The 72,089-nt window shown below is 38.8% G+C and overlaps 2 protein-coding genes across 3 annotated transcripts in view; both read left to right on the plus strand.

The window, feature by feature from the left end:
- BTBD1 (BTB domain containing 1) overlaps nucleotides 1–23,634 on the plus strand; it is a 34,841-nt gene extending 11,207 nt beyond the window's left edge. The window contains exons 2-9 of one of the 2 annotated variants that reach the window (XM_069098714.1): nucleotides 2,336–2,492; nucleotides 9,222–9,327; nucleotides 12,053–12,250; nucleotides 12,749–12,802; nucleotides 14,186–14,378; nucleotides 17,323–17,410; nucleotides 22,081–22,227; nucleotides 22,723–23,634. In XM_069098714.1, coding sequence (XP_068954815.1) covers nucleotides 2,336–2,492; nucleotides 9,222–9,327; nucleotides 12,053–12,250; nucleotides 12,749–12,802; nucleotides 14,186–14,378; nucleotides 17,323–17,410; nucleotides 22,081–22,227; nucleotides 22,723–22,881 — 1,102 coding nt within the window. In that variant the 3' untranslated portion in view covers nucleotides 22,882–23,634. The remainder of the gene's footprint in view (nucleotides 1–2,335; nucleotides 2,493–9,221; nucleotides 9,328–12,052; nucleotides 12,251–12,748; nucleotides 12,803–14,185; nucleotides 14,379–17,322; nucleotides 17,411–22,080; nucleotides 22,228–22,722) is intronic. The other variant, XM_069098715.1, reaches the window with a different exon arrangement.
- A 1,468-nt stretch (nucleotides 23,635–25,102) lies between these two features.
- On the plus strand, nucleotides 25,103–47,204 carry CUNH15orf40 (chromosome unknown C15orf40 homolog). The gene is made up of 4 exons (XM_069098716.1): nucleotides 25,103–25,639; nucleotides 28,531–28,657; nucleotides 41,616–41,743; nucleotides 46,330–47,204. The coding sequence occupies exons 1-4, from the start codon at nucleotides 25,322–25,324 to the stop codon at nucleotides 46,423–46,425; spliced, it is 669 nt and encodes a 222-aa protein (XP_068954817.1). The 5' UTR covers nucleotides 25,103–25,321; the 3' UTR covers nucleotides 46,426–47,204.
- Nucleotides 47,205–72,089: the final 24,885 nt, after the last annotated feature.

The following is a 72,089-nucleotide window of genomic DNA, read 5'->3' on the forward strand; positions in this document are numbered from 1 at the left end:
AATTAAGTGATCTAGGTGGGCTGGTATGGGCCACATGCCTTGGGCATATCTGGACTGCTAGAATGTATGGGAAAATTCAGGGACTGGGTTGTTTTCTAAGACGTGGTCTTTTCCTTCTAGGGGTCCAGGTCTCATCACCCCATCATTAGGACACAAATTTAAAAATGTCTCCATTTTACAGCTAAGGAAACTGTGGTTCAGATCATGTAGCCATTAAGTGCAGAATTCAAACCGGGTTTCATTTGATCTCCACAGTAACTGTGAGGTGTAGGTGCTGTTAGAGTAATAAAACCTTCATTTACAGATGAGAAGGCTCAGGGGATTTAAGAGATTTGTCTGTGGTCACATAGTGAATATTAGATGAAACACTTGAACTGAGGTCTATTGTGGCTCTGGATCCAGTGCAGTTTGTACTGCATCATACCAGGTCATTCTCCACTTAGAAAAGTTTAGCATCCATCTCTACATTGCTTAGCAGATAAAATAAAAACTCCTTAACTTGACATTTAAAGCCTGTCACAATTTAGCTCCAAATTATATTTTTTTTCCATTTAAAAAATTCTGATTTTAGATAATGCCAAAAAAAAAAAACATTTCCATATGCAAAGTAGAACATAAAAAGGATTATATGTGAAACCATGAATTTCTATTATGTACTGCTTGCTTTTTAAAAATAAGTATATCATAAACTACATGTTACTTTTAAAACTGTCCTGTTTGTCTTATTTCCTCAGAAATTCCCTGTATTCCCTTTTGTGCATTTTAAAAAGTGCTTCATTGACCTGCTTTAATTTCTTTTCACATTTTTTTTGGACAATACAATCACTAGCTCTGTCATCCCTCCCAACCTTCTTCCCTCCCCCTATAAAAAGCAAACTATCTTTTCAGCTCTTATTTCTTTCACTCTATTCTTCTTTATACACTTATGACTCAGCCTGACCAGACTGTCAGCTGTTCACTAGACTCAATATTGTTTGTCTCCTATTTCTTTGCATTTGTGCAGGCCAGTACCCGGATTGTATTCCCTCCTCATTTCTGCATGTCAGAATTCTTCTTTTAAGGCTCCACTCAAGGACTATCTCCCTCCTCCATCAAGCTTTTCCTAATCCCTCAACTGCAAGTGTTCCTGAGATGTTAATTGGATTCTTTGGATCTCTGCTTTGTACACTTTATTGCCTTCTACCTTGTATTATATACATGTATATATTCTTAGCTGTGTTACAATTCTAATAGATTGTAAACTCCTGGAGGGTAAAGACTATGTCATTTTGATTCTCTCCATAATGCCTAATGTTGTGGTCTCAAAGAATTCAGTCAGACCACCTTTGATCTAAGTACAGGCATTTATTGAGGATTAACGTCTCCCCCCCCACCCCCCAAACTGGCTAGGTTCCAGCAACTTAGTAAGACAAGACAGTCAATTTTATAGTGTAATGATGCTGATTATGCAACAGAAATTATGAATATTAAAAAGGCAGGAGGGGTTTCTTAAGGGAATAGTTAATGGGGGAGGGGTCCCTTCTATGGTTCAGTGGGCAAACATCCTAGTCATACTGCTTTCTGATTAGCTAGTAATTGTGATCCTGCCTGGTCAAGCTGGATAGTCAAGTATTGTGGTCCTGTCTTGGGCTAAAATGAATGATGTGATTGTGGTTGAGTACAAGGACACACATGTTCAAATATGTGAATTAGAGCAGTGGCTATATTAAGTCTGAGGGCCTGTGGTGTGGATAAAACCAGATTGTGTGGTTAAATCAGGACATGCCTGACGTTCAGTGGGACCCAAAAGGAAGTTAGAATATTGGGGCTGGGGGCAACTTTATCAAGATTCCATCACTAGCACATATGTGCTTATTAATAAATGTATATAGAATTGAATTGGTGACTGAATTGAACATGCTAACAACATAACCTCCATTATATATATGTGAACAGGCCTTATATAAATGAACATGCAGTCCTACCCTTATGGTACTTCATAGTACCAGTGTTCATAGTAATAACCCTAGTCATCCATGAAAGTTTAAATGATTGTATATCCTGATAACTAAAGTGGATAAGGGAATACTACATTTTAGATTAATATGAATAAAATATGGTTAAACATTTTTAAGTTTGAACACTTAAAAGGAAAAATTAAAGTATCGCAAAATTCATTAATGTGGAACTGCTTGAAGATGGCAGGCCTACCTACATTAGTATATTAGGCTTTTGATTCCTTATAGTTTTGTAAGCTTGTGTCCAGTATGTGAATAAATACTACTGATTTTTAAAATCCCATCATACTAGTGATCCTACTAATGACAATTTCCCTGTTTTTGAAATTGTTTTCCAGATTTCTTTATTCAGATGAAGTTCAGATTGGTCCAGAAACAGTCATGACAACTCTTTATACTGCTAAGAAATATGCAGTTCCAGCTTTAGAAGCACATTGTGTGGATTTTCTCACCAAACATCTTAGGGCAGATAATGCCTTTATGCTTCTCACTCAGGTAAGTAATTTTTATTTAATAAGGTTTGTGTTAGTATGCTAATTCAGTATTTTGAAATCTGTGATGTGACATTCATCCATTCAGTGGAATGGCTTAGCGATATGCTGTATCAAAATACCTTTGATGATAATCATACCACCATTACACCAGATCCATATATACATATATCCATCCACAACTTTCCAGCTTGAATAGGACTTTCCAGAGCTTATATTCTGCTGGCATGATATTCATATACCCAAGGAAATCTTCCCACCATGTTGAGGTATCAGAGTGGGATTTGGTGAGTGATTTGTCCAAGTGACGTTGCTGGGACTGGGACACCAGTCTCTTCACACTCTAGTTGAGGGTTTTTCAATTAAATCACAAATTAATAATACTTGAATAGAAAATTATTTTTCTGACTTACTGCTATGTCCAAATAATTCATCACTTAGTATTCATTATCGACCTGCTGGTGACAAGTCTCTGAATACTTAATGAGGCTGGTCCTTGGAAAACAAAATATGGTTTGTTACTAGGATTTTGCTTTGTCTTTCAATGATGTTAGATCCAGCCAGATCTTGTGCACTGCTACCACTGGGTCACCTCCACATCATGCTGGGGCATCCAAGGCCTACATGTCAAGAGATCTAGGGGAAAAGTGCTGACCCCTAGCACATTGTATGGATACCCTAATAAGATGTATGGATACCCTAATAAGAATTCATGAAACAGTGTGAGTGGAATTGCATGGGATATGAAGACATGGATAGGTTGAGATGTTCACATTGTAGGGAGGACTTAAATTGATGAGATAGATCCATGGGAGTGTTGAAGTAAGCAGCAAATCAGCCAGTTTGACTAGAACATAGAGTATTTGAAGGGAAAACATGTCAGGAAAGGTAGATTAGAACCAGTGATTGTATTTAAATACTCGATAGAGGGGGCCTCTAGGTGGTGCAGTGAATAGAGCACCGAGTCAGGAGGACCTGAGTTCAAATCTAGCCTCAGACACTTAACACTTACTAGCCATGTGACCTTGGGCAAGTCAGTTGCCCTGCCTTCCCCCCTCCAAAAAAAGAATAAATAAATAAATAAACAGAAAAAATTTTGTATTTTATCTTAGAGCCAATAGGGAACCATTGAAACTTTTTGAACAGGGGATTGACATGGTCAGGCCCATGCTTTAGAAATATTAATTGGGCAGTCATATGAAGGGTGGGTTGCAGAGGGGAAAGACTTGAAGCCAGAAGAACAATTAAGAGACTATTGTAGTATTTTATCTGAATTGATAAGGGCCTGAACTAGGTGTGACTAAAGAGAGAAGACAAATGCAATGTGTGGTAGAAGTAGAAATAACAAGACAACTACTGATTGCATCTGGCAGGTGAGGAAGATTGAGGAGTTGAAGGTGACTTTGAGGTTATAAGCTTGGGTGACTGGAAGAATGACAGAATGAGAAAAGTTTGGAAGAGATAGGGTAGATTTTAGGGGAAAGACAAAAAATTCTGTTTTAGACTTACAGAATTTGAGATGCTTAGGGAATTCAGTTAGGAACATCCAGTAGGCAGTTGTCTGACACTGAAGCCCAAGGTGTAAGATTTGGGCATATAGATTTTACAGTCATTTTCATAGAGATAATTGAATCTGTGGAAAAAATGAGATCTAGAGCAGAGGTGCTTAACTGTTTTTTGACCTATTTGGTAAAGTCAGTGGACCCCTTCTTAAGTGAAATACTTAGGACTACAAAGGAAGATAATTACATTGAAATAGCTATCATTTTTGTTTTGTTACTTTGCAGACTCCAGGTTAAAAACTCCTGAGCTAGAGAGAGAAAAGGTCTCAGGACTTTAACCTATAATTAGACAGAGAAAGTGTAGTCAGACAGGGAGGGTGAGAACTGGGAAAGAACAATGTCACAGAAACAAAAGAGGAGTGTTTCCATAGTAGGGGTGTTTGAAAGTGTCATATTCTGAAGGATGAGTACTGAAAAAAAGACATTTGGATTTGGCAATTAATAAATCATTGGTAATTTTGGAGAGAGGGCAGCTAGGTGGTGTTGTGGATAGAGTGCCAGGCCTGGAGTCAGGTAAACCTATGTAAATCCAGCCTCAGATACTTACTAGCTGTGTGACCCTGGGCAGATCACTTAACCCTGTTTGCCTCAGTTTCTTCATTTGTAAAATGAGCTGCAGAAGGAAATGTCAAACCATTTTTATCAAGACAACCCTAAATGGGATTGCAAGAGTCAGACATAACTAACTGACCAAACACATTTTGGAGAGAGTAATTGTAGTTGAGTTGTTGTGTCAAAAATGAGATTTCATGTGGTTGAGAAGTGAGTGAGAAGATAGGAAGTAGAGGCAGGGGGCACTTTAGGGGTTTGGCTGTGAAAGAGAGGTGAAATTGATAGCTTTTGGAAATGGTAGAATCAAGTCAGTTGTTTTTTTTTTTTAATGATAGGAAGACATGGGCATCAGGAAAGGTAGTAGATAATAAGAAATTTAATATTAGAGAGGTATGATTGCTGGGGGGGGGGGCAATTTGCCTGACAAGATTAATAGGGTATAGGGGCGGCTAGGTGGTGCAGTGAATAGAGCACCAGCACTGGAGTCAGGAGGACCTGAGTTCAAATTTGTCCTCAAACACTTAACACAAAAACTAGCCGTGTGACCTTGGGCAAATCACTTAACCCCCCCCCCCCCCCCCCAAAAAAAAGCAAAAAAAAAAAAAGATAATAGGGTCTATAAGATCAAAGGTACAGATAGTGAGGTTTGACCTTGATGAGAAAGGCCACCTCTTTGTTCAAGTAAAGTAGGAGAGAATGGGTTTTTTTAAGATGTAGAGTCATAAAAAAGAGGTTGCTTAAGGTGACTAAGCCTCTTTTTCTCGGTAAGGAAGTAAGGTCTTTTGCAGAGATGGAACGGGGAGGGAATAGTGTAGGAGGCCTTGACATATTCCAGCTCAGTTTTCCATTAACTTTCAAATTCAGTCCTACAGTGGTTGGTAATTAGGATCATGGGATATCTTTCTTCCATATTCTTTTTGGCATATGTGCTAACTTAATATCCCTAAAAGAAAAACTGAGTTTGTTATTTGGGAAGATCTTTATTAACTTGAACCGTTGTATAAGTAAATTTAAAATCCTGTGTTTGTAAAGCATGGCTTTGCTATAGAATCATAGACTATTAGAGTTAGAAGGGGCTTCAGAGATCATCAAATTCAGTCACTTCATTTTTACAGATTAAAAAAAAAACAGCCTTGGGGAGGCTAGGTGGCGCAATGAGTAGAGCACCAGCCCTGGAATCAGGAGTACTTGAGTTCAAATCTGACCTCAGACACTTCACACACACACACACAAACTAGCCATGTGACCTTGGGCAAATCACTTAACCCCAGTTGCCCTCCAAAAGCAAAAAAACAAAAACGAAAAAAACAAACCCCGAGCCTGACCAGGTTAAATGACTTGCCCAAGTTGACAACCATTTAGCCATGAAACCAGTACTAGCTCCTACCTAGTTCACTAGTCTTTTCATTATACCCACATTGCCAGTATGAAATATTTGAGGAATATTAAGTATGATTGAATAAAGAAAGTGGGAAAGGTACCTTTCTTGAGGAGTTGATGACATGCTTATATCACTTCTGTATTTGTCAATTTTGCTTGGACCTAACTGTATAGATATTTTATACCTACAAACCTTAAATCAGTATTTCTCAAAATAAGATCCAGTGACTATTGGTAGCTTGTGAACAGGTTCCTTGTATATGCAATTTGTACTATAATTTCTTGGAGGGGTGGCTAGGTGGTACAGTGAATCGAACGCTGGCCCTGGAGTCAGGAGGACCTGAGTTCAAATCCAGCCTCAGACACTTAACACACACAAACCCCCATCCCCCCCCCAAAAAAAAAAACAAAAAACTAGCCGTGTGACCTTGGGCAAGTTGCTTAACCCCAGTTGCCCTCCAAAAAGCCCCCCCAAAATTCTATAGGTTTTTTTTTTTGCAGCATGAATTAATTTAAGGTATGTGGGATTATATGCCTTTCCTAAAGGCCTACTCTTATTCCTTGTATGTAGATGACCCTGAGTTCTTGAAGGCTATATCAGCTATTCATAAACCCCGGTGGTAGGTTCTGCTAAATTAGGTTTTGACTGCGAGCCAAGTGACAGATTGCCTGTCATCCCAGACTAGTCTAGCTAAATGCAGGTAGGCTCATTATTAGAAGATTCCTTATCCCTACTCCCAACCCTACCGCTTCTCAGTGAGTTTTTTGGGTATGACAGCCCATAAGAAATTAGGGTCTGTGACTTGCACCAGTGGAGGAAGTATTGACACCTAAAAAATCAATAACCATACATAGTGTCAAAGTTAAGCATTACATGAATCAATTTACTGTTGCTACTTATTTTTAAAAATCACCTCATTGGTGTCTTCTTCAGAAGTAATACCATCATTAATTCTTGTGAGGGTTGTTTTATAATGGCAAGTGGAAGCTCTTTGTGGTTCCACCTTGCCAGCATTTTTCTTGGATTTAAAAAAGTTTCCAGACCGCTCCCTCATATGAATATAATTGAACAAGAAAAAAATTGTTGGAAGTGTTTCCAAAACAAGTAAGTAAACATTTGTGAAGCCAGCTAATGCTCAGCATCAATGTTTCCACCAAATCTTACATAAATACCCATATGCACACCCCTTTTTTTGGTACAAATATGGTTGATGATCAGTAGGACTATATATATATTTCTACAAAATTGACAAATTATGAAAATTATTTTCAATATACCTCACCATTTCTTTGCTTTTTTCCTCCTCTAAAATGTTTTCTTATTTTCATTGGTGTATTTTGTTCTTATATTTGTTTCTGAATACATTCTTTCCTTTTCTCTTACCCAAGCAAATATAAGAGATATTATAACAGATTTAAAAAGAGAAAAAAGAAAAAAGTAGTCCAGCAAAACTAACCAATCCAATGACAGTGTCTGGCAGAATATATAGTATTCCATACCCACAATCCTCCCCACCTCTTCAGTGAAAGGAGGGATTACACACTTCTTTTTGAATTCTTTTCTTCCCTTGAGTAGAGTTCCCTTCCAATTTCTAGATTGCTTCCTCTCTATAACCCCTTATGTTCTGTTAAAGTAGGAAAGTATCTGTCAATCATTTGTACTTGTCTGTTGATTCAGCTGTTTGCACTTTAGAGCAAATAACTTTTAATTAGTCTGATACCTCAACTAAGTATTTACATTTTAAACTTTTTATGTCTAATTTCAGGATTTCAGGCCTCAGCATGTAAGAGGAAGAAAAGCATGTTTTTGAGCATCTTGAAGGAAGAGAGGTCCTGAAATTATATTGTGTTTTATTTGTTAGGTTGGTGCTGTAGGTGAATTTAGATCTTTTGAGATTATTTGTGGGAAAGAGGATAGATCTTTGGTTTCTCTTACCTAGCTCTATCCTTTTCCATCAGAGAGCTTTGAATTGTGGACTGGCTCCTAGGACAGGGAACTATATATTTCATTGTTATCTGCCTTATCTAATCCTTGGAGTCTCCCATTTTTTAGCCACAGGTCTACCTGGCACATTCTTTCCTTTCTGTAAATCATTTCCTTTTTTCTTTGACTGGATAAAAAGACTGAGGAATTGTCTATTTACCTGTAGATGGAACTCTGGTTTGTACATGTGATGGTCAAAGATGAAAGTATATAGAGAAGAGAAGGGAGCCAAAAACCCTGAGTAGCACCATGTTTTGGGTACGAAAGAAAGGGAAAATGAGCCGTCAGATAGGAGGACCAGGAAAATTTAGTGTCCCCAGTCAGGGGAGGACAGTTTAAAGAAGGAAGGGGTTGGGTCACTGGAGCCTCATGCTGCATAGAGTCCAGGACAATTGTGATTAAGAAAAAGGCCATTGAATTTGATGACTTCTGAGAGAGCTTTTTGGTTGAATTAGAAGGGAAGTCATATTGCAAGAGTTTGAGAGAAGTAAGTAGGTAGAGAAGTAACAGAACTTTAGTCTTCTGAATATTTCTTAATGCAAACTTCCTTGATTCAGGCTGACCTCACTCTGATTTATTACTAATCTGGTGAAGTTTTGCTTTGTAGATTCTTGCAGTTGATACTGTGTATCAACTTCATTTATTTAATCACCAGAGCTAAAAAATCAATTCAGCATGCATTAGGTACCCATTCTGTATAGCACACTGTAATAGGGACTTGTGGAGATTGATAAAACATTAACTCTGCTCTTAGTTTGTTTTCTAGGAAGGGGGAATGGTTACTATTTACACCCAAGTTTAAATTTGCTTTTTCTTTTTTGGATGTATGATTACAATGTACACATAGGCCCTTTGCACATAGACCCTAAAGTGAGAAGAAAGACTAAAAACAAGAAAGAGAAAACAAATATATATATATATATTTTTTTTTTTTAATTCAGGTATGGTAAGCATGCAGTGTTAGTGATTATTTCAAAATTAGCATTTAAAAAATGTTTGAAGGAGAAACTTGGTTTAACAAACATTAAGTACCTACTAAAGGACAGGCACTGTGTACTGACTGCTATATGTACTTAAAATACTGTAATGAACATATTTTTAAATGATATGTAATTAAGATATTGATATATAATTAAAACATTGGAATGAAAGCAAGTAGCTGCTTTTGACATATTTGGTGTGACGTATTTATTTGCAGTGTCAAATCAGAATATCTTTGGCCTGTAAGTAAAATAAGTATTTTTTATATGCTTAGGCTCGATTATTTGATGAACCTCAGCTTGCTAGTCTTTGTCTAGACACTATAGACAAAAGTACAATGGATGCAATCAGTGCAGAAGGTTTTACTGATATTGACATAGGTAAGTTATTTATTTTGAACTGAATTTCATTGTTTCTGAGTATAGTAATGCTTCATTTGGGGGGCATTGTTGGGAGTGAGATGTGTCAGATCAATTAATTTAAAAGTTCACATAATTCTATTGCTTTTGGTGCCAAAATTGAGTCATCTTAATCAGTTATTTTTATGGAAATGTGCCTAAAATGTTATTTTACTGTCATCTTTAACTTCTAGTCAAATCAACAAATATTAAGCATTTACCATGTGCTAGTCCCAATGCTAGGGACTGTGAGGGATATGGAGAATAAGGAAATAAAAGCTCTCTTGAAGGAGCTCATATTTTATTTGATGAGTTAAATAAGCAAAGATAAGTAACAATTCAAGATAGTAGAAGTATCACAATTGTTTATATACATGACTGCCAAATAAGTTGTGCAGAAAATAATTGTTCTGAGAGTTCAGAAATTAACATTCAGCTCTAGAGATAGGATTGAATTAGTTTAGTTCAGGTTGGGGGTGGTCAGGTTTGAACCAGATCTTGAAAGCCATCCTTCCAAGCTTGGATGGATAGAGGACATGAGTGTCAGAATGTCAGGAGCAAAAAGCATGAAGGTGACAGACTGACTTTATTAGAAATTATTGTTTATTTAGGAATTATTTATTAGAAATTAAGAAGGTGAGTAGAGAGAAGATTGAGTGGAGGCTACTGCCCAACTAGCAATTTAGTATCTAAGTATCTGTCTTCAGTTTTAGTAAGGAAACTTGGCTGGGAAGAGAGCACGGTTCAGAAACTTTGCTTTACCAAGCCGGGTTATACAGAGAACATTAAACATAATTTAACATTTTCTTGATGATATATGGTAAGTTACCCTGTGAATATTTTTTGTTTTAGGATCTATTCCTGTATTGTATGTAATACATAATACACAGCAGAGTTATGCTTCTGTTTTCAAGTTTCAGTCTTAATTGCTGGGTATTTAGCTGTTACTTCTGGCTATTGTCAGCATATGCCTCTACATCCATTTAGTTTGCTACTTCTAATCTACTTTGGTCTGATTTAGTTTAGTCTAGGAAAAAATTATTAAGGTAACGGATTTCAAGTTAAATCAGTCAGTAAGATTCTAAGAGCCTTATTTAAGTGCATGCTTTGTGACAACTAATTTGGGATTTTTACTTTGAGGGCCTTCAGCTTTTTTGAAGTTTTAAGGTTGTCAGAAGTCTGGCATCTGAATAAATGGTTTGTTATTTGTCCATTTAGTAACGTTTGCTCTGACTTTTATTTTAAAATTCTTCTATCAGATTTTGCCCTAGAAAGGAGATAAAAAAGGTATTAATAATGAAGCAAGTGCAATTTTGAAAATTTTTGATGGGTAAAGTTTATCTATAATATTTTAAGATCGTTAGTGAATATGAAGGCAGGATTTGTAGGTCTCAGTCATAGTAGTTTTCTATATAATGATGTTTTAATTTCTTAAGCAAGTTTTTTGTACATCTGTATTATAAGAGTAAAATTTACAGTTCACAGTATTCAAGCCACATAAAATTTGCTTGCATTAGTATTCAAGTGTGGTAGTGGAGCAGAATTAAGGTCTTAGCTACACACACACACACACACACACACACACACACACACACACAAGAAAGCTAGATTGATGAATGACAATTTAAGAGAAAATAATTTTCTTTTGCTTTTTATTATTGGGGTCACTTATCTCTGATAAACTTTTTGGTTGATTTCATCCCAGATACTAAATGTAGCCATTTATGTCCTCCATTTAGTTTGACATACCTATATTGCTCAGATTTTACAGAGTAGTGCCCTGTTTATATAATATCTTTGAAGAATAAGCTATTCTATGTAAATTTTCCAGATAACTGAGAGGCAGTGTAATAAGATGAAACAGCTGGATTTTGGGATGGATTTAAATCCCTACTTTGATACTTACTATCAGTGTAGCCTTAAGTCCACTTAACTTGACTTGGCTTCAGTTTCCTCATCTATAAAATGACAAGTTTGAAATTATTAAGTACTAAAGCAGTTTTCCATCTATATTTCCAAAATATATCCTTTACTTAGAAGCAAGATTTAGAAATCACATAACCAAGCTAATTACAGTTGTATCCAAAAGAGAGAGACCCTGAGTTCCTGAGGGTTTCTGTGATAAATGTGTAGATTCTAGGCCATGAAATACATGACCACATGTGGACTTTAGGCCATATATTTTGCATGATCGTAGGATAATGGTATCATAGATTTGGAGCTGGAAAGGACCTTAAAAGTCATCCATCTGTCCAATTCTCATATTTAAAGATATGGAACTAAAGCCAGGGAAATTATGAATTACCTAATATTACACAGGTAGGAAATGGTAGATATATCTTTTATACTTATTTCTTAGTTCTCAGCTATGTTCTTGATATGTCTCTAATTAAATTACTTTTGCTCAAAGGGCATATTGCAATGCATAAATTTCAATATATAGGGTGTCCCCAAAGCTATAGTGTAGTCTTAAGCTATTAAAGCTTAAAGTAGTTAAGCAGGTTAAACTGTTAAAACTGCACTAAGACTTCTGGGACACCCAAGTAATTTGTATGAGTTTTGTTTTTTATTAACATTTTATTTTCGATGGCATACTTCAAGTTTAATATCTTTTTTATTGATTATAAACTTTCAAAAATAAGGATATAATGCTAAGTTTCTGTTATTTTAAATCTAATCTAAATTGGATTTTGTGTCTTGCTTTTAGATACATTATGTGCTGTTCTGGAAAGAGACACGCTTAGTATTCGAGAAAGTCGACTCTTTGGAGCAGTTGTTCGCTGGGCAGAAGCCGAATGTCAGAGGCAGCAGCTGCCGGTGACTTTTGCAAACAAACAGAAGGTGCTAGGAAAAGCACTCTCGTTAATCCGTTTCCCACTGATGACTATTGAGGAATTTGCTGCAGGTAAGGCACCATTTTGGCAGAAACTCTTGACTTCATTTTGGTGAATAGAGCAAGGAAAGTGGCCCTTCGGGTGGAGGTTGGGGAGAGCAATGGCAGCATGAATAGGGACAAGACATAGTAGCCTAAGCAAAAGTAGTCATGAGTCATGTATTGATTACCTTATTTAGAGCAGAAGTATGTGAGAAAAAGACATTGAATTGGAAATTGAGGCCTGAGTAGTCTTAATAAATCAATAGTTTGTTAAGCCTCTTTCTTTCTCTGAACATCTAGTTAATAACAAACCTCTATCACACTACCACCACCGTTAGTCACATACAGTACTTGGTTTGCATCTTTTATACAATATTTTTATATCATTTTGTGATGTAAATATTTGTATGATTAACCTTTTGTTGAGTCATTTCAGTTGTCTCTGGCTCTCTGTGACCCCCATTTGAGGTTTTCTTGGCACAGATACTGGAGTGGTTTGCCATTTCCTTCTCCATATCACTTTTACAGATGAGGAACTGAGGCAAAGAGGGTTAAGTGACTTGCCCAGGGTCACACAGCTAAGTAAGTGTCTGAGACTGGATTTGAACTCAGGTCCTCCTGACTCCAGGCCTGCCCACTCTATCCGCTGTATCACCAAAAGTCACAGTGACCATATATGAAAGTAACATTTTGCACTTCACAGAATTTATGGTCTTACAGAGGCAAAAAGACCTTAACAGATAACTATTTTATTTAAAGAATGCATCAGAGAAGTACAAAGTGTTAAGCTATCAGGATGGAGGGAAGACCTTTATGGACTGGGGGAAATCAAGAAACCTTTCTAGAGGAAGTGACGTTTGAGTTGCATTTTGAAGGATGTTTGGGAATTTAGCAAGTGAAGAATAATGTCATAATAGATGTGAGGCTGTGTGGTTGAATTGCACTTGAAGTCAGGAGACTTGAGATCTGATTCCAGCAATACTATTTGTTAGTCATGTGACTTAAGGCCAGTCATGTAACCTTTGCGGGCCTCCCAGCTCCAAATCCTGTAGTTTTACATTCTAGACAACTGACTATTTTTTGTGCCATTTGGGAATTCTTGTACATTCTGAATCCCAATTTAAAAAACCATAAATGGAATTTTAAAAAGATATACCAATTCCTCATAATTGACCATTATGAAAGAGTAATGAAGAATGGTGGCATAGGTAGGATCAAATAATGAATGAGAAGGCTGTTTCTGTTTCAGTTCCATCTACCTAATTTTTTATTAATACTTTATAGCATCTTCTTTGTCAGCTGTGTATCTTGTTTATTTCTGATTGAGCTTTCTCTAATTTCTTTTTACCATATCTCATCACTTTTTGGTAACTTGAAACAGGAATAGGGCTGCCTACTTATTGGCCACCTCTTTTACCATATTTTTAGTATCTTTCTGCTTTAACATGAATTTTCTTAATGAGGAAAAGAACCAATTGTTTTTCCTGACATTAGATTCTAGATTAAGAGTTTTACAAGGAACTTAAATGTAATCTAATTGAATCCATTTTATATATGAATAAATTGAAGCCCACGGAGACATTACATGACTTGCTCAAGGTGTGCCACATTTGTGATTTGGACTCAGATTTCCTGATTCTAAATCCATTACTCTTTCCTCTGTACTCTTTTGCATTTGTCTGGTGCTAGCCTTTGGATTGTCTCTTTAAAAGAAACATAATTTTAAATAGATGTACATTGCATTTTATCATATTATGAGTAATTTAAACTATTATACCACCTAGTAGTCAATAACTTATTCTTAGCATAGACTGTACTTGAAAGGAGCTAAAAGTTATTTATGAATGTTTTTTTCTTGTACTTCGTTTGGGTATTGCGAATCAGTTTTGACCTTGTAAAGTTTAGTGCTTCAAAGTGCACTTTTAAAACAAGTAATTTTTATTGAAGTTTTTTTTTCCCCCACAGGTCCTGCTCAATCTGGAATTTTATCAGATCGAGAAGTGGTAAATCTCTTCCTTCATTTTACGGTCAATCCTAAACCCCGAGTTGAATACATTGATCGCCCAAGGTGCTGCCTCAGGGGAAAAGAATGCAGCATCAATAGATTCCAGCAAGTAGAGAGTCGTTGGGGTTACAGTGGAACAAGCGACCGAATTAGGTATTTGTCATAGTGTCATGGGGGAAAATACAGCTTTAAGGCTGAATTGAAAATAGTTTGAGGAAGATGTGATGATAATTTTTTTATATTTTACTTTAAAAATTTACCAGACTTGGGGAGGCTAGGTGGTGCAGTGAGTAAAGCGCTGGCCCTGGAGTCAGGAGGACCTGAGTTCGTTCCGGCCTGAGACACTTAACACCCACACAAAAATACTAGCCGTGTAACCTTGGGCAAGTTACTTAACCCCAATTGCCCTCCAAAAGGCAAAAAAAAAAAAAATTACTAGACTTAACCAAGACTATTCAACAAATCACTGAGGTGATTGTCACCCAGATTTCCCTTAATTAATATCTATCTCTATTTAAACCTTGTAAAAAAAAAAAAGGTAGAAAATCTTAGAGAAAGGGAAGATTGGAGGACAGATTTCCCAGTTTTCAAAAAAGGAAGAGAATGGAGTATGTAAACTTTAGACCCATGTGTTAGATTGTGTTTTGGGCATAATTCTAGAACATATTAAAGGAATGGCTAATGATCATCTATTATTAGTGATCACAAAAAAATCAGTATGTTTTCATCAAGAATAGCTTAAGGGCAGCACTGGCCCTGGAGACAGAAGGACCTGAGTTCAAATTTGGCTTCAGACACTAAACATAAAAACTAGCCTATGACCTTGGGCAAGGCACTTAACCCCAAATTACCCTCCAAAAAGCAAAAACAAACAAAAAAAACTCATTGGTGGCACACGGGCCCTAGAGTCAGGAGGACCTGAGTTCGGTTCTGGCCTCAGACATTTAACACCCACACAAAAAAACTAGCCGTATAACTTTGGGCAAGTTACTTAACCCCAATTGCCCTCCAAAAAGCAAAAAAAAAAAAGTTGCTTAAAGGAGACTTTCTTTTTTCAACAGTATAACTAAACTGGTAGATTAGGAGAATCTTTTAGATATAGTTTACTTAGATTCTAGCAAAGAACTTGCTAAAGTCCTTTCCACTATTCTTTTGGAAAAGATGGAGAGATGTGGTTTAGATGACAATATAGTTAAGTAAATTTGGAACTGACTGAATAGACAGACAGTCCCAAATAATAAGTCATTAATAGTTTGATGTCACCTTGGAAGAAAGGTCAAGTGGAGAGTCCTGGAAGTGTGTGTGACCCTGTGCCATTTAGTATTTTCACCAGTGACTTGAATAAAGTCATAGAAGGCATGCTTATCGAGTTTTCAAATGGTACCATTCTGGTACAAGAGATAACCAAAGACAGCAGCAGGTAATAAAGTCAGGATCCATAAGGATCTTGACAGGCTAGAATAATATTGGGCCAAATCTAATAAGATTAATTTGAATAGAGATGAAGGTAAAGTTTTAAATGTGGGTTCAACATAATCAGTTTCACAAGTATAAAATAGGGAAGACATGATGAAGCCGTTTGTCTGAAAAAAGATCGTGGGCATTTTAGTGACCTGAAAGCTCAGTTTGGCCATCACTAAAGTTAATACAGTGTTAGTTTGCCTTAAGAGAAACATAACTTCTAGGAATAAAGAGGTAAGGGTTCTGTTGTACTCTTCCCTGCTCAGACTACATCTAGAGTGTATTGTGTTTCATTATATATATTGCAGTGAGGAAGGACATTGATAAGTTGGGGAAAGTCTAGAAGGGTGTACCCAGGATGGTAAAAATGCCTTAAATCCATGCCATATGATGACAGTCAACTAAAAAAAGGCAAAACAACTGGTGATATTTAGCTGGTGAAGAGAAAATTTGGGCAGGTACTGGTAAGAATAGCTTCTTTGCAGAGGTGGACAATGTGTTGGTTAGTTTTGCTGAACTACCTCTTTCCCGCCTCTTTTATATACTGTTCTATAAGGGATGGCTTGTTGGGGAGGGGAAAAAAAACAAATTATAAATATAACTATTTTTAAATCATTCCCTTTTTAGAAATAAAAAAATTATCTTGCCTTCGAAAATATCTCTCTGACACAGGTCATTTTATAGTTAGAGTATATAGTAGTCTCATAAAAAGACAAATTCCATAGTGAGATAAAACTTGGTTACCAGCAGAATATTTCTTATCAAGTAGAACATTTTTATTAAGTAGTCACTTAAAATGGCAAAGAATCATTTTCTGAAAACCATTCAATCCCTGTTTAGTTTAGTTACTCCCTCCAAGTATTCTCTATTCAATCTAGTCAGAAGTAAACTCCAGCTATATGCTTCTTTCAGAGATGTCTTCCTTCTCTTTAGTTTGATCATTACTCAGTTCTGGGCAGAGTATGGGGAAAGAGCAGTACATGCTGCTTTTAAGTAGATTAATCAAGGGTCTCTTGCCTTGTTAGGTCATTGGTCTAATTTGTCTTTCAGAAGAACAGAATTCACTTCTGAATTTTCACCCATTTTTCTCTAGGAAAGTGGTGTTAGACTTTGGTAAGGGTGAATAGGATCTAGTGCAGGATATTTTTTTGAAGAAGTATTATTAAGTACCTATAAGATTTTCTTCATTCAGATAAGTCTGAAAAGGACTTAATTTTTTTTAATGAATATTTCTTATTATTTCTTAATATTTTTATCTTTATTCTTTCATTCCCTTCCACCAATTGCACTCAGGCTAGAAGTGTAACCACCACTTACAAGTTCAGTACTGCTGTGGATTGGCATAAGAGCTTTGATCTGCTCTCTTTCCAGCCTGGGCCGTTAAGCCAGTTCTCCCCTCTTTTGGTGGCTTGGTTGCCAGGATTTAACCTGGACAATTGATCACCTTAGCCTACTGCAACTTGGAACTCCTAAACTCAAGTGATCTACCAGTCTCAACCTCCCTGATAGCAGGGATTACAGATGTGCACTACCATGCCTAGCCATTCTTAATATTTCTAAAATTATTCTGTAATTATTCTGGGTCATCATTTACTGATTTTTATAAAGCTACTTACTACTGATTTTATTTTTTCAGATTCACAGTTAATAGAAGAATCTCCATAGTAGGATTTGGGTTATATGGTTCTATTCATGGGCCCACAGATTATCAAGTGAATATACAGGTACCCCTTTTTCTACATAAAGTATTTTAATGGAAACTTGTGTGTTTTTATAATAAGTTTGTGACAAAGCCCGTTTTTAATGAAAATGTTATATATATGCTTAAATTTACAAAATTATGTATACTACTTCAGACTATGTTAAACATATGAAGAAAAAAATGTGTGTAGCCATTTAGAATTTTATTTTATGAGATGCTACCAGCAGACTAAGACTTTGAGGAAAAACAGCAATTCCAGTGGAGCTCACAGAGAGGTGGTAGTTCTGAAAGCCTAATTTTAACCTGTATATGCAGAGCTGAAGTTTTAGATACTACCTTATTCTAAAGGAATTAATTTAGAATTCATAGAACTTTAAAGTTGGAAAGAGAACATCAAATCTAAGCTTCCCAGGAGAGGAATTCTCACAAAGTTATTTATATGCCTTTCCTTAGATTTCCAGTGATGGGTAGGTAGCTCACTACCTCACAAAGCATTCTATTTGTTTTGGGTTTTTTTTAATACCTTAGTTTAATCTTCTTGCACATAATCCTTAAAATATTTTCATTTTTCATATCCATTCCTTTTTCATTACTCCTGTTGTCCCTGCAGTTTAGTACTTTGTTATGTCTTGCCTAGACTCTTGGAATGAACTCCAAGCTGTTTTTCCCACTCTCCATTCCATTTTGTATAGTTGGTACATTAATTTTTCTAAAGTACTGGTTCAGTAATGATTCCCTGTTTAAAAATAGTCATTGGCTACTTGTAAAATAGTTTCAACATAGCTTGTCATTCAACACACTACACAATAGTAGATAAGTCTTATCTTTCATTACCCTTATACTTACACAGTACATTCTAGACAAGTTGTATTTATTCACTGTTACCATTTCTGTGCCTTTGCTCAGGATATTTTCTCAACCTCAGTTTCCTCAGCTGAGGAATACAGGGATTGGACTAGATGGCCTCTCAGGTCCCTCTTAACTCCAGATCTATGATTCTTTTCCTGGAATGCCTCCTCTCCCCTCCACCCCCCATTTTTGTTTTTCGAAATGCTACCCATCTTTCTCTGATCCCCTCCAAACTAGACACATTGCCTCAACATTTATTAAAATACAGTTTTCAGAGAACTGTGATAGGTATGCAGAGTTTAAATTAACATTGTTCTTACCTTTATAGAGTTGAGTTTATAGTATATTAAGGGATATAAGCCTATAATAACAAAAATATGTAAGTTCAAAACATTAGGTAGAGGTTTAAAATAAAGTGATATGCGAAATCTAGAGAAGGTAGATTCATTACCAACTTGGGATAGGGGGAGTAAGAATGGTATTAAGGAAGCTGGAATTTAATTTGGGCTTTAAAAAGGAGGGTAGGAATTGAATAATCAAAGAATTAATGATCAGCTTAAGCAAAGGCACAGAGGCAAGAGGATTCACAGTTTATTCCATGTAAACTAGGTTCCTGAAGCATATATGGAGGGAGGTCATATGAGATTGTAATTTTGGAGGTCCTTAGATGCTAGACAAAGGATTGTGAACTATTTAAGGGCATGGGAGGAGTAATGACATTTATTACTTTTGAGCAGAGGAATGAGATGACCAGATCTGTTTCTTAATCATAAAGGTATTTTAGAAGTTGTATGAAGGATGGATTATCAAAGGGAAAATATAGAAGTAGGGAGATAAAATTAAATGTCTTTTCAGTAGTTCTGGTAGGTGGAAATGGGTAATACTTTGGGTGTTGTTAGTGAAGTGAGAGGAGAAGATAGATGGTAAAGAGAATGGGAAAGTGGAATCAAGAAGACTTAACTGATTGGATATGAAAGGGGAAGGGGTAAGTTGAAGATGTGGTGGACTAAGTGAATAGTACTGTGTCTCGGAAAAGAATATGTGAAAAGAGGAGGAAGAGCAGGCTCAAGGGCAAAGACATGTTGAGTTTGAGGTGCCAGTAGGACATTTGGTTAGAGTTGTTCTGCAGGATGTTGGAGTTCAAGGTTTGGATATCAGGAATAAGTTCTGGAATTGAGGTATGAATTTTGATGTAATTGAATTGGGAATGAGTGAGATTGCTAAAAAAGACGATGTGTAAATAGTGAAGCTGGAAAAGGGCCAAAAAACATACTCTTTGGAAATGTCTTTTTTAAGAGGTTGAGAAGAGAGGAGCCAAAAAAAACAGAAGAAGAAAATACTTTATCAGAAAGGTAGGAGGAGAACCAGAAAAGCTCAGGGAGCCTGAAGGTGGTGGAATGAATGATCAGCTGTGTCAAAAAGCAGTAAAGCAAAGTGAGTGAGAAATAGAAAAGGACCGTCATTGGATTTGGTGATCGTTTTAGGGAGAACAATTTCTGTAGTGTTGAGAGCAGACACCAGATTGTAGAAGTCTAAGACAAAAGAAAGAGGGGACAGATTGGTAATGAAAAAAGCAGAGGCAATCAGGATAGACAATATTTGCAAGCTATTTCATGGAAAAGGAGGAAAAAAGAGATGAAATAGTAGCTGATTGGTCTGGAAGGGAAAATCTTTGTTTTTTTCCTGAATTAGAGAAACCTGAGTGTATTTATAGAGATTGAAAGGTGCCAGTACAGAGGAAGGAATGTGAACTATCCCTCCTCCAGACTTACATAGTCTCCTATTTTCCCATAATTTATCCTACATTGTGCTATCATTATACTTGTCTTAAACCCATTACTAGAGTATAAACTTTTTGATGGCAAAGATTGTTTTACTTATCTTTTTTTTAGTGATTTTTATTTAGGTATTCTAGAAATTCTAATTCAAAGCTTAATTCTCCCTAAGCCTTTTCTCTTCTTAAGCTAAATATTCTCAACAAATCTGACAGATTAGCAATCTGATCGTTTTATTTTGGACACACATGAATATTTTTTATTAATATGTGGTTGTTATTCTATGATTCATATTTCTTCTTTCCCTCACCATGTCTTAGAATTAATGCAGTTTATTTTTTTAGCCTTAGTCAATACTTTGTTTATCCCACTTTGGTTATATTGGTAATTTCACCCCTATCATTCCAACTTATCTCTCTTTTTGAAGTTTGATTCTTTTGTCGAAAATACTTTTTATCTTTCCTACTTAATTTTGTATTAACCAAAAGAACCTTTTTTAATGTAGTAAGTACAAGTTAAGACTAAAGGTGGGATTTTGCCTCAGGATTCTGAGAAAAGTTTGAAATGTACCAGAAAAGAAAATACAGAACTATATGACAGAGTGATGACAACTCTTTACTGAAGAATATCTGTTAACTTAGTTAATGCAACCTTAATTAATTTGAAAAGAAATCAGCATAGTTTATATTTTAAAAATAGTAAAAATCTTGTTTGTGGTTCTGGGTGCGTTTATAATTTTGTAAGAGCTGAAGATCAGAGCAGTGTTTTAATTTGGAGACCCAGAATTAGGTTGGGGATGCTGTCTGAACTGGCTATAGAACTGGGGAGCTAGATAGAGCTATCTGATTCCTCTTGAGTGGGAAGAACTTGACTTGGAAGTCAGGAGTAACTTGGAAGGGATTCAGTGACAAAATGACAAAGGTGTGATATATATGGATATGAACATATTGTGTGTGTATGTGTATGTTTGCATAGATATACACACATATATATACACATATGTGTGTATATATTGTGTACATATCACAGCTACTTAAATATTATAATTTGGTCAGGTATCTAGTGCCACAATAACACAATACACATATCAGTCAATCAGTAAACATTTATTAAACACCTACTGTGTGCCAGGCAATGTGCTAATAGGCATTGGGCAAAAATAATAGGCATAATAGGCAAAAAGAGGCAAAAGATAGTCCCTGCCCTAAAGGAGCTCACAGTATAATGGGGGAAGACAACCAACAAAAAACGTTTTACAAACAAGTTATATATAGGAGAAACAGGAAATAATTAAAAGAGAGAAACCACTAGATTTATGAGGAGTTGTGAAAGATTTTCTGTTGAAATGTGTTAAGTTAAGAGGTCTCATGGATGTCCAGTTTCACATGTTTAAAGGCAGTTGGAAATATGAAATTGGAGGCCAGCAGAGAGATTGGGGTGGATTTGAGAATAATCAGCATAAGGAATGATTATTAAATAGGATGATGAGATTCCTAGGTGAAGTAGTATATATAGAGAGAAGAGAAGGGGATCCAGGCTAGAATCCTGTGGGACACATGGAATTAGTGGGTGTGACTTGAATGAGGATCCAATAAAAGAGACTGAGAAGGATTATTTTATGCTTCTTAGGGAACAGATAAATGTGTGACACCTTTAGTAGTTGTAAGACAATTTTATTTTCTAATTTCAAAGACTTTTAAACTCGTTAGAATGGCTATTATCCAATCTCAAAAAAATCACTTCCTCATATTAAAGGGCCACTGAATGCTTATGGTTATCATGTGTAGTCACTGTCCTTTTTGTGACCCACTGGTGCCTTCTTTCAAAAAGGTCCTTCAGAATATATAAGCACTTTGTTACTTAACCATTTTCTGACAATAAAAAAAAATTATCTTTTTTGTTTTTAAAGTATGTAAAGTAGAAATTAAATACAGAGATTTTCCTAGTTTTAGCACTTAGTTGTGAAAGAAAGATGTAATTTTCCAGTTTATTTCTATAACTGGTCCTGCTTTGGGAACTTTTTATTGCTTCCCTGAAGTACTTTATATTTGATTTTCTTTTATTACAGATAATTGAATATGAAAAAAAACAAACTCTGGGACAAAATGATACTGGATTTAGTTGTGATGGGACAGCTAACACTTTCCGGGTCATGTTCAAAGAGCCTATAGAAATCTTACCCAATGTCTGCTATACAGCCTGTGCAACACTCAAAGTAAGATCTTTTTTTAAAGAATGTATAACTTTATTATAAGTTAATCTGGGCTTACTGCTAAAATTTTTGTAACAGTTATTTTATTAGAAGTTACTTTCAGACATAAACTGGTATTTCTGAATAGCGGGAGCCTTTCTAGGTAGGAAAAAGAGACTGCAAAGAAAATGATTTCTTCTGTTTTCTGGGGAAAACTATATACAAACTCAGGTCTATTACAGACCTTTCATTAAGCAATTCTTCATTTTAAATGAGAGAGAAGACAAAGAGAATAACTGGATATTCTTGGATGTTCTTCCAAATGATCAGGTTCTCTCTGCACCAAGTCTAGTAATTTCATCAGAAGTAACACTTTCAGCAAGTTTTTTTTTAATGACTTAAAATGCTCTTTAGCTTGTGTATGAAGTATTTAACGTATAGTATAACATTCAAATTAGAGTACCATGTGAAGTCCATTTTTAGTAGCTATTTGCTGACAAACCTTTTATTCTGATTTAGGGTCCAGATTCACACTATGGCACAAAAGGACTGAAGAAAGTTGTACATGAACCACCTGCTGCAAGCAAAACAACATTTTCATTCTTTAGTTCTCCTGGCAATAATAATGGTACATCAATAGAAGATGGACAAATACCAGAAATAATATTTTATACATAATTCAGCAAATAAACAGACTAATCTGAAAGTCATAACTAACTAGCTGCTGATGTTAGTAGTGTGTTATGAATGTTTATAATTTTAATATATAAGAAACATTTTAGTTTCTTAGGAAAGATAGAAAAATGTCCATATTGGCTTTGCATGATTATCATCAAGCTTAAAGAACTTAATGGAAAGTGCTTCATTTTCATATAACTCTAGGAGAAAAGTACAGGACTTTAATTGTAAAATATATATATTTAAGCAGCTACTTGTGCTTTCACTTGTATAATTTCATAAATCAGCTTGTTTGGCTGATGGTCTTTCAGTAGTTTTTAAATCGAAAGACCCTTGTTAAGGACAGTTGAAGTTTTGGGTTTTTTTTTTTTTACTGTTTTGCCAGTTGGATGGGTGAATTGATCCATGTGGGCTTGGTCAGTATTCTTGCTAAACCTTTTATTAATTCAAATAACTGTTTTCAGGAAATATGAAAACTGGATTTGTATCTTTGGTTTTGGAATCTTGGGGAACCACGAACCATATATCTTGTGATAGGCATTTGGAATTACATTAAAATGTTTCTAAGTGTTGAAAAGCATTTATCTGTTTACCTGAGGAAATCTGGAATCCATTTAAAGAAATGGTTATTTTGTAGTAGTATAGTAATGTGGTTATATAGTAGAACTTATAAACTACAAATTGGAGTTTTATATAAATAAATCTGCAATAATGTAAAATGTGAAAAAAAAAAAGTTATCTGACTGGACACTTCATCACTGTGTGTGTAATTTCTTTGGGGAGAGGAGGGATTTGGAATGATACTTTTGTTTCCAGAGAATGAGATAGAGATCTTTAGAACATTTTATTTGATAGTTCTGCACAATAAGAAATAGGCTATAGCCCTGACATCTAGCTACCAGATACCTTCTTGGTTACCTGTAATTCCCAAGGAAATGAATTCTGGTTAGCTAAAGGTTAATCAGAAAATACTTTTTTTTGTTTCAACCTTTGCCTAAAATATTTCTAACACAGTTCTATACTATGGTATGTTGGTAAGTACAGGGTCCCAAAGATGTTTATTATATTTCTTGACTGGGCATTTTAGAAAGTCTCAGGATCACTGTTACGAACATTAAATATAACTTTAGGTTAGATATATTTGTAGAAAGGCGTAGGAAATTGGACCAAATGTATATTGTCCTAAAGGTCAATTCTAGAAGTTTTTGTTTTTGTTTTTGTTTTGCTTTTTGGAGGGGGAAAGGCAGGACTGTTGGGGTTAAGTGGGGTTAAGTTAATGGGGTTAAGTTAAGCTCGAGGTCACTTAAGTGTTAAGTGTCTGAAGTCGAATTTGAACTCGGGTCTTCCTGACTTCAGGGCCTGTGCTCTTTTCACTGTGCAACCTAGCCGCCCCTAGAAGTTAATTTTTAAAATATATTTATTCTGTCAGTTTGGGGGTGGTTCTAGCTTTGAAGTATATTTCTGATTAAGGGTCTTTGCTAATAAAGGTTTCTCTTTTTTAGTTTATAGAAATAGTTTGATAATAAAAGTACACTATTACACTGTATTGATATAATTCCTGATAATATGACTTCTGCCACCTCCAGTTTTTGTAGTTTTGATCTTACTTCCAGAATCTATTACTGTTTCAGATACTGGCAAAAGTAGGGAATATTCTGACCATTGCCTCACTGGAAAGCCAATCTGCAACTTTCTCACTGCATGATTCCAATATATTAAATTTCTCTCTGATTTGTTGGTAAAGTATAATTTAGACTAAATGTTTTCAAAATTTTTAACAAATGGGTGATACTGATCTCTTAGCTACCCAACCTTAAAATAACAGCGACCGTATGCTCTGCATAGTCTCATATGTAGACACCATTCACTAGTTAGTGATTCATTTTGTTTCTACCAACTGGCTCCTTCCTCTGCCTTACAAACATGCGCTACCCTATCCTTAAAAACAAACCACGACCACCAAAAACTTTCACCTGATCTTGTCATCTTCTCTGCTGAATTTTATTTCAAGATTATGAAAGCTGTTAAGCCGCTAAATTTGATGGTATTTTCTCTATTCTCACCTGCTTTTCTGTACCATTACTCCTCCCCTGCTGGCGTCTTTCTCCTTTGGTTTCAGTGACACTGTTCTTTCTCCTGTCCTGGCCGGTTCTTAGGCTTTTTTTTTTTTTTTTTTGCTGGATCATCTATCTCCCAGCCATTAAGCGTTAGTATTCCCCAAGCCTCTGCCCGGGCCCACTTCTCCAGCCCGTGTTAGACCTGCACTCCCACTGTCCGGCTTGTAGGCCAGTTAACAAAGATCCGGCGCCTGGTACGCGCCAGACATTGCTGACTGACCCTGCGGAGGGGAAAAGGCCTATTAACAGAGCTGGTGTCTGCTGGGGATGACGAAACACAATTCCAGACTTGGGTGGGGTGAGGGGAGTTTGAGGTGCGGCCAATGAAAATAATCCCCACACCTTTCGAAGACCGGGGTCCTGGAGGGGCCGGGGCCACACCTTCCCAGGGCGTTGGTGCGCCTGACGCGATGACCTCGGTCAGGGGCGGAGCCTTCTCCCGGAAGCTGCGCGCTCTGGCTCCGCCCCCGACGTGCGTCCGGGCGCAGGCGCGAGGGCCGCCTCTCCCACCAGCGGTTCTTTTATTCCGGGAGAAGACACAGCGACTCATGCGTTGTTTCAACCGCTGGGCTGACGGGGTCTGGGTCGGCGCCAAGGCACCGGCGGCCAGGCTCGCTTCTGGCGCAGGGATGCCCAAGAAGGTCAGTGGCCCCTGGCAGGGCTTGTGCCGTGAACCTCGAATATCCGCGACGGGGCCTTGCGGGGAAGCCGGATATGAGGAAGATTTTGTGGGGGCCCCGAGGCGCCCTCGAGGCCGGTCCTTTAATATTACCGACGGGGACACTGAGGCCTGTGGCCCGGCGACGTTGTGTGAGGCCGAACCTCGTGGGATTCGGATCCCACGACTCCTTTTCGTGCTCTGGCCTTTACGCTTACCCGACGGGTTCCGGGGCTTTACTGAGGCTCCGCTTGCCCAGGGCGGGACCGTCGTGGTAACTTTATTGGGTCCTCCCTCTCGTTTTCCGTATGAGGAAACTGAGGCCTGGAGAGGTGGAAGAGGCGGAAGAGACGCGGGGTCAGGGCAGGGCCCATTTCTTAGGCTGTGCTTAGCCCTTGTGATGTTCCACCTAATACTAGCATATTTTTGGTGAACGTGCCTTAGGTTTTAAACCACTCGACCTCTGTGTCATTCAGGTATTTCGTCTGCTTAGCACGAAGTACCCTTATCACATTGGCTCACCTTGTTTCCAACAACTTTGCTCACAGCGGTCCAGTGACAGTGCCTCAAAAGGACAAAGAAGTCCCTAAGAAGTAGTGGGGGTACAGTGGGCGGGGTGATGATGGGTTTAAGTAAGTGGACAGCCTCCAGGAGACCTTGGGCCTGTCCCTCAATCTGCCTGGGCCTCAGTCTGGGCTTATACAAAATGAGGACGTTGGCTTAATGGCCCCTAACAACCCTTCCACATCTAAATCTGTGATCTTATCCTAAGGTTAAATGACCTGCCGAAGGCTGCAGTTAGTTTCAGAGCCAGGATTCAATTGTGGATTCGGTTCCTGCAAGTCCAGCACTCTGCATGTTATTTTGAACCTTTTATTATATTATGAATGAATCCACTCCCTGCCTTCAATCACTTCCGTGAAAATGACTTCCAAAATATGTCTCTAGCCCCAAACTCTCCCCAGGGCTCTGGTCCCATTTTTTTCCAGTTACTTGCTTGTTCTCTAACTGAATACCTTGCCAATAGCTAATATCAAACCTGTGGAAACAATCTTCACCAAAACCCCCAGCATTTCTTGATGGTGGCCACCTTCCAGTTATCCATGCTCAAAAGTTTAGTTATTTTTTACTCTTTTTTTCCCTTCAAGTCCAACTAGTTGCCAAGTGCTGCGGATTTTGCTTCAAAAATACCTCTAATATCGATGCTTACCTTTCTATTCACCCTAATGTTTAAACACCACTTGCCTGCACTGTAGGGTAGTCTCCTAACTGGTTTGTCCTTCACACAGCTGCCACAATAAAAATTTAAAGCACAAGTATGAGCACATCACTCCCCTGCTCAGAAATCTTTTAGCATTTCCCCATTGCCCATAGCATAATTACATAATACTTACTTTAGCATTCAGGACCTCTTACAGTCTGACTTCAATCTCTTCTATTTCTCTTTGTTGAAGTCCTTTTCTACCTTTCTGTCCCTAATTATAATAGTCTACTCATATTGATGGAGCACTTCAAGGATTACAAAAGACTCCTCAGAATGACCATGTGAAAAGTGTAGTTTTTCCTCTTAGAATTAAGGAAACTTCATGCAAGAGAACTCTTGCTCATGGTCACATAGAGAATAACCTTCAACGTTTTACTCCCCTCCCCAGATTTGAAGTTTTAATTAAACTGAACCATTAACCAAACTGGACATTGTTTCCCAATCTCATTTTAATCTTTCCTGCCTTGATGTATGGAGTCATTCTACTTCTTTTTTGTAGTCTTCCTTCAAAGCCTAAATTAGGTGCCACCTCCACCTTGTCCTTATGTCCCTAAGTCAAATTGATCAACTTCCCTCATATTTCTTAGAGTGCTTTGAACCTATTCTTTAAGTTTCACATTCTGCTTTGTAGCATGTTGATGTGTATGTGTCTTATACTTCCTATTGGGTTGTAAGCTCCATGAGAGCAAACTTTTTCATCTGTGTATCAGTATCTAACACAGTGCTTTGAATATAATAGGCACTTAATGTTTGTTGAATTAACTTATAAACATTAAATGAACACCAAGAGTGCTTTTTGGTGACTACAACTACATGTTTCTTATTCTCACATAGCTTAAAATATAATATGGAAAATAAGACAGATACAAATAACTATAATGCAAGGCAGACTGCTGCAAGTTAAAAATTTCATAGGAAATTAACAGAGGTTGGTGGAGGTGTTCAGAGAAAGAAGAAATTATTCCAGCTTTGCATGCAGGGTGGAAGGTGAGTAGGAAGACTTCAGCAGAGGTGTCATTTGAGCTGGGCCTTAAAGTAAGGATAGATGGGATTTGATGCATTGGGTTAGAAGAGAAGACCTTTCAGAGAGAGGGAGGAAACTGAACAAAAGCAGTGAGGTGGGGACCGTTCATGAGGCAGAAAACTCACAGATTTAGAACTGGAAAGGACTTTTACAAGTCGTCTTATATGTAAAATAAGGAGGTCGAATGAAAAAACTGAGGTCTAAGGAGGTTGTCACTTGTTAGAACACTTGACAGTGTTCTCTTTAGTGTACAACATTGCCCAATATGCTGAGTATATTGGGGGGATAAAGTATCCCAATGTATAATAATTGTCATAAGAGTGAAGTATGAGAAGTCAAGTCAACAAGTATTTATTATGCTAGGCACTGTGCTTAGGATACAAAGAAAGACTGAAGCAGTTCTTGCTGTTTAGGAGCGCAGTGTAATTGGGGATACCACATGCAAATAACTATGTACAAACAAGAAGTCTTCTGTATAAATTCCACATGTTTGTAGTTGTCTAAGAATCAGATAAAGTTATGTGTGAAAGCACTTTGTAACCATAAAACACTATATAAATTTAAGGTGATGTTTTTATTCTTTTAGGGGAAAGGCCAGAATAAGGAGCCAGTGAAACCACTTCCTCCCACTGGACCTGTGGCAGTTGATCAGAATGGTTCCATCACAATAGCTGTTCATGCCAAACCTGGCTCCAAACAAAATGCCATAACAGGTATATTTGAACCAAGTAGTTGAATTTACATACTGCCTACTGAGTAGTATGTCATGGTTTTGTGGCTCTGCGTGCATTATTTGCCCTAACTTGTGTAGTTATGAACTTGTTTTGCCAATGCGTTTGTTTCCTACTTCTATAACACAGGATTGATCATGAAATTAAGAGGTTCTAGGATCTTAGGATTTGAAAGCTAGAACCTGTTTTCTCCATTTCTAAATTCTGGAATTGACAATAAGCTGCCAACCTTCTATCTATTATCATTGTTTTGAAAATTAATACGTTACATTTTATTTTTTTTTTTGCTTTTTGGAGAGCAATTGGGGTTAAGTGACTTGCCCAAGGTCACATGGCTAGGTTTTGTGTTAAGTGTCTGAGGCCGGATTTGAACTCAGGTCCTCCTGACTCCAGGGCCGGTGCTCTATTCACTCCGCCACCTAGCCACCCCAAAATCTTAGTTCTTTTTTTTTTTTTAAGCAATTGGGGTTAAGTAACTTGCTCAAGGTTACACGACCAGTTATTTCTAGGTGTGGTGCTGAGTTTCTGAGCCCGGGATTCGATCCAGGTCATCCCGACACTGGAGCCGGTTCTCTTATTCACTGAGCCACCTGGCTGCCCCTAATACGTTACATTTTTTAAAATAAGTTTTTATTGGTGTCTTCTGTTTCTTGAATCTTCTATCCTTCTGGATATCCTCCACTAGCCTTCTCTTTCCCATTCACACATAGGCATCCTATATAATTAATAGTATTTTTTAAAGGGAAAAAAATGAGCACAGTCTATCAATACATTAAAAAAGTCTGAAAACGTGCAATTCCTATGGACCTCCCACCTTCCTGAAGAGGTAAATTGGGGCTGTCCCCAATTTTATTTTATTTTATTTTTTTTTATTTTATTTTATTATTAATATTGCTTCATTAGAGTCATACTTGAGCTTCATAATTTTATTACATTCATTCTGCATCAGGTCATGTAAATCTTTCCATGCTTTTTTGTATTCATCTTGTACTTCATTTCTTACAGCATAGCAATATTACATTGCATTCATATACACAGTTTGATTAAATACAGTATATTACAAATATAGCAATTTTTCTAAGAGATCATTATCTGGCTTCTTTTTAAATATTACTTTCAATACCACGGATCTTATGAGAGATTCAGTATGGGATAGTAGAAAGAGCAGTAGAATTAGAATCGAGGGACTTGGATTCAAATCCTTCTAACCAGTACTAACTGTGTTCAAATCATGATATTTAAATTTTCTCAGTCTCAGTTTCCTCATTTCTAAGATGGAGAAAATAATATAGTCTTGTGAGATAAATAAGACAGGTATCAAATGAAAATTTGTATAGGAAACTTATTGTAAACTATAAATTGGTATACGGATGCCAGAAATTATTGTTGTCATATCTAGAACTTAGGTTTTAGCTTTTGGTTAACTTTAACTTGTTCACTTCCAGGAATGGAAGTATTTAAGGTGTTAGGGAAATTATATGGAAAAAAAAAGTGTCATGGTATAGTGGAAATAGCTCTGAATCAGGAATTGAGAAGCCTAGATTTTTACCTCTGCTACTGGTACGTGGTAAAATCTCATCACTTCCTACTCTTCCTTTTCCCTGTTACTGAATCACCAAGTAAAATACTCCCAACCCTTCACCTACTCTTCTCTATTCTCTTCAGCCCCACCCCTCTTAAGTCTCCTAACTCTGCCTCCCTTTTCCACTAGGCCCACTATAATTCCTGTTTAGTAACAGGAATTTCCCTTCATTCTAGACTTTTTCCTCTCATACTCCTTATCTCCTTACACACACAGAGCTGGTATCCTCCAGATGGCACTACAACCTTGGCTATCCTCTCTATCAGTGGCTGGAGTTTTCTCTTATACTGCCCCTTCACTGACCACATTACATCAGTCCTGGAAGAGAAGTCAGAATATGCTCAGAATTTGCTCCCCACTGCCATTTCCAGACTCTTTTTGTAGACATCACTCAACAGTGTCTCCTTTGAAGTTCAATATTTATCATTCAAATCAAAACAGTTGTTACCTTGTGACCTCTCCTCATTTCTCAAGGAGCTCAGTTTCAGACTTTTCTTCCCATACTCTTAACCTCATAACACGGGACTTCATTCAGGGTTGTTGTGAAGATCAAATGAGGTAATATTCACAAAGCACTTTGTAAACCTTAAAATGCTATATAAGTGCCATCTATTATTTTAATTGTCCAGCAACAAGTGGCAAAGCCCAGAACTAGCATAAATTTTACAGTTGTAAATTGGATTTACTAAACCTGAGTGCAAGGTGGAAGAATTGTAACTAGGTAGCAGGTTGAAAAAGATCTTAAGGTTTTAGTAGAATGCAAATTCAATATGAGTTAACAGTTTGCTGTGGCAACTAAGAAATTTAATAAAATCTACATTCCAAGGGTTATGGTGTCTAGGAATATAGGAAGGGGATAGCCTTGCTGTACTCTGCTCTTGTCAGACCATATTTGACATTCTGTTTCAATTCTGGAGCCACATGTTGGGAAGGGCATTTATAAACTAGAGAATCTTCAGGAAAAGTCCACCAGGATAGTGAAGTTTGATTTGGTTTAAGAGAGATTAGGCTTATTCTGATTAGCTTCAGAAGCAGAACTAGAAGCAGTGGGTGAAAATTACAGAGGGATAATATATAAACTTGACAAATAGAGCTTTCTCATAGTGGAAGGGGTGGCTAAAAGGAAGTAGATTTCCCCATGTTACAGATACTTACGTTAAATTGGATGGCCACTTGTTTACGTTGAAGGTGCTGGGATCTCCTTCCCAGCCCCAGCCGTGTCTTACCTTATTTCCGGTCTTCGGATGTCTCCGGCTTCTTGTCTCCAAGAAGAACTTACCCCCACAGAACACCCAAGGACACGGAGGTTGCCAAGCAAGGCTGCTCTTTATTCAGTTACATCTTAACAGTGTGGCCATCAAGCAGGAACAGAACAGAACAAAGCAGAACGGAACCACGGGACAGAGAGAGAGAGCTGGAGCCTCCCCTTGCCTTTTCCCTAATATCCTTATCTTTCTTCTTTCTGTCACATGTCATGTGGGAGCCAATCGTGCACACTCCTGAGTGCAGGGCAAAGGAGTATGTGTTAAGAGGAGTCCGTGTTGATAAGGCACGTTCAATGCCATGTCGGCCCTTTCGGCCTGGCAGAGTCGGCCTCCACATCTCCAAGCTCCTGCCCCTCAGAGGTCACGTGCACCCCCTCCAACATCTTGTGACTGCTGCAGTGTCTCTCACACTCGCGGCTCTATCATCTTCCTTTTCTTGTTTTGCGGGTGACCACCAAGGGGAATAGCCATAGCAACATGTCGCAAGCTTGCATGTATAATAGAAAAAGCACAGCAAAGTGCAATACAACCAATGATAACTATAAGTAACGTTTGCACCAAGGAGGCTCCCAGCCCCGTAAGCCATGAAGTGGTGAAATGACCACGTATCCAATCTACTAAATCTTGGGGCCCACCTGATGGTATGGTAAAATTATTAGCCACTTGTTGAATTTCCCTGGCTAAGAATGTCAGTTGTTCTATTTCTTCAGATACATTGGCTGCCAGAAAGGCGCCCTGTAAATGTTTCTCTATTCTTTCCCATAATGCAGGAAATTTAGACCCAGTAAGGTTTAAAGGTAGAGGAGTAACACATATTGTGGGTTTATATTTCCAATGGCAGGGTATTTCTTGCATAACCTCCTCTAGTGCCATTTCATTACCCCCTGCAAGAACAGCTTCCTTCAAGGCTGATATTTTCCCTTGAATACCTTTATCTATTCTAGCTTGCAAATCCCATGCTTTTGTTTCTTTGTCCATAAAGGTTTTCAATTGTGAAGCTATATATCCCACTTGGTCATATAGCTGCTGTATCTGAAATTCTTGAAAGGTGGAAATAGCTAAATTTACAACATCAAACACAAGGTCCAATGCCTCTCACTTTTCCCTCCTTATCATATCTGTCAAAGTCTTCCAAGCCGCTTCTGAGGATGCTGCCCAGGGCATCATGGCCTTTGCCAGTATAATGACATACCTGGGTTGCTTAACATTAGTGCACCTCTCTTTGGGCTGTACTGATTTATCAATTGTTTCAAGTCACATTCACGCGCTTCCACCTTATACTGAGGTGGAATGCTTTGAAGTTTAGTAGTCTCGATGCTGGAACAATCTAAAAAGGCATAACCTTGCGGGGCCCAAACCTCCCCCAAGAAGTTATATAAAAACATATCACAAGTCGCATTGTGAGAATGAGTATAGTTCATCCCATCTGCAAAGATACGATACCACACTTCATATGTATTGTCAGTGCAATTTGTGTCTGAGGTGGTGCATTGGCAGACCGTCACCCATTCCTGAGTTTTGTTCATGGCGGCCCAGACTTTCCAGAGTTCGTGATGACATCTCCTTGCTTTGATGCAAGGGACAGGTGCTGCCAATTGCTGCCACACCTTGTTTCCTGGACTGTCCCAAAAGATTAACTCTATGTCTGTGATGTTTCCCACCTGCCCCCGGATCGGATGTCCTGTACTGCAGGCCACTGTGTGTGACCATGTGTCCATTTCCCCAACTTTGCAACCAGAGAGGTCAGTAGATAGGTTACCAGTAGGAGACCCTTGCTGTTCATGTGGAATTGCCAACATAGTAATATTCAGGCTGGACGGGTGAGTAGAGTCTCGAGCCCGTCATCTTCCTGTGGACACGTTATGTAGTTTGAGTTCAATACATCCTGGAACACTTTTTTCCGCAAAACAAATGGGGTAAGAAGGTGTTAAAAATGTGAAGTTGAGGTTGGAAATCGTTATGGTGTTTCGTTTTGTTTTAGGGACCATGGACCCTACTAAGCGAGATATGTTCCCCCTCAGTTCAAATGTGGGAGTCAGCTCTCCTCACCCCACAAGGTGTACTGTGGGTGGGTGTTTTATGAGAGCCCAGGTCCATTGTCCCTGCATGTCAGCGGCCTGGTCCTCTGGGGGCATTAACTGCGTCCAGTTTCTTTACGCATTCACTGTTGTCACATGCAATACTGCACAGAGAACCATCGCCTGCATGGCCGTCAAGCTGACTCCACAATTACCTTGTTGATTTCTCCATTTCCACCATCTCGGCTTTCTGGCTCTTGGTCCACTCTTCCTTTTCTGGCGTTTCTTGTGTTTCCGTTTCTGGCACACCTTGTCCTGGGGATTGGTACCTGTGGATTGTTCTTGCTGGCACCCAAGATCCTCCTGTCTCAGGTTCTCCATCTGGAATGACATAAGCATATCCTGGTCCCCACGTTAGAACCCACATCAGGCCATGCCATTGGCCTTTCATATCTTTCCACATCACTGTAACGGGAATGTAAATTTTAAAGATCTTCCCTGCCCCTAGGCTAAAGTGCACCTGGAGCCTGGGGTGGGAGGCTTGTTTTTCAGTAGATACTTCTTGATTGGCCAGTGGGTCCAGAAGGTTGTTACATTCTCTGAGCCAGGAGAAGGCTATATAAGCCCTGATGTGTAGCTTTGTTTTGGGGTTCACTTTGAGAAGTCTTCTGTGATTTGATCTGGATTCTGGGAAGCCGTTGTCCAGAGCCCCCTGGCTTTGAAAAACCCAGATGTTGATTGGGTATGGATGTAATGGCTGGACAGTTTGGAAAGCTGTCTACTTGATCTGTTTCTGTCTTGATAATTCTGCCTGTATACTTTGAAGTTCAGGGTGCTGACCTTTTTCCCCTGAACAAGGTAAACGATATATGTCTGACTGATTAAAGTAAGCTTGTTAACCCATTTTGAGTTGCTTTCCTTTAACAAAGCAGATCTAAGAACCTGTGGTGGCAGCCACCCTGTGGACCCTGGGGTGCTTGCTGCTACAACCACTTGGTTCCCCTTTTCTTTGTCTTCTTTTATGTGCAGCCCTGCTCTCAGTGTACCTTGTTTGGGCATAAGATGCCAAAATTTTAAGGCAGGGGTTAGGTCATCATTCCCCAATTTTAGATAATTATAGGTATACACTGCCATATGTAATGCTGTTTGTGTCACTTTTCTCCGAGGTTTCACCCCAACATCATCCTTCTGTATACACTACCATATGTAATGCTGTTTGTGTCACTTTTCTCCCCAACATCATCCTTCTCTCCCTTTTCTTGTTTAAGAAGGATTATTTTCAGCATTATATTTGCCCTCTCAACTATAGCCTGCCCTATATGGAATACCACAAACGTGGCGAATTTGAAATTCATCACAAAATTTAGCAAAACTTTTGGCTGTATAGGAGGGACCATTGTCTGTTTTCAAAGTATGTGGGACTCCTGCCACACTAAAGCAATAAAACATATGTGCAATTACATGCCTAACTGCTTCTCCGGGTTGTATGGAAGCCATAAGGAATCCGGAATGTGTATCAACAGTTACATGTATTAATTGCTGCTTCCAATGAGTAATATCCATTTGCCAGATTTCATTAGGTCTTTCTCCTTTAGGATTAAAAGAGGAGTGAGAGGGAGGTGGTCTAAATGTTTATGCAAGCTAAACAGCGTTTCACAATATCAGCAGCTTGGTGGCGGGATATACCATAAAGGTGTCTTAATGATCGTGCAGACAGATGGAATCTATTATGTCCTGCTATAGCTCTTTCCTCGGGAGAAAGAGTCCCTGTCCATATTGATCCTAGTAAAGCATCTGCCACTTTGTTCCCTTCAAATATTGGTCCTTCTCCAGCCGTATATGAACGGATATGCATGATGTATATAGGCACCTTCAGCTGAAATAGGTGTTCTTTCACCAACAGGAGCAGTTTCCTGATCTTAGATGCTGTCTGATTAATAAAAATATCGGGTAGCATTTTGATAGCATTACAGGCATATAGACTATCTGTTACTACATTAAAAGGGGGATGAAATTTCTCTATAACTTTTATATTAGCCCATAGTTCATTTTTTTGAGTGGAATTAAAGGGTGTATCCAACACTAACTGTATTCTTAATTGGGGACAATAAATGCTGGCCTTCCCTTGCTTAGTGGCATCTGTAAAGACATTAGGGCCATCCACTGGAATCTTGCTAATAATACAATGTGGCATTGTTACTTCAAACTGCTGAAACACCTGGGCTAAAATAGGTAACTTTGGAGAACTTTGAAGACAGTATGGCAATAAATCCAAAACATCATCAGCTTTCCCTGCCTGTATAGACTCTACTAAGCCTTTGATCCATATTTTTGGTGGGTGTCCAGGGACCATGATAACTCTTTGTATTGCTCCCTGTATCAGCTATGCCATATTCACAGTGCCTATGGAAATTACAAATATGCTGATATAATTATCCATCACAAAATACATCAGGCTTGCCATATGGGGGAATAAGCTAGAAAATTTATTAAAATACCAAAATACTGAGTCCCAAAACCAGAAAGTGAAAGCCATCAGAGTAGTTATGAAATTGGCACAGGTAGATAAAGTAGAAAGCACCCACATTCTCAAGCCTTTAAAACAGAACAGGCTACCTCAGGCAAAGGTCCTCCTCTCCCTACTCACAGCAACCACCCAGCGTCCAGGAAGCGTGCTCCCAGCAGCTCCGGCCCCTGGCAGTCCTCAGCAGGAGTCCTTAGCAGAAATTCTGGCTGACTCAAAAAGGGCTTCGCGCTACTGCGGCCTCTGCTGCTGCTGCCGCCGCCGCCGCCACCACTGCTAGCCACCGCAGGAACTCTAGCTTGGTTTCCACTTCCTCTTGCTCCGCCCCTTCCTGCTACGTCAGCAAGTCCAGTGGGGCATGGAAGATCTTTAAATCCCATAACCCTTACACCCCTGTGACAAATTCCTTTATAAGTTCTAATTTAGGAACCAAAGCTTTTTCCACTATGTTTAGGATATATCCATTCAATAATTCCATGACTCTGAAAGATCGCTCCAAACAGGGGCTCATCTTGTAGGCAAGTAACATACACTTCTTCCCCTGCCCTCAATCTAACTGGAGGCCCCAAAAGCTTTCTGGATCTGTGACAAAGCTGTTAAAGCCTCAGGAGTCCAACTCCTAGGGGACCTCAGGTCGGAATCTCTTTTTAACAAATCATATAAAGGTGCCATCATGGATGGAGGAATTGGCACAGTGGTCCTAACCCACTGTATGCTCCCCACTAAGCGTTGGAAATCATTGAGGGTCTTATATTTTTGGGGCTGTATTTCTGGGGCCTCTTTCCTCACTACAACATCAGTTAAAACATATCCCAAATATTTAAAAGGAGGCTCTGACTGTATTTTTTCTGGGGCTACTATTAGCCCTTGTTCAGACAAGGCTTGTAATACTTCCTTTAAAACTGTTTGTAGCTTTTCCTGTTTTTCTGTAGCCAATAATATATCATCCATGTAATATATAATGACAACTTCTGGATTTCCCAACCTTATAGGTTGTAGAATCTGATCTACAAACCATTGACATAAGGTAGGACTATTTGTCATGCCTTGTGGTAATACCTTCCACTGATACCTCCTAGCAGGTGACTGCAAATTAATTGAAGGAACAGTAAAGGCAAATTTTTCTCTATCATCTTGATGTAGAGGAATAGAATAAAAACAATCTTTTATGTCTATAATCATTACTCTTTATCCTTCTGGAACCATATTAGGTAAAGGTAATCCGGGTTGAAGTGCTCCCATAGGTTGTAAGAGGTCATTTATCTTTCTTAAATCAGTGAGCATTCTCTACTGCCCACTCCTTTCTTTATAACAAACACAGGGGAGTTATATGGGCTGAATGAAGGTTCTATATGTTCAGCCTGTAATTGTTCCTCCACTATATGGTGTAAGGCTGTTAGCTTTTCTATTGATAGGGGCCACTGCTCCACCCAGGAATATTTATGTGGGAGCCATTTCAATTTGGGTAGTGCTAACATAGTGGTGACCCCCACTAGTTTGATTGCAGGTAAATTCCCATCCCTTCCATAATGTCCCGTCCCCAGAGGAAAGAGGACAGCCCTGTTATAACTAATGGTCGAAAGATTCCTTCTTTATCCTCTACTGCCCACCGTAAAAACTGTTTTGACTTTTCAGCAATCTGCGGTCCCCCTACCCCAGTAACTCCAACATTCTCTCTTTGTAATTCCCATTTGCGTGGCACTTCCTCTGGATCTGGCACAGCATTACGCCGAATTAAGGACTACATTCCTTGTGCCACTCAGCTTTCCATATCAAAGCCTGACGGGGGTAAGGCATGCAGTAGCTAAAGTCTCCCAATCTCCAGGGGTACACGCGATGCGAGTGACCCAATTAGTCAAAGTCTGAATCACAAAGGGTGAATTCGGTCCGTAATCAGTACATGCCTGCTTCAGGTCTTTTAACAACTTAAAAGGTACGGGAGTGTATTCCCGACCAGGATCATTCAAATTAACAGGCCTTAGGACCAGGTCCCATTCAGTCAAGTCCTCCCCAGCTAAAACAGCCTCTTCCAAAGAAGCAGTCACTAGGTTAGGCCTAGTACTCCCGCTAGGTGTCAGTATTGCACAGTCCCCTCCAGGAAAGGACAGGAACTGAGGAGGAGGCGGAGGGGGAGGACTGGGCACTGGGGGAGGAAGCAGCTCACATTGTAAGTTCTCTAAAGCTGTTGTGAGTGCCTCCACTTGTTTTTGAAGTTTGCTCACTTCCTTATCAGGGGCCTGTGCTTTCTCATCCTGTTTTGTCTGCTCGACCTGTTTTGTCTCTCCTTTCTCCTCCATTTTGTTCTGTGAGAAGGTATCTAGTGGAGGATAAATTTCTGGCACTCCCTTCGGCCCCTCTTTTTTAGCCCTCTTCTCAGTGGTACTATCACGTACCAAATCTTCTGCCTCTTCTTCACTAGAACTAGTACTTTCTCCTAGGAGGGACTTCCCTGTCTGAGATGCTTGGGGTACGTTGATCGGGGGGATGGGTCCATAAACAGACGCTTTTACTAGACTGTATATCATGAAATCTAAGTCCCTAATCTGCCCTGGATTGTCTTTATCATAGGATGCTAGCTGGTTCCCAATTACAACCCATCTTTGTATATCTAGGGTAGTATATTCCACCCAAGGGGATGTTCTCCAGATAATTTCTACAAATCTTTGGCAATCCTTTTGTTTCACTTTTATCCCTTTGTTCTTCACTAGGTTATAAATCTGCCTTGCATAAACTTCCTTGTCCGTGGGTTTAACAACTGGAGGTGCAAAGCCTGACCCATGTTGTTTTTATTCCCTCTGGCTTCCTACTTAAGGCTTCTTGTCTTAAGTAAGGCTGTGGGGTCTTCTGAACACAGTCCCTTTATACAGGTCCCTGTTCAGGGGCCAGCTGCTGGGATCTCCTTCCCAGCTCCGGCCATGTCTTACCTTATTCCCGGTCTTCGCATGTCTCCGGCTTCTTGTCTCCAGGAAGAACTTACCCCCACAGAACATCCAAGGACACGGCGGTTGCCAAGTGAGGCTTCTCTTTATTCAGTTACATCTTTTTTTTTTTTTAAAGCAATTGGGGTTAAGTAACTTGCTCAAGGTTACACGGCCAGTTATTTCTGGGTGTGGTGCTGAGTATCTGAGCCCAGATTTGATCCAGGTCATCCCGACACTGGAGCCGGTGCTCTTGCTCACTGAGCTACCTGGCCACCTCTATTCAGTTACATCTTAACAGTGTGGCCATCAAGCAGAAACAGAACAGAACAAAGCAGAACGGAACCGCGGGACAGAGAGAGAGAGCCGGAGCCTCCCCTTGTCTTTTCCCTAATATCCTTATCTTTCTTCTTTCTGTCACATGTCATGTGGTAGCCAATCATGCACACTTCCGAGTGCAGGGCAAAGGAGTATGTGTTAAGAGGAGTCCGTGTTGATAAGGCACGCTCAATGCCACATCGGCCTTTCCCAAACCAGGCCCCCACGGCCCTGCGCTCAATGCCATGTCGGCCCTTTCGGCCTGGCAGAGTCGGCCTCCACATCTCCAAGCTCCTGCCCTTCAGAGGTCACGTGCACCCCCTCCAACATCTTGTGACTGCAGCAGTGTCTGTCACACTCGCGGCTCTATCATGAAGGGAAAGTTTTTTTTTTCTTTCAGATATGTGTTTATTATAATAGCCATTGAGGTCCCTTCCAACTCTGAAATTCTGTGAATCTCTGCCTCGTCCAGGCTTACACAAGTTACCTAAACAAGTTCCTGAGGGAGGGTCTGGGATAGATTAACTGCTTCATGAGGCAGCTGGAAAGAGCTATGGAGTTAAAGTTAAAAGACCTGAGTTTGAATCTCAGTTCCATCATTTATTACCTATTTGATTATAGGTAGGACACTTCAGCTCTCTGGGCCTAAATTTCCTCATCTGTAAAGTAATGTTATTAGATTAGAAGAATTTTCCATTTCCAAATCTTATGATTCTAAATAACATTGAGACAATACTGACAGATTGTTCTCTATGAGGCAGCATTGGTTTGGGGGATGGAAGTGAGGCAGTGTGAACAGCTTCTACAGACTAAGTTCAAATTTTTATCCAGTTCATTTTGGTCCCATAGATTCTGAGTCATAGAATTGAATTTTAGAGCTAGAAATGATACTTACTCAGTGCCTTTTACCTCATATCCACTTGCTTGTTGGTGTGTGAGTGAATGAATGATTTTAGTCGTCTAAATTTATAGATTAGGAAATCAGATCCAGTGAGGTTGTAGAGCCCTGCTAGGCAGTTGGGGAAAAAATGTAAAACCTGAATTGTCTCTGCACTCTTGGAGCTTCCATTCTAGTAGAATAGCATATACAGATAGATATAATCTGTAATATTATGTGATAATTGCTTTTTTAGAATTGTAAAACACTGGAATGAGAGGTCCAAGGGAGGCAGTTGTTACCTACCGAGGGATATGGAAAGCCTTAGCAAAAGAAGTGGTACTTCACTTAGGTTTTAAAGACCAGGTAGGAATTTAGAGCATGAAGAAAGGGAGGGTGAGCATTGTAGGCATAGGCAATAGCCTGAGCGCAAACACAATACATGTTCTGCTTTGCTGGTGTGTAGTGTGTGGAGCTAAGTAATATGAGATAAGGTTGGAAAAATAGGCTAGTGCTAGACCTTGAATGCTAGGCCAAAGTGTTTTAGTCTGGTGGCAAAATTTTTGAGCAAGTACAAGATGGGATTTAAGTCTCAAGATTATTCTGGTACAAGTGGGATGGACAGATCAGAGTAAGGAAAGAGAAGCTAGAGACAGGAAGTTCTTTAGGAGGCAATTGAAATTGTCTAGGTGGGTGGCACTGAGATACCTAATGACAGACTGGGTTAAAAGGTAGTTGCAATTTTGGATAGTGATGTTGTGGAGGTGGAATCAACAGGATTTAGTAACTTATTAAATTTGAGAAATAAGGGAAAAAAGCAAAGTGTCAAAGATAACACCAAAGTTTTGACAGTTTCAGAGTGGTTCTACAGACAGAAATAATGAAGTCAGAAGGAAGAGCTTGTTTGGGGGATAGGGGTAGGAGTGCAGTTCACTTATAGACATAATAAACTTGAAGTGTCAGTGGGACACATCCACATTGAGATGTCCTATTAGAGGTGTGGGTCTGGAGCTCAGAAGAGACCAAGATTGATGATAGAGATTTGGGAGTCACCTGCATAAAAATGAAGCTGTGGGATTGAGGGAAAAAATTTTCTTTAAGGGGCATATTTATCTCTTAGAGTCTGCATGATAGTGGATAAAGAGCTAGCCTCAGAGTCAGAAAGATCTAGGTACAAGTCTCACCTCTCACATAAACTGACTCTATGACCCTAGATTAATCACTTCGAAGTCCTAAGTAACTCTCTTAACATTTATTAGTTGCTAAGCAGGTATAGGGAGCCTCACCTGGCATTTTCTATATCAATGACATCACAGATATGGTTTTTAAAAAACCCTCAGATTTATATTTTGTATTGTTTTTTTAATTATGTCTGATTTATCTAACATGTTTTAAAATGAGCACCTTCAGGTCAAAATTTCAAATCATTTTTTTACAGATGTGACAACTGAGAACGTAAGTGTAGCTATTGCTGCACCTCCATCAGAAGGGGAGGCTAATGCAGAACTATGTCGGTATCTTTCCAAGGTCCTGGAACTTAGGAAGAGTGATGTTATCTTAGATAAGGTATGTGAGAGAGAGAGGGAGAGAGAGAGAGAGAGAGTGTATAAAAATGTTCATGTTATACATCATCAATCACCTTGTGAGCCAAACCTTTTGTCCCACTCAGCTATTAAAAAAAACCTGTGTACCAGTCATTAGTGTCCATCATTCTTTCTTCAAAATGACGTTTGGATTTGTCTCTTTGCCATCCCAGCTGACCCTCTAGTCCAGGATCCTGTTATCATTATTACATCTTCCTGTCTTGGAGTTCTTCTCCCCTTCAATCCATTTCTGTGCATTGCTGCCAGACTTTAATTTTTTTTTTTTGCTTTTTGGAGGGCAGTTGGGGTTAAGTGACTTGCCCAAAGTCACACGGCTAGTAAGTGGTAAGTGGCTGAGGCCAGATTTGAACTCGCATCCTCCTGACTCTGGGCAGACTTTAATTTTCTAAGGCATTGCTTTCATCCATCATGTCAGTTCCTTAATTAAAAACAGTGACAGTCATTTTTAATGGTCACTAAATACAATGCTAAGTTCTTTTAAATACAGAGAAGTGAGGCAGCTGGTGACACAGTAGAGAACTGGGTCTGAACCTTAAACTCTGTTTGCTTCAGGTTCCTCATCTGCTCCTCACATACTTCTCAGGGTTGTTTTGAGGATCAAATGAGATAATAATTATAGAACACTTAGCACAGTGCCTGGTACATAGTAGGTGCTATATAAATTTTATGTAGTAGTAGTAGTAGTAGTAGTAGTAGTACTAGTAGTAGTGGTGTAAGATACATTACTCGCCTACAATGGTGAGCTTAGAGTCTCCACTGAAGAGAAATCACATGAATAAAATGAGCAGTTGGTACATGACAGGATATAGTCAGTAAACATGTATTGAGCACCTATTTTTTACAAAGTATTGTATGTTACAATTTGTGGGTTTGATCCAAATGCTAAATTAGAAGTTTCAAGATCTATCATATTTGAACTTTAACCTTATCTATCTTATACAATATTATCTTCAAATTCTCAGCATTGAAGAATGACCTAATTGTAAATGTTTCTATGATTACATTGGAAACTCTGCTGTAGTGAAATCTTTCTTCTTTCTACCTCACTCATAGCCTGTATTTATTGCCAGTTCTGACCCTTTCTTCAAGCTGGTTCTTCTGAATGAAGTTTATTTTGTCCTCCTTTTCACCTCTAAATTTTATACAGCTTTTAAAGCTCAGGTTAAGTCCCTCCTTCCCAACAATATACCAGAATGGATAGAGTGCCTTACTTGAAACAAGAACACCTGGATTTACATCTTGCCTTGGGCATGTCTAGCTGTGTGATCTTGGGCAAATCTCAGGGAATCTCAGTTCCCTCATCTGTAAAATGGAAAGAAAAATAGCTACTACCCCATAGGACTACCTGCATTCTCAGGCACTTTAAGAGTCCATGTTAATGACACCACTGATATCCTAACCACATAATTTCTTTTTTGGGGGGGGGGGCTGGTGCAAGGCAATTGGGGTTAAGTGACTTGCCCAAGGTCACACAGCTAGTATGTCAAGTGTCTGAGGCCAAATTTGAACTCAGGTCCTCCTGACTTGAGGGCCGGTGCTCTATTCACTGCACCACCTAGCTGCTCCCCACATAATTTAACCTTCTTAACTTTAATTGTGTGCCTTACTTTGGACTTCACCATCTCCCAGAGTTACATTACTTCTAAAGGATGAAATTTGTCAATCTGTTCACAAACCTATATTTTGAATATAACCTATTAATAAGTAACCATATGAAAAGGTGCTTAAGTTCCCTAAATAGAGAATTAAGTTCCATAATTCAAATCAAAGAGAAGTTAAGATAATTTCTTAAACCCACTTGAATGGCAAAAATAGCAAAACAATGATTAAATTAAATGTTGTTGAAGCTTCAAGAAAATAGGACCTCTATTGCATTATTGGTGGGATAGTAGATTGTTAACAGATGTTTTAGACAGCAATATGACAATTTTCAATCACAAAACTGATCATATCCTTAACCTAGAGAGTGGAAATAAAGGGGTGTATATAAGAGGTGTTAGGAAGGTAGAAGCAACAAGCCTTATAAATGGATTGGTTATGTGAAGTGAGTTTGAGGAAGGAGTTGAGAATGACACAGGCTATGAGCCTGGGGGATTAGGATGGTGGTGCCCTCCACATTAATAAAGAAGTTTGGAAGAGGGGAAGGCTTTCTTTTTTTATTAAATCGATTTGTTTATTTACTTTTAGTTTATAACATTTAGTTCCACAGTCCCTTGAGTTTCAAATTTTCTTCTCTTCCCCCCTCCCCCCAGTCATGGCAGCATGCACTCGAATATAGGATCTACAAATATGGAAAAGGGGAAGTCTTAATAAGAAAGATAATGAGTTCTTTTTTTTTTACATACTGAATGTGATTTGCCTAAGGGATATCCAATTTGAAAAGTCAAGGAGGCAGCTGAATCCATTAGCATCATTGGGAAAAGTCACAAAATTAAACTAATCTTATATAAACTAGGTGCATGACCTTAACTAGCCTTCATTGATGCTAGGCAGCCTTCCCTTATGGCCTTTCTACCTAATTCCCTGCCATAATTAATGCAAAACTTCTCTTCTTTAGCCTACTGCAACACACTTTAAAGTAGTGCCTTTGACTCTTACTGTACTGAGAAAATTGAGATAATCCAGAGAGTTCTGTCAACTCATTTTCTTCATGCTTGAAACTTGTCAGACTAGGATTACAAAATATTAAATTTTAAAAAGCTGCCATGAAAGTTAGGAGAGGCAGCGTGGGAAAGTGGATGAGGAGCAGCATTTGAGTCAGGATGACCTAGATTGGAGTTTCACATATACTGGCTGTGTGACTGGGCAAGTCATTCAACCTCTGTTTACCAGGTAATTTTTTAACTATAAATTGCAGAAGAGTTGCTGATTTGAATTGGTAGAGGGAGTTTTCTCACCAGAATTCCCAAAAGTAATGAAGTCATAGGTTCAGACCAAAAAGGAAAAAAAAAAAGCCTAATATCGTTTTTTTGAGGGTGGCTTGTGGGTAGGGAGAGAATTGGGTTAAAGTGACTTGCCCAGGGTCACACATCTACTAAGTGTCAAGTGTTTGAGGCCAGATTTGAGCTCAGGTCCTCCTGCCTCCAGGACCAATGCTCTATCTACTGCCAGCTAGCAGTAATCTAATTTAACCCTAACCTCATCCTTTTACAGCTGAAACAGACCTACAAAGATGATATTACTTGTCGAAAGTCACACAAATTGCAGAACCAATTTTTTTATTCTGCATTTTAATTTTTTACAAGGGATGGGTAAGGGGGAAGGATATATTTAGAATTGACAGTGATATAAAAGCAAAAGATTTCAATTTACAATTTTGTAAACAAAGTTTATTTCTGTGATCTTTTATGTTAATCTTTCTACTTCCCCTGGCACAACACAAGTAAGACTCTTAACTACTACGCGTACCTCACCCATTCCATTAGCCTCTAAACTTCATATGGCTGCTAGACTTGTCTTGCTTTTTCATAGATCTAGTCATGTTACTCTTCTGCTCAAAACCCTTCAGTGACTCCCCATTACCTGTTATGAAGTTCAGGCTCCCTTTCCTGGCATTTGAGTCCTTCCAGTCTTATGTTGCATTATTGCCTTCCAAATATACTACCGTGTTTCCCCGATAATAAGACCTATCCCGAAAATAAGCCCTCCCATTACTGTGTAAGATTCCTCTAAAATAAGCCCTATTGAGATTGCTACTGTAGTGAAGGTGATCCCCTGCGCTACACGCTACATTACGGTACCCTCTGTATGCACCGTTCCCCCCCCCCGCCCCCCGTGAAACGCACACAGTGCTCTGAGCTACATCCAGTCAGAGCTGCAGCAGTGAGCGCGTCATCCTGTTCTTCCCCAGTGATTTGCTTATTGAATAAAGGTACATTTTTTTGTTCACATTTGCCTGTTTATTAAAATTGCTGTCAATGTTCATTAAAATAAGCCCTCCCCTGAAAATAAGCCCTCTGGTGTTTTTCTGTCCAAAAAAATAATAAGACAGTGTCTTATTATCGGGGAAACACGGTATACTGCAGCCAAACTAGACTACTCACCATTTCCTGAATTTCTGAACTTGTCTACCTCCATTACTTCACTCACCATGTTCCCTGTGTTTTTAATGTCTTCCCTTCCACTTGTTGTATTCCTACCTTTTTAGAAGCCTAACTCTATATCACTCTCTCTAGTAAGGCCTTCTCTGATCTCTTCAATTGGTAGTGACCTTCCCTCTTGCCCTTCCATCCCACATCTCACATAGTACATGTGCCTTTCCAACATTTATCATAAATCATTTTGAATTGTAGTTGTGTGTGTATGTTTCATATCTTCTAATTAGTTTGTAAGCTCCTTATGGAGAAGGGGTTTATATAAGTCTTACCTAAATTTTTTATCTTCCCAGTGACTAGGATTTGTACTAGGTTCACATGGGCTTAATTAATATTTATTGAATTGAATTTTTGAATGTAAACAAATATGTGAGAAAATTGTTGTTCACCTATGTTCATTATAGTCTTTTATTTGAATGTTATATCTGATATTCTTTATTTTATTTTGAACCAGGGTGGTAAATCTCGTGAAAAAGTGGTAAAGATTTTGGCATCCACAACACCAGAAGAGATTTTGGAGAAATTGAAAAGGCAAGCAGAAGCTCCCTAAAACAAACCAAAAAAGCCAGAAATGAACATTATCTTTTGCAGAACTTTTTTTTTTAAATACTAAAGAAGTAAATTCGTAAGGAGAAGAACTTAGACGATACTTGAAAGATAGTGCTTTGAAGAAAAACAGGTCTCTGAAAATACTCTCCGTGGAATGTTGGAATTGTCAAAATGTCGCATAACTAATTAGGCAAAGTATACTGCAACCAAACTTCAGTTACTCCTGGAAGTACTCAAACCAAGCCATCATGGTCCACTTCTTAAAATTTAGAACTGGTTTGTTAATGCTATATACCTGCCCTAAAGCTTATTTTATGGACTGTTACTTAAATTTTATGGAACCATACACTTAAAATGTTGAAAGAGATCTTAGAGATTACCTACTTTACCCATCTCATTTTTACAGTTGATCAAAGTGCCAGAGAGGCCAAGGGGCTTGTCTAAGGTCACACAAGTAATCGGCATCCCTGAGACAAGAGCTTACCTCCCTTCACTCCAGTGACAGTGTCCTATATATATCACACTATTGCTTTGACTGATATTTACAAGTATTAAGAGACTTAAATAAATAGAAGCAGCTAGGCAGTGAGTAGAACCTTATACTTGAAGTAAGGACAGTCACTTCTTAGAACTTCAGTAAAGTCTCTAAGGCTCTAGATTAGAGATGGGTTGAAATGTGGGCTGGTGGGCAAAGGTCCTTGACTTATTTTTGTAAAGGAAATGTTGGATTTGTTGAATTGCAATTGGATAATAACATTTTAAAATGTATGTTTAAAAACACTTCTCTCTCTTGTTTTTGTCTTTTCTCCATACCTACCTTTTTAGTGGAAATCTTTTCTTAAATCAGATTATATAAATCAGGTTTCTCCCCCTACAGTATTACTAAAATGTTCACTTAAGTCTAAATCTGTTTTAGTTGGAGTAAGAGGAATACTATGTTCCAAATTATTATATAGAGACACCTTCCCCTACAATTGCTAAAGTAGTTTACAGTAAGCTTATATCATTAATTAGGAAAATTTGGTGTGTATAAGCAATGTTTTTGTTGAAACCCTAATGCATAATATGTTCTTTATAACTAAGATATAAAAGTAGGTTTTATCTTTTGAAGATGTTGTTTGTTTAAAAATATTTATTTTGCTGTTTTTATTTCAGGTTAATAGTCTAGTTAGTAATTTACATATTGAAGCAGGTACTGCTGGAATCATTAAGAAGTAATACAACATCTGCATTTTGTAAGATTTTTTTTTTTTACACTGTGCTAAAAGGACCACCATTCTTATCATCCAGACCAACAGATACTTTAATAACTTAACTAATAACAGTAGTTCCCATTTATGCGTAATTTGGGATCAGCCACAATTAGTAACTGAATTGATTATTCAAGCCAAGTTTTCTAACTCTCAGTCTGCTTTCCACTACACCACTATTGGGCAGCTTTGTATAGTGGATAGAGTGCTAGGAGAAGACCTGAGTTCAAATCCAGCCTGACAATTTGTGTGACCCTAGGCAAGTCACTCTTTGCCCTGTTTGCCTTTGTTTCTTTATCTGTAAAATGAGCTGGAGAAGGAAATGGCAAACAACTCCATTATCTTTGCCAAGAAAACCCAAAAAAGGGTTCACAAGACATGACTGAAAATGACTAAACAACAAGAGCACACATACCACTGTTCTTCTAAATGTAATAAGCAAAGATTACTTTTGGAAGTCTGAAATGTTAAGACTTCATAACAGTGAAATAAGTTACATTGCATTTTAACTTTAGATTGAAAGCTAGTCTTGAGACTAAATTCTGAAACTATTAAGGGTTTCTTTATATTAAGGTTTTCTTTCTTTATACAAGGTCTTGCCTCTTTTCAGGTCAAAAACAAATCAAACCTGCAGTTCTTTTGGGGCTGTTTGGAACTATAGAGCTTCCTGCTCTATAAAATAGTGATCTCTAAGGTTCCACTCAACTCTAACATTTCATGAGACCATGAGCCTCTTCTAAATTTAGAAGTATTTGATACCTAACATTTATGTAATATTTCACAGTTTTCAAATCCTTGTACATTATATCATAGCATGATCGATCTAGATTTTTCACAACAGCCCCTTAGGACAGAATACATGTCCATTTGTTTATTTTAAATTATGTTTATTTTTTTAATATTTTTTTTTGAGTTTCAAATTCTCACCCTTCCTCTCACTGCTCTGTTACCCATTGGGACAGGCAGTATGTCTGTTATACACGTGAAGTTATGCAAAACATATTTCCATATTAGCCATGTTGCAAGAAAGAAAAAGTGATAAAAGAAATCTTCAGTCTTTACTCAGAATTCACCAGTTCTTTCTCTAGAGGTGGAGAACATTTTTCATCATGAGTCCTTTGAAATTGTCATGGATCATTGTATTGATCAGAGCAGCTAAGTCTTTCACAGTTGATTATCATTAAAATACTGCTTTTACTGTGTATACAGTGTTCTCCTGGTTGTGCTCACATCACTTACATCAGTTTCTGTAAGTCTCCCTAAGTTTTTCTGAAACCATTCTTCATTTCTTGCACAGTAGTATTTCATTGCCGTTATATACTACAACTTGTTCAGCTCTTCCCCAATTAATAGGCATCCCCTCAATTTCCACTTTTTTGCCACCACAAAAAGAGCTGCTGTAAATATTTTTGCACATATAGGTCCTTTTCCTTTTTATTTGATCTCTTTGAGATATAAACCTAGTAGTGGTATTGCTGGGTCAAAGGATAAGCATAGTTTTATAACCCCTTGTGCATAGAGGAACTATCCCAGTTTATAGACAAGGAAACAAAAAGTTCAAGCAATTCTATGAAACCACCAATTTTCCCTTTCTTAAACTCTGTCTAAATGAACTAATCGACAGGTAGCCACAGGGAAACTTATGTTGAAATCAGTAATTGAGACTCCACATTTGATTTTTTTTCATCCTCTAGAAGTTGAACCAGAGTCTTCTTCTGGGAGGTAAGAATTGTACCAACGAATCATCAGTGTCAACAGACCTCATTCTGTACTACAGAAGATAGTGCCATACACTTAAAACATAATGTATACAAATCTGGATTTAAAACATTTGTGGGGTGAGGCATTTATTTACATTACGTAAGGATTCACCGTAGGATTCCTTTAAACATTCAGCTCCTCTTCTGCATTTAAAATAATTTTATTTTTAAAAATTAGTTTGTACCAACTTTTTAAGGACATATCTGTTGTTTAAAGTAAAGTACATCATCAATGCTTGGGGAAAATGGAGCAGACTTTATATCATGGATATATTGACTTAGCACCCGTTTCTCATAAAAGACTTAGCATTTCTAAAAATCCTAATTCATCAGGGTTAAGGGACTTCAGTTAGGTATATAAAAAAATTCCATCTCCTGGGTGGAGGTACTTTTGAAGTCTATTCAGACCCCACACACTTTGTGTGTGTGTCTGTTTTAGAGAGGTGGGATAGAAGGTATAAAGGCCAAAAAATGTTTTTGATCTAAAAAAGTCTTTAATTTTGAAACAGGCCACTTCAAGACATGAGTATAGAAGCTTTGATCTGTATCTCAGGGCTATCTGAGACTGTTGACATCTACCAACAACCAGAGAGAAATAAATTCCTTTTAGTCAGCTCACCCATCAGCTGTTAACATCAGATTGTTTAATCCAATGACCTTAGTAATGGGCAGAAAGTAGTTTTACATTCTTACTTGACATTTACAGCATGGAAATTGAGGGATGCCCATCAATTGGGGAATGGCTAAACAAGTTGTATATGTAGTGAAATACTACTAGAAAATACATGGAAAGAAACACATGAAATATATGAAATGACATGTGAAGTGAGCAGAACCAAGAGAACGTTGTATGCAGTAACAGCAATATTGTTTGAAAAACAATTGTGAAGAATCAAGTTATTCTGAGTATTATACTCAAATCAACTATAAAGGACCTATGAAACAAGATCCTATACACCTCCAGAGAAAGAACTGAAATAGAAGTATATATAGTATAGTTTTATATATATAAATCTGCATCAAATGATGGCCTTCTCTAGCGGGGAGGGTAGGAGGGAGACAGTTCAGAACTTAAAATATAACCCCAAAAAAGTTAAAAATTTATAACAACTGTATTATCACGGCTTATAGGTGAGGATGATAGATTTAAAATTGGGAAGGGCCTATATAGTCCAACTCCCTCCTTCCTGTAGATGAGGAAATTTGAGTCCAAAAAAGGCCATGGCCTGCTCACATATCACACTAGCATTAAGTGGCAGGGACATATTAGAACACAGGTCTTCAACCCCAAGCCCAAAAGTTTTTGTACTCTACTGCACTATCGCATTAAGAGAAACACTATCAGATTTTGGGGTGTGGTCTCAATATATCACCAGTACTAGAGGGGTAGTAGGGTAAGACCATTAAGATAGCAAGCAGCTTGTGAAGTTATTTTTAGAAAAATTATCTGGATATATCTGTGCAGGTTAGGCTCTACAGCTATATTGGGGTCTAGAAGGATGTGGGGTTCAGAAGGTTAGTTTAGTAATGTGAGAAAGAGTAAAGTTAAGCCTGCTGGCAGAAAATATCCCTTTAAAAGTTAGCGGCAATTCTTCCCTGTCTTGAAGAATGAGGGAGGGGAAAAATCCAAATATCAGTACCTCCTATTCTGAAGTGTCAAATCAGGTACACAATTCATCAGGTGTCCTAACAAGGAAATTAGCTTTGAGAGCTTGAAGAATTCTAGAGAATATCAGATTGTTAAAAATGAAATCCCATTTAACACTTTCCTCACAAGAGCCCTGTGAGGTAGAGAATACCAGTATTTCTATCATCATTTTATGAATGAGAAACTCAGGTTGACTTTGAATTGATAAGTTAGGATGTGAATCCAGGTTTTATGTTTCCTAAGAGCTGGACCATGTTGTACAGTGTTCTATATTCTATGGATTTCAGCAAGTAGGTATGGTTACTTAAAAAGAAATCGGATGCACTTTTCTTTCTTCATTCTTTCTCCCCTCTGCTGCAATCTGCCACTGGCAACCACTCTGGGTTTTTGTAGAGATACTGCATTCTCTTGATTTTCCTATCTGACCACTCCTCAGTCTCCTTTGGTGGATCATCTTCTGTATCATCCCCCTAACTGTGGTTATACCCCCAAGGCTCTGTCTTAGGCCTTCTTTCTGAACACTCTTAGTGACCTCAGGGGCTCCAGTGGGTTTATTTTCTCTATGCAAATGATTCAGATCTGTATATGTCTGTCTTTATTTTTTGAGCTCTGTATCACCACTTGCCTATTAGACTTTCAAATTCTGTGGCCTCATACACAACATGAGCCCCAAAACTCTTTATATTTTTCTTAAATCTGATCCTTTATAAAATTCTTCCATTACTGTTTATAGTACTAGCTTCTTAGTCTCACAGGTTCACAAAGGCAGGGTTATCCTTGACTCCTCACTTTCCCTTGTCCCATATGTCAAATATTGCTGTTTCTGCCTGGACTATTGTAATGGCCTTCTAATTAATTTCCCCACCTAAGGTCCCTCTTCAATCCAAACCCATCCTCCATAAAGTTACCAAAATGGTTTTCCTTAAGTGCAGATCTGACCATGTCATTCCCCTACTCAGTAAAACTCAGTAGTATATGACCCTTCACAACTTGGCTACAATTCATCTTTCTAACAGCTCTCAAAGGCAACCTACCAAGTTGTAGAAGGGTTGTGATGTGCATCAGTAGAAGTATCAGCTACAACAATAGGCTGTCCCTGAAGTCTTAGTATAGTAGGGGCACAGTGAATAGAGTACCGGCCCTGGAGTTAGGAGGACCTGAGTTCAAATTCAGTCTCAGACACTTGATACTTACTAGTTGTGTGACCTTGGGCAAGTCATTTAATCCCAATTGCCTTGCCTCCCCCCTCCCCCTCCAAAAAAAATAGCTTAAAGTTGCTCTAAAACTTTTGGGACACTTGTCTATAGTCATGAAATATGGTTCAAGCACTTTATATAAATGGTAGTGAACAATCTTGCTTCGGTTGTATAGATGGAACCACACACAGTCATGGAATTCTTTTAGGGTTGGAAAAAAATTTATTAAGAGCCTACTGTGTGCCAGGTACTATGCTAAGTGCTGGGGATACAAAAACAAAAGTCCCTGGCCTCAGGGAACTTACATTTTAGTAGGGGAGACATGTATATAAGTATATACAGATTATATACAAAATGAGTACAAGTGAGAGATTGCATTAGCAACTGGGGAGATCAGGAAAAGCTTCATGGGATAGGTGAGTTGAAGAAAAACAAATTCTAAGAGGTAGAGGACAAGGGAGAACATTCTCAGCATGGGGACAGTTAATGAAAAAGCAATGGAGACCACAGAGGTAGTATCATGTAAAGACTAATAAGTGAGCCAGTATGGGTCAGTGAGATAGGGCACGGGGAAAGAAGTAATGTCTAAGAAAACTAGAAATGTAGGAAGGTGCCAGGTAAAGAAGAACTGTAAATGCCAACCATTGGAGTTTGTATCTGATTCTAGAGGTGATAGGGCGCTGCTGGAGTTCATTGAGTAGGGATGTGACATGGTCAGCTGCTGCTCTTTGGGAAAATCATTTTGGCAGCTAAGAGGAGAGTGAATTGGAGTGGGGAAAGACTGTAGGTAGAACAAGATCTAGAGAGCTAGAGTGGTAGTTATTTGAGTAGAGAAAAGGTAACCAATGGGAGGGTGGCTATTGAAGGGTGTAACATCCAGAAGGTGCAGAATAAATAAAAATAGAGTAACTTTAGACATTTACTAGAGGGGAAATACATGGTGGTGATCATTTAAATAAAGCCCAGTGAAGGGAGAAACAATGACATTGTAGAAATTACTACAGGATAACCAGGCAGAAGGGAAAAATAGAGTAATTCAGAAAATAAAGCCAGGAAGGGAGAATGCACTACCTCTAAAAGCAGCCTGTTTCACTTTGGGATAACTGTAATTGTTAAGAAAATTTTCCATGCATTAAGCATAGATTTGCCTCTGTAGCTTCTATAGATTGGAAATGGTGATCACTAAAAACATCATGGCTTCAATGAGAGTAGATTATAATGCCTGAAACTCATTTTCTTTTTTGGAAAGCTGACTAGAATATATTAGATCAAAAGAATGCAATAAATAGTAGACCTAGATTTTAACAAGGTATTTGATAAAATTTCTCACGTTATCCTTATAGACAAGATGGAAAGAAGTGGACTAGATGATAATACAATTAGTTATGTTCATAACTGATTCTATGGCAGACCCAAAGAGTAGTTATCAAGGAGTCAGTGTGAATTTTCAGGGCCGTCGCTAACGGAGCGCCCTGGTTGTATGCCCTTGGCCTTGTGCTGTTCATCATTTTTTTTTTAAGGACTTGGATGTAGATAGACATGGCATGCCCTCAAATTTATAGATCACATGAAGCTGAGCAAGATAATTAGTGTTTTGGATGACAGAATCTGAAAGGATTTCAAGAAGTTAGAACAATGATCCAAATCTAACAGGATTACATTTAATAGGGGTAACTGTAAAATGCTTAGCACAGTGCCTGGCTAGTACTTGCTTAATGAATGTTGATTGATTGATTGATTGTAAAGTCCTGTATTTGTCTTCAAGGAATCAACTACAGAAGTTCCTAATGGGGAAGGCTTGGCTAAAAACATGTACTGTGAAAAAATTCTGGGGTTTTAGTGAACTGTAAGCTTAATTATGAATTGTCAGGGTGACATGAGAATCCAAAAGGTCTTTTAGATTGTATTAAGACAGGTACAACATACAAATTTAAAGATAATAGTCCTGCTCTACTCTGCCCTTGGTGTGGCAGAGCCAACTACTGAAATCCTTTCCATAATGCCTTGTCTGTAATTTTCTTTGTCTTATGTATATAAAGATATGATTTTGCTTCTTAGAACATTGTTTACTATATATTACATACATGTACAATATACATTTACATATAACTTCAGTAATATATAAGACCTTAGAAGTTTATTCTCCTTTCCCTGTGGAATCTGAGCTAGCATTTCACATGTAGAATTCCAGAGAGGGAGAAAATCACATAAACAATTCTATAAGACTTTTGATTCCAATAACTTATGGCCATTATCCTGTCATTTCCAGGTAATTGACATGTATCACATAAGTATTAATTGTCCTTTGTTTTTCGTTTTTATCCCCCCAAATATCCAAGAAGCTGTCCATATCATCGTCCAGTAACTTCACTGTTAAAGTGAAGGGGGAGGGAGGGCGGCTAGGGGGTGCAGTGAGTAAAGCGCTGGCCGGGGAGTCCGGAGGACCTGAGTTCGGTTCCGGCCTCAGACAACACCCACACAAAAAAAACTAGCCATGTGACCTTGGGCTCTTAACCCCAATTGCCCTCCAAAAAGCAAAAATAAATAGATAAATAAAGTGAAGGGAGCTAAGTGATGAACTGGATAGAGCAGTGGGCCAGGAGACAGGAAGACCTAGGCTCAAATCCAGCCACAGACACTTGCTAGCTGTGTCACCCTGGGCAACTCACAATCTTTTTTTTGCCTCAGTTTCTTCAACTGTAAAATGGGAATAATAATAGCATCTACCTCCCAGAGCTGTTTTGAGGATTTGTAAAGTGCTTAGCACCGAGCCTGACAGTAGGTGCTTGGTAAATGTTTGTGAACCCCACTTCCTCCTCCCCCACACACACACTTTTTTTAAATTTTCAGGGCTGCAAGTGCCATCTTCTGCTCCCCTGTTCTCCTGTCCTGAATAAACCCAAAGGAACTGGCATCGAAATGATCAAAGCCCAGGTGTCCCTTTTCTTCATCCGCTGTGCTGCATTCATCTTATGTCCCACCCCAATTTAGAATAGTCAGTGACCAAGACCCAGCACCACTGGTCTTTGCCCAGCAATATTACCTTACGGAGACACAACAGTTCATCTCACACTTCTAGTTAAGATGACAATATGAAAGGATGTAGAGGAGACCGGTTCTCCTCTACATCCCCCAAGAAATGTCTAAGGGAGACCACAAATAGAAGAAGAAGGAAGGAAGCCAAAGAGAAACAAGTGGCTACCTCCATCTAATCCAGAATGCACAGGGCTGCACATGTTTGTGCAGGGAGACATGTTTGGACTTGATAGAAAGAGTCATTTCCTAATAATCAGTTGTTCAGGAGTGGAATGGTCTGCCTCAGAAGGCAGTGAATTCCCCCTCATTAGAGATCTTCAAGCAAAGGCCAAATGACTTTTGGAGTAGGAGGTATCATAGGGGAAATTCTTCAAATCATATGGATTTGACCAGTTGGCCTTTAAGGCCCAGCCCAACTCTGAGATTCCCCGATTCTCTTTCCCACAAACCACAAAAATGTTATCAGATGGTTCTCTACCTGCCACAGGAAGACAGCTTCTTTCTGTTTCATGTCAGTCAAGTCACTTACTCTACCTTCCCCTTACTGCACTAGGGAACTTTGGGCATGGCAACTACTTGCAGGGCGGTAGCCCCTTCACAGCCAACAGCCCCTTTGTGGAAGAATGGTTGTGTGTTTCTTGGGTACAGAGTTCTAGTCTACTTTCAAGGGAGTTCTGTCGTAAAAGTTTATACATTAGAGACTACCTTTATCCATCTAACACAGGATTCTGAAGGCCTGTCATGGCAATTACTTTCCAAATTTTCACAAGGTGCAACTTTGATTTCTTCAGTGTGGTTTTTCACTAGAATACCATAGATCACAGTCTAGTCATGCCCTCTCATTCTGCATGTTTTGCAAGTCCTGAACAGGAGGTCCACCCAGCTTCCTGGGAGCCTTTCTCTATCTCTAATAGGTTGCAGACCAAGCCCTACTTGGTCATTATTTGGGCCCCGATCATCTCAGAATGAATGTGAATAACAATTTTTCTGTTATTGTCAGAAACCCTGAGTGTCTTTCCCTCCCAGATGGATATTTTTCTTTGACTAGGTAAAGAAGCCATTCTCTGCCTCACTTCATATTAAGCCTTAATCACTGAACAGGCATTGGTTCAGTCAGACTGATTGACCTGTTAAAAAGAAAAGACCTTAGCTTGAAAAGGCCAAGGTCTGCCATTACATCCTGGGCCATCTCCAGTTGTCCTGATCTATATTTGGCCACTGGACCCAGATGGCTCAGGAGGAGAAAGTGAGGATGGTGACTCTGCGCGCCCCTCCCTCACTTAGATCGAATTTACTTGTGAGTCATGGCCCTGATGTCACAATCCTCTTCCAGACGAAGGACAAACAACAACAGCATTTCATGGATATTGTTGTAATGTGTGAGCTTTCCATCAGTTTGCCCTCACTGTAATTTACATGCAATGTAAATTGTAAGGTATTTGCCTTTCTTACATGTGTTATTTCAAAGGGAATACAAATTTTGCTGTAAAGATTGGATACTTGAAAAGGGGAGTTTTCAAGTATTCTTCCACTAGGTGGCACCATTGTGCAGCCTCAGCCAACCCTTTGCCTTTGGTGAAGTGGATGATTTGGGAAAAGGAAGTTAATTTGAACTCCTTCCAAATCATCCCTCTGAAATCATTGCCTTTGTACCTGTGTTGTGGTCATTAACTAGTAATGCTAGGACGCACATTATCCTTGTGGGATCCTGATTACTCATTCTCATCTGATTCTTCCAGTAACATCCCATTAGGTCTTATTCTCCTCAAATTCTAAGGAGTTTGAAGTTATTCAGTGGAGAGAGCCACTTGCAAAGTCCTTAAGATACTAATAAACTAGGGGTGGAAGACAATTTTTTTTTACAATAATTTTTAAGGTATTAAAATCAGTATGAGAGATAAAGTCCTACTCTGATGGCTTCATCATGGTACAAAGCTGACCATAAATAGGCTAATTGGGCATAAGCTGACAGATTTTATGATGAAGGAAAGAGTGGCTTAAGCAGAAACTATCTGCTTTTTTCCCTTTCAATGAACAAACACTTACTTTCTCTTTCCCTGCCCCCTGGACCAAAAAAGAAAGAAAAAACAAACATAATAATTATGCATAGTTTTTAGTTAGCTAATTAGCCACATCCAGTCTTTTCACTATCCAAGGAGCAGTCTAGCTAACTATTGAAGAGTGAATTACCAGTAGAGTGGTCAGTAAATGATGTATTCTTTGGTTATTGCAATGCATTAAGGATTACTTGTGTTTTATTTTCAGGTCAGATAATGCTAGGTAATCTGTGGGATAAAACGTATGAAAATTTTTCTGTTTTTTTTCTGTTTACATTTTGATTGCTATCCTATGTTTTTATATTACCAACATTTCCTGATAAAGCCCTCTCTCCTCTCCCAGAGAGCTACCCCTTATAATTAAGAATAAAAAAAGAAAGAAAAATCAGCAAAACTAAACATATCAAAAAAGTCTGACATTATATGTAATGTTCCATGTCCTTCATTTTTCCCACTTACCCCTAGCTGCCTAAAAAAAGAGGGGAGGGAGGTATATTCTTTTATCTCTTTGAGGTGAAGCTCATAATTATACAGTGTTAAGTTTTTGTTGTTCTTTTCATTTAACACTGACTGCCCTGGCCTTCATCATCTGAAAGCCAAGAGTATTTACATTCACTCGTTCCTCAGGGAGGATTTAGAGAGATTGGGAATTATCTAAGTCCTTGATCAATGGCATTTAAGCACATTACAGTCACATTATCTTTAATATCTTTAATTATTTCCTAGAGAGCCATCCCTCATAACTAAGAATAAAAAAGAAAAAATTCAGTAAAACTAAACATATTATCTTTTACGAAGAAATATTTACTTCAAAAGGTATAAGCTTATTCCCCTCCACATAGGACTTACTTCTCTCTGTATACTACTTCACTGGGGAAGTGGGGGAGGGTTTAGGCTCATAGCTTAGCTTAGTTCCTTTAAAACTCAGTCCCAAGTGCCAAGTCCAAAGATCCCCTTAGGTCCCCAGTCCTAAGTGCCCTAGCTTCTTTGAGCTTCTCTGTTGGATTGGCTGACTGCTATATCTCCTCTTGAAATTCTGGCCCAGTTCCAGTTTTGCTGACACCTGAAACTGGGAAGGACAAATGAAGAAGATAAAAAACAAAACAAAAAACCCTCCAGGCCCATTTCTCAGAGTAGGAACCAAGGATAAAAAGAAAAGGGGGAAGAAGGGATTCCCCCTCTCAGTTCAGTTCATGGGGCTGTGGGTGAATTTTGTGTAATCTCCACCCTCTGGGAAATGCAAGAGAGCTCACAGGAAGGAAGGAGAAAAATTGTCCCAGTCTGGTCAGTTTTAAAGATGCTACCTGTTCTAACTATATTAGTATTCACAGGAGGCTTCTCCCACCCATAAGACAGGAAAATTTAGGATGCAGCCTGCTTCTATATTAGGTAATCTAGATAATGTACAGGGTCAGCCCCCCTGCACATTGTTATCAAAATTGTATGTATCATTTTCCTGGTTCTTTATACTTCATTTAGTATCTGTTCACGTAAATCTTTGCATGTTTTTCTATAATCATCATCTTCATTGTTTCTTACAACACAATAATATCTTACTAACATGTTTAGCCATTTTTCAGTTAAGGGGCACCTGCTTTTAAAAAAAAAAACTGCTACAAACAGTTCTGCTATAAATATTTCGATGAACATAAGACCTTTCTTTTATCATTGATTTTCTTGGAAGATATGCCTATGCCTTATGATCTTTGGGTCACTTTATTCCTGATCATCTTTTCCGTAGTTGCTTTGCTCCTCTGAGAAGGGAAATCCCTAAGTTTCCTTCAAAACTCAGCTCAAATGCCAGATTCTGTAGGAGGCCTTTGCTGATTCAACTATTACTGTCTTCCCTTCCAAGGTAGCCTTACATTTGATTGTATGCCTTGTACATATTTATGTGGTGTCTCCTCCATTAATATGCAAGATCCCTGAAGGAGGCATTGTTCTGCTTTTGCCTTTGTATCTCACATTTAGCACTGTGCCTGACACATACATAGTAGTAGTCACTTAATACTTATTGATTGGTAGGAATCCCTTTCTTTACATCCTGCTATTCCTTTCTAGGTAGGTTTTCAAAATACTTTTTTTTTTCCCAGAGATGATGATGGCATTCGTCTGGTGACATCAGGAGAAAAATATTGCAGTACACTTTGTATAGAGAGGCTCTTTTTCTAATTAAAAGAGAAGCCTGGAAAGTGACACAGACTTAGTGACTTGGGTTTTGTGACCTTCATGAGACTGGTAGCCTTTAGCAGCTCCTTTAGCTTCAGGGATAAAGACCTTAAATTTTAATAGAACAAAAGCAGAGGCTTGGATGGCAGAAAAAAGAGATTCTAATCCTAATTTAAAGGATTCTAAATTGGGATTCAAATCCTAGTTTAAATCCTCCTCCTCTTTCTCTTCTTCCTGCTCTGCCTCTTCTTCCTCCTCCTTCTCCTTTTCAAAGCTGTTGTGACTTCACCTTTTGGGTAAGCAATGGAACTCGATCCAACTGGTCCTTTTGTTCCAGAACTAATGCTTTTTACCCTTGCACCATGATACTAGAAATCCAGTTCCATGATCTTGCCCACCCAGAGTTTCTGAGGCAAAATGATAGAGCGGGTGGAATCACAGGTCTCCCTCCCTTCTTGGGCCTTGGTTTACAAAGAATTAAGAAACAGCTCCTTTGGTCTCAGAGTGCTCAGAGATCCCCCCAGAAGACCTTATTTTTTTTTTCTATCTGGTTCCAGATAGGAAAGAAGGATCAGCGCCAATCAGAGCAAGGCTACCAAGTAGGTAAAGTTTGTCCCTCCCAATCTCTACATGTTTCTTTGGCCCTCCCCCATCCCTATACACTCCCCAAAACCCATGCTCCTCATTCTATTCCAAGCTCATCATTGTGAGGGGGGCTAGGTGGTGCAGTGAATAGAGCACCAGCCTTGGAGTCAGGAGGACCTGAGTTCAACTCCAACCTCAGCCATTTAACACTTTCTAGCTGTGTGTCCTTGGGCAAGTCACTTGACCCCAATTGCCCTGCCTTCCCCCCTCCAAAAAAAAAAAAGCAAAAACACACTCATCATTATAGTACTTTGTCAGGAGGCCCAACCTTCCAAATCACCTCACTCTCCCAGCTTCTCCCTTTCATCTCCTTCCTTGCTCCAGAAAAACATCTTTTGATTTCAGTTTCTTTACCCTCTCCACTGCTTCTCTAGATCTGGCCCTTTTGTTTGCCTGGGCTTGGATGTATGACTCATTGCTATCTGATTCCCCAGGCTATTGACCAGGATCTGGCTCAGATTCTTGTTTAGGATCCAACCCTGGGGGGAAAAAGACATTTTTTTTTTGTTCATCCCAGCCTAGGTATGTCTCACTGAACCAAAGAATGGGGTCAGTAGAATGGCAGCTCCAGGAGGGTCATCGTTTTTGTCTTTGCATTCATAGTGCCCAGCACATGTACTTAATTAGTATTTTAAAATTTTAATTGACGTTTCTACCAGTTGCAGTTGGTTCAGAGAAACTAACAGTGGGATTAAGATGAGCGTGGTATAATTAAACATCTCTTTTGGGGATAAAAAACTGCCTAAAGAGGAAAAAATCAAAGTGATTTCTCATTGATTTTCACAGGAAAAGTCAAAGTTGCCTGGTCAGTCTTTAAGATGCTATGTTTATCAGTTAAGGAGATTTTGTTTGCCTCTTACTGACAAAGCAAGAGTCTGCAAAATCCTTGAGGGAGTTATAGATCCTGACAGTGGAAAAAAACCTATGAGATCATCAGTTGTATTCCCTGTAGGCCACTTAAGGAGAAGACATTAAAGTCCAGGGAGAAGCCATCCTGCAATAAGAAGTGGCATTCTTGGCTGCCTTGTAGGGAGAGCCACCAGAGCACTAGAACTAAGTCAGAATACCCAGATTTAGGACACAGAGTCAACTTGGGCAAAGCAATCAAGGCTTTGGTTTAGGGGCACCTGTCCTCCTTCAGCAGATAGAAATAATTGAGCCTCATAAGAATTGTTAATTAAAATATGAAGCATAAGATGTTGTCTGTTCCCTCACAATAGCCACATCCCAGATGTGATCCTCCCCTTTCCTTACTGTCTCTTCCCAGCAGCAGCCTTTCCAACAGTGGATATCTGAGGCCACTCTCTGAAGTTCCTCCCTGCCCCTTATCTGAGGACATTTTTGTGGTGTTTGTTCTTGTTGTTAGAATTGCTAATTACAGCTCTGTTACAGTATCAAAGGTTTGTGTGCTATAGTTTCTGTAACCCAGGAAGTCCCTGATATGCTACTCTGGACTCAGGAAGGACTGAGTTCAAATTCTCCCTTACATATCCTCCTTACTAGGTCTGTGATCCTGGGTAAGTAATTTAACTTCTGTCTGTCTCAGTTTCTATGTCTGTAAAATGGGTACAATAATAGCACCTACTTTCCAGGGTTTTTAAGATCAAATGAGATATTTGTAATATGCTTTGCAAACCTTATGGTGCTATATAAATGCTAGCTATTACTCATCCTAAAGAAAGAGAATTCTATTCTTTTGGGGAGTCATCCTGAGTGAGTCCAAGGCCATTGCAGATTAGAGCACCATCCCCTTTTATGAGCATGTGCTGTCCCAAGTTATGGGATCTGACTTTCTTTGTATAGCCATGCCAGTAATGCATTTCCTCATCATTTTCCTCTGCCTGTTGAAATCTTTTTCCCCCTCCCTTAGGTACTCAGCTCCTAATGTAATCTTCCCTGATTCTTCTCCCTGTTTCCCCATTCTCAGATGAAAATGATCTTTCTCTTTTCAGATTTTCATAGGACTCATTGTTGGAACTCTCTCAGACCTGTCACACACACTGTTTGCTGTAGCTCCTGGAAGAATTAAGACCAAAAGGTCACCAGCAATGTCAGTCTCTTCTTCAGCATTGCCAAATACCTTCCTGAGGCAGATTGAATTTTTAAGACAATTTGCAATTGGGGAAGGGGAGAGAGGGAGGAGAGAGAAGGCAGTGGAACATGAAGGGAATTGGAAAAAGCAAATGAAAGGGGGTAGATGTATTAATTCCTGGATTTAGAAAGACTTATCAGGTCATGCTGCTCACATCTGGGGGGGAGAAGTATTTAGGTTGCCCTGGAATAGAGAAGATGTTAAAGGAGTTCTCACTTGCTAGAAGCAAAAGTGGAGGACCCTTCAAGTAAAGAGGCCCTGAGGCTTATTGGTAAGGTAAAAAGAGGAGAAGAAAGGAGAAAGAGGAGGAGGAGGAGAGGAGGAAGAGGAGAAAAACTTCACAAGCAGAAGAGAGATAAATTCCCAGGACAGCAGCATCAGCAAGGCTCTGGTGACCATGGTCTCAGGACCATTTGGAGGAAGCTGCAAGGGACAGAACCAAGAAGCCATTTTCTGTGACACAGAGCCATGTGAACTGGGGGCAAAGAAGTTTTCCACTAGACTAGACACAAAACTCTCACCCCAACATGCACAGAAGTCTGTGGGAGATTATGCCCTTTTGTATTTGGAGGGAATGAGAAAGATTGATTCTCTTGCTTGATTTTGTCTGTTTCTTCCTTTGTCTTTCTGTCCTGATGAAATGTTTTACACACTTGACTCATGCTTCCTAACCTGTTCTCTTGGGGCCTCGGGCCAAAGACTAGCCTCTTTATTGAACTCAAAGGACACTGTGATTCCAGAGCAGTATCACAAGTCATCCTTGTATTATATTTATCAGTGTATTTGTCATACCAGTAGAATGTACTTGAGGGCAGGGACTGTTTTGTTTTTCATTTTTGTATCCCCAGGGCCTTGTACATAATGAGTCCTTAATAAATGTTTGAATTAAAAATTAATGAATGAATCTTGGCCCCTGTGCCAAGTACACTGCTCTGTGTACCCAGCAGTCCATCAATCACAATGTTCTTTAAGGTAAGGGACACAGCAGAAGGGTGGGAAGAGAGTGCTGAGCTGGGAATTAGGAGGTTGAAGTTCAGGCCCTGATTCTGGCACTGCTTAATGATGTGACCTTTTGCCCCTCTGATCCTCAGATTCCTCATCTATACAATGAAAGGATTGGATTATATAATGATTAAAGTCACCTTTGCTAGTTCTGTCTCCAAGTCTGTGATTAGACATGTACCTAGACCACCCACTCAACAAGCATTTAAAAACTGCCTATATGTTCCAGATACTATGCTACATGATGGGGATGAAACTGCAACAAGTAGAACAATCCCTACTTTCAAGAGGATCACATTCCAATGGAGGAGACAACTAGTATGTTTACTAGCATATACAGAATGAATATAAAGAGAGTAAATTTAAAAATTCAAAATAATGAAATAGAAGGTAGTTTGAGAGAGAGGGCTCTAGCACTAAGAGGGATCAGGAAAAGTTTCATGCAGAAGGTGGTGCCTGAACTATGTCTTGAAGAAAGGAAGGGAAGCAGAGAAGAGGGAATGTAATTGCAAACATGGGGGTGACCAGTGCAAGGGCAATGAGATGGGTTATGGAGTGTTGGATATGAGAAATAGAGAGATCAATTTGACTGGATCACAGAGTGGAAGAGAGGGAGTAATGCCTAGTGAGACTGGGAAGATAGGCTGGGACCAGGTTTTGAACCTCCCTAAAAGATAAACAGAGGAGTTTCTATTTGATCTTAGAGGCAATAGGGAACCATGGGAGTTTATTGAGTAGGGGAGTGACATGATTTGTGCTAAAGAAAAATCACTTTGACAACAGTGTGGATGATGGGCTGGAATATGAAGAGACTTGAGGAATGAAGTCTAATTAGAAGGGGTCAGATGCAAGAGATGTTAAGGAAGCAGAAATGGCAAGAATGGTTGGATACATAGAATCAGAGAGTGAGGAGTCAAGGTATTAGTGAGATTACAAAACTAGGGGACTGGAAGTTGGTAGAATTAAGAGCATATGTAAGTTTTTGTTGTGTGTGTGTTTGGTTATGGAAAACGAGGGGGCTTGCATAGGTGTGGATTATGATAACAGCAATTCCAACACCACTCAGGACTTTCTTAGGTCATTCCTCATATTCTTGACAAGGAGAAGAGACCCTTCATTGTCAGAAACTGGAGGAGAGAGTGAAAGATGATGTCAAGGGGCTTTGAGATGAAGAGAGAGAGAAGGAAACACTCTTGCTGAATGGTATCCATTTTCTCAGTATATTAAGAAGCAACATTTTCCAGCTGAGAGAGGATGGGGGACAGGGGTGGGTCTGGGACGCTTGAGGAAGTAAGAAAAAGTTTGGAAAAGCTTTTGTAGGGAGAAATGAGATATTAAATTGGGGAGGAATAAAAAGATCACTTTGTTGAATTGAAGGCCCAGGAGAAGTTAGATTATATTAATTTATCATGTACCCAGGTAGTAGGGTTATGTGACTTCCTCTAGCTCCATTCAGCAGCATATGAACAAGGGTGGAAGAAGTCTGATGATGGGATTGATCCAGGTCTAAGGGGAGCAAGGGTTTCAAGAAGAGACGACAGTATTGAGTTGAATTGGTTTATGAAGTGAAGATTGGAAAGGAAATAAAATGAGAATATGGGGAATCTGAGAAAGTCTTGAGGGGTGTTAAGATTGGAGGTTCTGATGAGAGTGAAGAATAGGTTTAAGAGGGGTGAGATAGGAAGAAGAGGAATGATAAAAGGTTATGAGCAGACAAGAAATAGCAGTTTTTAATTAAGAGAATGCAATACCTATGGGTAATGGTGAAATCCAAGGTATACCCATCCCTGCATGGAACTGAGGTACAATGAAGTGACCAGTGATGAGACTTAAGGAGATTTTGGAATTGGAAAGTTAGGGAACTTGAAAGAACATCAACATAGATTTGAAAGACTCCTATTTATAAGGGCAGAAGTTGGGAAGGAGAAGAAGATCCATGAGCCAGGTGCTGATCTTTTTGCAAAGGGACTGAGAGTGACCTGGGGTTGGTATTCAATAGCCACCATGATATAGATTGTGTGGAAAATTTTGATACTGTTAATTTCACAGGAAAAGTTTGCTGAGTGGTATATCTGTAGATTGGAATAGAGAGACAGCTTTGAAGGTTTTTAATCAGATGCTCTAAAATAACTACATCTACATAAGCCCCCTTATTTTCTATAACTAAACACACACACAAACACACAAGCACATGACAAAGACAGGTCACTAGCAGAGGATTTAGACTGTTTAATTAGTGCAGTTCTTTCAAACAATAACTCTTTCTTCACAGAGATGTTATGATTCATGCTTTTCTTAAGTGAAAAGTACATCTATATTTATACAAATATTACATATAAATATACGTATATATTTGCACAAATATACATGTATATTTACACAAATATACATGTATAAGTACCATATATGCATATATATTTATATGATTTACATTTTTATGGAATGGCATCTCAAAGCTTGGGCACTACTTCCTAATGAGAGAAATACTCAGACTGCAGAAACCTATCAAGAGTCATGATGGATTCTTTTATGAAGGGGTGAGGAGATTTATTCTTGTTCTATTTTTTCAGGTGCTTAATTTGAAATTCAGTGATGGGAATTCAAGTAAGGATTCTGAAACTTAGAAGTAGAAGAAACCACTCAGGTAAGTGCCTATTTATCTGTTTCCTTGGAAATATTTCTTTTGATTGTACTCCCTAGGTTCCTGAAATAGGTACTTCAGACACTTTTAAATAATAATAATAAAACAATGAAGAGGTTTTGAACTTCAAGACCACTGATTTGTTTATTTAGGTGCCTTTACAGGGGTGATGCCTTCCTATGGCTATAAAATTCATAAAATCTCAAAGCTGATAGTAAAAGTAAAATCAAAGAAATCTATCACTTGGTTATTCAAAGGGACTGTGATGAAACCCAGTCTTTAAGTTAGGAGGAAAAATAAGGAATAGTTAAAGTCAGAATTTCCCAGGAAGCCTGGAAAAATATAATGAAAACAAACACAATATTAATATGGAAGTTAAAGATAGAAATCTAGTATGGCTAATTGCATATGAAAAAGGCTATAGGGGCCAGGGGATGAGAAATCAACAAGAAAAGACAAAATTCAATAAACATTTATGTATATATTTGTGCGTGTGTATGTGTGTAAATAGTCACCATCATCATTATTATTAAATGTTTGTTGTGTATCAGGCACTAATCAAGCAGTGGGAATACAAACACAAGCAAAAATAAAGACAGTCCCTATCCTCAAAGAGGATAATTCTAATGGGGAAAGGCCCCTAAGAAAAGGGAGCACTATCAGTAAGAAGGATTAGGAAAAGTTTCATGCAGAAGGTGTTGCCTGAGCTGTGTCTTGAAGGAAGAACCAAATTTAAGTGATTGTACTTAACTACGTTAAGTCAGAATTATCTAGAAACCTCTAGATTTGGAACCAGAGAAGCCCCTCTAGAGTTGTCCTGAGAATAAAGCATATTGTCTGTCATAGGTAAATCTCCCTTCTCAGAACTAGTCCATTGTGAGCCCTCTAAGGAATTTGATCTATAACTGACTTAATGTAATTATGCAATTATGGGAATTGTGAGAAAAATTTTATTGCACTGTTTAATCCTTGCCCTGGGTGGCTGGGAAATTGGATCATTTGAAGAAAGCCCTTGCTTCTGGATTCAGAAGCAGCTGACATCCAGATGAGACAGCTGTCCCAAGATTCCTGATGAGGGCTAAGTCTACCATTCTGTTTTTTTTTCCATCCCCTTTTGTTATGTGGCCAACCACCAAAGCCCTGATTCAAGTGTGTGTTGGCATTTTCTCACTCTGACATTCTTGGACTCCCTCCCCCTTTTTCAAACAATGGCTGGCAATGACACCTGGGACATACTTCCCAGTAGACCCTCTCAAGGAACTAACTGTCTGGGCAATATCCTATGGTGTATATCTGCCTCTCCTTTATTGGCCATAAGGGTAGGGGCTCTTTCAGATCCCCTCCCCTTGGCCAAAAGGGGGAAATGTCAAAATATTTTGGAGATACCATGTTTCCCAGAGCTGAGGCCCAGAAAGCAGGCTGTGCCCTGAGTTTAGCATAACAATAATCCTTTGCACTCTGGATGATCCTACCCTCTGGCAAAATGTATTGCACCAGGTGTTCACTCCCCCTGTTTCCCAGGGACCAACATCCCTCACATCTCTGACATGCTTACAGTCCCAGTTCATTGTGCTATACTCCTGTTCCCATCACAGAACTCTGGTTCTGTGCCCTATAGAATAATCATGAACCCCCCCCCCCCAAGACTTGGGACGATACTGTTCCCACAGGACTTACGGGAACTGTAACTCAAGACCTAAAAATGATTGTTATACATAGTCCAGCCCAGTATGTATATAAGTACCCCAACATGGTAAGCCCCCCTATTCAGGAGACTTTCTACTTGCAAATGTTTTTCTCACTCTGAAACAAACCAAAACTCTATTTGATTCCTGATTGCCTCTGGCCTGCTCTGTTTCAGCTCCAGCCATTCTCAGGTTAGAGAACAGTCCGGTCTGGACTGAATTCAAAATTCCATTGACAAGTGCTTGCCTCATTCTTTCTTTCCACTCCAACTCTTGTCTTTATATTTAAGAATTTAGTGAAAAGATTGCTGGGTTTAGAGTCAGAAGAAAGGGGTTCAAATCCTGTCTCTGACACTTATTATCTGTATAACTCTGGTTAAACCATTTAATCTCTCTGGGTCTCAGTTTCTTCATCTCTAAAACAATGAGGTTGGGCCAGATGCTTTTGAAAGTCCTCCAAGGTCTAGAGCTGTGGTCCTGATTGATGCTGATGTTGCCTCAAATATTCTTACTTCCCAGTTTACTAACCTCAGCTCTCATGTCCTTTGCCATCACCCTCATCTGAGTCACATTTAAGGGGTCAGATCAATCCTTTTCCTTTTTATTTATTTTTTTGCCTTTTTTTGGGGGGATATTTGGGGTTAAGTGACTTGCCCAAGGTCACACAGCTAGTTTTGTGTGTGTGTGTGTGTGTGTGTGTGTGTGTGTGTGTGTGTTAAGTGTCTGAGGCTGGATTTGAACTCAGGTCCTCCTGACTCCAGGGCCGTTGCTCTATTCACTGTGCCACCTAGCCGCCCCGTCCTTTTCCTTTTTTAAAAAAAATCTCTTTTGGGATAAAGACCTACTAGTGGCATTGCTAGGTCAAAGGGTATGCCTGGTTTTATGACCCTTTGGGCCCAAATTTCTCTATTCTTTTGGTTGAATCAGTTCACAACTCCACCAATAGTCTATTAATATCTCATTTTCCCCACATTTCCTCCACCATTTGTCATTTTCATAGGTATGCGGTAGTACCTCAGAATTATTTTAATTTGCATTTCTCTAATCAATAGTGAGTTAGAGCATTTTTTCATATGGCTATAGATAGCTTTGATTACTTCATTTGAAAACTATTCCTATCTTTTGATCATTTATCAATTGAGGAATGGATCTTATTTTTATAAATCTGACTCAATTCTCTATATATTTGAAAAATGAAGCCTTTATTGGAGAAACTTGCTTTGAAAAATTTTTTTCACAGTTACAACTGCTAAGTGTATTTACCTTTATCCTATTCTCCCCCACCCCATTTATTCTACTTTCTCTATCCTTTCACCCTGTCCCTCCTCCAAAGTGTTTTGCTTCTGACTACCCCCTCTCCCAATCTATCCTCCCTTCTGTCACCACACCCTTCTCTTATCCCCTTCCACTCCTACTTCCTGTAGGTTAAGATAGATTTCTATACCCAAATGAGTGTGTGTTATACCCTCTTTAAGCCAATTCTGATGAGAGTAAGGTTCACTCATTCCCCCTCACCTCCCACCTTCTCCTCCACTATAAAAGTTTTTTCTTGCCTCTTTTATGTAAGATAATTTACCCCATTCTACCTCTCCCTTTCCCTTTCTCCCAGTACATTCCTCTGACCCCTTAATTTTATATTTTTAGTTATTATCCCTTCATATTGACTCACACTTGTGCCCTCTGTCTATATATACTCCTTCTAGCTGCCCTAATAATGAGAAAGTTCTTAGGAGTTACCAAGTATTATCTTCCCAGGTACGAATGTAAACAGTTTAACCTTATTAATTCTTACTATTTCCCTTTCCTATTTATCTTTTTATGCTTCTCTTGAGTCTTTTATTTGAAAGTCAAATTTTCTATTCGGCTCTGACCTTTTTATCAGAAATGCTTGAAACTCCTCAATTTCATTGAATTTCCACTTTCCCCCCTGAAGGATTATACTCAGTTTTGTTGGATAGGTGATTCTTGGTTGTAATCCTAGATCCTTTGCCTTCCAGAATATCATATCCCATGCCCTCTGATACTTTAGTGTAGAAGCTGATAAATCTTGTGTGATCCTGACTGTGGTTTCATGATATTCAAATTGTTTCTCTCTTGCTGCTTGCAATATTTTCTCCTTGACCTATGATCTCTGGAATTTGGTTATAGTATTTCTGGGAGTTTTCATTTTGGGATCTCTTTCAACAGGTGTGAGAGTAATGGAATATAAAGATTCCCCTGTATTGGCTTGGTTTTCAAACTGATTGTGTTAAAACCCAGAGCTTGTTAATCCCACCTGTGGTATGGACTTGTTGATGTGAAAAGAGAGTCCTGAACTGGGCGGAGCTGGTGACATAGATTTGGAGAGACAAGAGAGAGGCAGAAGAACTTTTTGGAAGCAGCACCTCGTGGAGGCAGAGAGAGACTGAGAGAATTGCTGGGGGCCACTTTGAATTGCCCTGGACTTTTGAGACCTGCCCCCTGAGCTGCCAAGGAGTGAGGAGACATGGCTGTTTTGCTGGTACTTTGTCTGTCTGTTTTGATGTTGTTTTGCCAGATTTGTCCACTGGTGAAAGACAGTCCTTTTGTTGAAGAAGTCCTGGAACCTGGCTGTTGGCTAAGAGCTCCTGAGACTGTCCTGCAGACAGAGAGTGAATACTGTCCACTGGTGAAGGACAGTGCTGTTGTTGCAGGGGTCTGGAGACTGTCCTGCAGACAGAGTGAATACTGTCCACTGGTGAAGGACAGTGCTGTTGTTGCAGGGGTCTGGGAACCTTTCTGTTGGTTCAGAAGCCCTGAAGAAGGATTTTCTTGTTGTATGTTTACAGAAATCCTGGGAGAGGGTTTTGCTAATGTTTTCAGGGGTTCTAGGACTGTTCTGCAGACAGAGGATGAATCAATGAAGAGACTGGCAGTGTATCTTGTGGCCTTGCTAAGCCTTGTCTCCCCAGGAACTAAGATTGCTGAGAACTTGCCTCGTGTCAAGATGAAGAAAAGACCTCCATTTGGGCATTAAGTGCTGTGCTTAAACTTGATGTAACTCTGGGGTAGATTCAATTGTGATCGAATATCATATCCCATGCCCTCTGATACTTTAGTGTAGAAGCTGATAAATCTTGTGTGATCCTGACTGTGGTTTCATGATATTCAAATTGTTTCTCTCTTGCTGCTTGCAATATTTTCTCCTTGACCTATGATCTCTGCAATTTGGTTATAGTATTTCTGGGAGTTTTCATTTTGGGATCTCTTTCAACAGGTGATTGGTGAATTCTTCCAGTTTCTATTTTATTCTCTTATTCTAGCATATCAGGGGAGTTTTCCTCAATAATTTCTTGAAAGATGATGTCTAAGGCTCTTTTTTTGATAATGGCTTTCATGTAGTCCAATAATTTTAAAATTATCTCTCCTGGATCTGTTTCTCAGATCAGTTTTTTTTTCCCAACAAGGTATTTCACATTATCTTCTACTTTTTCATTCTTTTGGTTTTGTTTTGTTGTTTCTTGATTTTTCATAAAGTCATTAGCTTCCATTTGTTCAGTTCTAATTTTTAAGAATTATTTTCTTCACTGAGCTTTATACCTCCTTTTCCATTTGGCCAATTCTGCTTTTTAAAGCATTCTTCTCCTCATTGGCTTTTTGTACCACTTTTATCATTTGGCCTAGTCTTTATTAAAAAGTGTTATTTTCTTCAGTATTTTTGTGTGCCTCCTTTACCAAGCTGTTGACTTGTTTTTCAAGATTTTTTTGTATCACTATCATTTTTCTTCCCAATTTTTCCTCTACTACTCTTACCTGATTTTCAGAATTCTTTTTGAACTCTTCCATGGCCTGAAGCCAATTAATATTTTTTTGGATGCTTTTTGGATTTCTTTTGGAGGTTTTGTATGTAGAAATTTTGATATTATCTTTTTCTGAGTGTGTGTTTTGATTTTCCTTGTCACCATAGTTACTTTCTATGGTCAGAATTTTTTCTGTTGTTTTCTCATTTTCCCAGACTATTTCTTGACTTTTAACACTTTGTTAAAGTAGGACTTTTCTTCCAGGATGTATAGTTCTCTGTCCCAAACTTCAGGAGTTTTGTGCAGCTGTTCTCAGAGAGTCTTCTAGGGATCTGTAAGTTTTCGGCTTTCCTGAGGTGGTATGATCTAAGGAAAGATGTTTCCTACTCTCCTGGCCTGTGCTTTGGTCTGTGACTGACCACAAGCATGCTTTTCTTCCCTAGAATTGTAAGGAGGGTCCCTACTCCACAGTGACTGCAAGCTCTTGTGTGCTAGGCGTCCTCTTTGCCCTAGGACTGCCACCTAGGACTTTGAGGTTCCAGGTATGGGCAAAGCAACAGAGTCCTGCCTCAGTGCTAGCAAAGAGGCCCCCAGAATCTCCTTTTGACAGTTGTTCAACAACCTTACTTATCTGTGGGCTAAGAGTTCCAGAAACAGCTACTGCCACTGCTAATTTGGTGGTTCCCAAGACTGCTGGGGCCAGGATTGTGCTGGTGTGGCCTGCAT

Source organism: Petaurus breviceps, unplaced genomic scaffold (genome assembly GCF_028583685.1).
Source record: "Petaurus breviceps papuanus isolate PSGF00001 unplaced genomic scaffold, PetGlider_PUasm1.0 37, whole genome shotgun sequence".
NCBI lineage: Eukaryota > Metazoa > Chordata > Mammalia > Diprotodontia > Petauridae > Petaurus > Petaurus breviceps.

Coding starts and splice junctions, on each gene's coding strand:
- CUNH15orf40 (XM_069098716.1), top strand. CDS start 25,322: ATGAAAATAATCCCCACACCTTTCGAAGACCGGGGTCCTGGAGGGGCC. Junction 25,640..28,530: donor GCGCAGGGATGCCCAAGAAG/GTCAGTGGCCCC, acceptor TTATTCTTTTAG/GGGAAAGGCCAGAATAAGGA. Junction 41,744..46,329: donor GTGATGTTATCTTAGATAAG/GTATGTGAGAGA, acceptor ATTTTGAACCAG/GGTGGTAAATCTCGTGAAAA.